We start from the raw sequence: 71,109 nt of genomic DNA, 5'->3' as shown, positions 1-71,109 counted from the left end.
TGCAGCTGTGTACCAAGAGAGTTTAGAGTACGACATGCTTCCTTCCGCTGAAAAGCTCTATGGAGATGATGATTTCATTTTCCAGCATGATCTGGCACCTGCCAAAACCAGCAGTAACTGGTGTACTGACCATGGCATTACTGTCCTCGATTGGCCTGCCAATTCCCCTGACCTGAACCCCATTGAGAATTTGTGGGGTATTGTCAAGAAGAAGCTGAAAGACACCAGACCCAACAATGCAAATGAGCTAAAGGCCGCTATTGAAGCATCCTGGGTATCCATAACACCTCAGCAATGCCACAGGCTGACTGCCTCCATGCCACGCCGCATTGATGCAGTAATTCGTGCAAAAGGATTCCCAACCAAGTACTTAGTGCATTAATGGACATTTTCAAATGTTTGATTTTGTTTTGCTGTTATAATTTTGTTTTTTTACTTGGTCTGAGGAAATATTCTAATATTTTGAGATAGGATTTTTGAGTTTTCTTAAGCTGTAAGCCATAATCAGCAATATTAAAATAATAAAAGGCTTGAAATATCTCAGTTGATTTGTAATGAATCCAGAATGTATGACATTTTTGTTTTTTTAATTGCATTTCAGAAAATAAAGAACTTTATCACAATATTGTAATTTTCTGAGACAGTCCTGTACATGGACGCAAACCAGAGGCACAAGCGTTTTACTAAGCTGCAGTTACACCCAAGGCCTGCAGGGGTCATTGTTTCGTATGAGACATGAAAACTCCTTAATTCACCTTTAAGTGCTGAAGTACGTTTACTTAGTTACTTTACACCATTGGCCTTTGCAAATAAAGAAATAGAGCTAAAAATTGCTAAAGCCACCCTAAACACGAAAGGTCTTTAAGCCTTTAAGCCACTTTATAATTGATGTGGGAGGTAAAAGAAATCAATGCCGCTGAAGCGGAGGCTGAATTACTAAAGGCAGGCTCACTGAAGCAGACTGAGTCACAAAAAAGTGCTTCAATACCTGTTCCTCTCCAACAGTGGCTTCAGAGCACAGCAGACTACTTGAATGATCAATCAAATCTGTTTTCTAACTATCCAGATTATTAAAGAATAACAATAGATTTGCCATCATAAATTTTAATTTGTAAATCACGTTTTGCATTTGGTTGAAATCTCCAAGTGCTTCTTAGAAGATGAAAAAGAGATAAAAACAAAACTAAAAAACAAAAATTCAAGCATGATAAGAAAATTTCAAGGACATGTTGAATCAAAGGCTTTGTAAAGGAGAAAGGCCTGTAGGCCTTTTTATAGGGCCCTTTCACACCAGCCCTGTAAAATCCAGATTTTAGACAAATTCAGGATTTTCTGGGAGAATCCTCGTCATTTATGCATGTTTCAATGCTCCCCTGAACCCAGATCCACATTTTTTCAATTTGATAAAATTACTTACAGTAATTACTTACCTTCGGTAAGCCATACTTTAGTAACTTAAAGCAGAACTATGCAAGATTTGCTTTAGTGCTCCCCCTACTGGTCTCCTGTGAAAGCTCACTGTCGTAAACGTCCTCTGCATCACCCCCCCACCACCGCCCCCGCGTGCAGAGAGTGTCCCACTCCCGTGTCCTTTTTTTCCGCTTGTTACACAAAGTTTTTTTTCTGTCTTTTTGGTTCTGCCATCCGTGAGCACCTCAGGGTGGCGTTGCTAACGCTAGCGAGGGTTTCATGTTTGTTTTACGCGCTTTTGTTAAATCTTCTGCAGCAGCAGTTCCTCGCGCTGCCCAGGAACTTCCTCCGGTTGCTCCCTCTGTCGTAGACATGCCTGCCTCGCACACTCAAACTTACTGGAAAACAAACATACTCGGAGACATGCTGCTTTCAGCTCAGTGCAGCAAATTCACCCGCGCTCAGCTCACGTCTACGAGAGGAGGTGCCACTCCTCTTTATTTTTCAGTTACCAAACGGATATTAGAACCAATCAACACATCACGCAAAGATCGTCTATTGCAACACAACAACAGATATCGCACTCCAACAGCTTTTATACTTGTAATCCTGTATGAGTGCCGTAAAGCAGGGTTGTTCTCGTAAGATGTAGTCGGGTCAGATCCTCTGAAATTGCAAGTGCTGTTTTCAGGACACAGACCCCGGGGGGAGTGGAGGGACAGGCGAATCACCGTGACAAGCCTTTGTTTACCCCCACAGGGATTCTGAAACACATTTATTGAGGTAAAAAAGTTGCATAGTTCTGCTTTCATGCGAATTGCCAAACGTAAACCCCAACATAATGGTGTGGCCCGTGTGAGGCCGTTTTAAACCAGACTGGTCACATAAACTCCATAATTTAAACCTGAATTGTTCCTTTGTTGTTTTCGTTGCCGTTAACTATTCTGGCAGAATTTGGTTTCAGAGAACGTGTTGCAAAACTGTCGAACAGAGTCAGTTGTGGTTGTGAAGTGGCTGTGGTTTTTCTTGTTAAATGTGCATCACATGCATTTTTAACTCTTCTGGCAAAGTAACAGTCAAGTTATTGCTCACCAGGTTTTTAGACTCGTCTTACTAACCTGATCAGGCTGCAATAGAGCAATTAACATAACCTCATAGGTTTGTAAGTCACAGGTACGGCTCATCTGTGCATTTTAACACATGTTGCACATGCAAGCTCATCAGATATTGAGAGTAAGCCTCTATTATCATGGATAATCAGAGCATTCAGAGATCAGGAGCAGAGGCGCTGCAGACGCCTCTGGAGCCAGCCCTGCACGGTGCAGCAGCTGCTCTCACATTCCTCTGTGCCAGAGAGAAGACGCTTCAATGACTTCAGCACTGAAGAGTGTGACGAAGAGATCCTGAGACTGGGTGAGAAGTAGTGATGGCAAGATGAAGCTTCATGAACCACTGTCTTTATTTTCTGAAGCCTCTAGATGGCACTCTTGGTTGTAAGACTGAGGCTGAAGTACTGGCTTTCAAACATTTCCTGAAGGGATAGCACCATCTAGTGGCTTCAGAAAATTAAGACAGTGGTTCATGAAGCTTCATCTCACCAACACCAGTGAGAAGCTCACCCAGCTGGACGGCACACAGCCGAGCGTCATCACGTGCACTTTAAACGAACTTATGCTGCTCTGTCAAACTCTGATTTGAAAAGAAATATAATGGCAAAGAACACTTTGATGACTTGCACCTGTATTTTCAGGGAATGTTCTTCCCTCCTGGCTCTTAGCCTTTGAGGATGTATGACTAAATCAATATTTTGTCAGAAGAAATCCAAATGTTTCTTTATTAATAGTTGGCATTTCTCAAACCCTCCTGAGTGTCAGTGTTGTATAAGGTGGTAAATGAAGATGTTATGCGGTGATTCTTGTTCCATGACTACATAATAAAGAGAGTGGTGTATGTGCCTCAGAGGAGGCTCTCACCTGAGGGTTGATCTGTCCAATCAGTAGGATCTGGCTTTGGATGCAGTTGCTGCAGTAGCTGTGTCCACAGGGAATCGCCTTCAGGAGATCCAGACAGATGGAACAAGAGAACTTCAGTGGATCCAGCCGAGTTATTTTCTCCTCTCAACAACAGCCAGAGTTTGAAGAGATCCTCTTCCTTCTCAGCAGTTGTTAAACCTCACAACTGAAATCAGACACACCTTAAATTTCTTGGTCCTTTGCTCTGATTGGACCAGGTTGAACTTTGGCTGCAATCATGTCGATAAGAATTTATATTTTCAACCTTTTTTGAGCCAGGGAACATTTTTTTCATTGAAAGAATCACAAGGCACACCACTTAATTAAAAAAAAAAAAAAAAACTCTGTAGTCTGTATTAACAATAAAATCGTTCTTGTCAAAGTGTCTTCAATATCAATCGAAGACAATGAAAAAATTGCCTTTTTGGACGATTATCGCTTAGTGTGAGTCTCATTAACCTTTGTGGTTTTTCTCATTAAAGTTTCCTGTTTTGTCACATGCTCCTGCAGGCAGACAAAATAAAATTAAAAAAACTGTGTTAATTTCACATTGAATGTAGTTTTGTATTTTCTTCCCTCCTCTTCACCACTTCTTTTTCTAAGTGCATCTTCCTGTTGCTGTAAAAGTCCCTGTGGTGTCAGGAAAAAAAGGATTAAAAGCCTGCTGACATTGCAGCCGCAAATACAGCCAATGTCCAACAAGTTGTTGGAGCTCTGTCACTCTCCCCCATGCTTTACTCACAGGAGTATTTTATTTGGTAAACCTGTTGAGCTGCTGCTGTTCTAGCAGCCATGTACCACCATGTGGCACCATGTGGTGAAGCCATGCATGGAATTCTTGATTTGTGTTTTGAGCCTCTCGGGCTTCCTTAGCCATTTTCTGTTCAAAGTTTTCAGAGTTTTGTGGCGTTCTTCTTCCACAAACACGTTTGTGAAGTTTGCCGACTAGGCCCCCGCAGTGGGTCACATATCGGACAATGATGAGACCCACAGCAGAGAGGAGATCCAGAACCTGATCCAGTGGTGCTCAGACAACAACCTTGTTTTGAACAGAAGCCAGACTGAGAGGTCATCGTGGACTACAGGAGGTCAGGCAGGACAGGGCACACTCCTTTCCTCATTCAAGGGAAACAACAACCTGACCTGGTCCCTGAACAAAGCTTACCTGGTAAAGAGAGCTCAACAAAGACTCTTCTTTTCTGGAAGCTGAAACATGACCTGGATGTTCTGGTTTTGTTGTTTGTTCTTATCTGGGGCAGGTGTTGTCATTTTGTGTGTAATGTACAGTGGTTGTTGGTGTGTAAATGTATTTTTTGTTTTTATGTTTCTTCAGTTCATTGTTTAAGGCAGTCTTGTGGGGAATCCTGTCATGATGATTCACACTGCGTTCTCCAGTTCTATCATTCCCTTATTGCCGCTCTGTACACTTATATAATGTACAATAAACTTCACATCATAAAAACAAAAAGCATTGTTGTTCAGATCATGTTGCTTCATATGAATGAGATGAGATCCCATAAAATCAAACAGGCCTTAGTTTCTTGGTCCTGTGCTCTGATAGGATCAGTATGAACTTTGGCTGCAATCATGTTGACAATAAATTATATAATAAGTTGTTTCAACCTCCGTTAAACTATGAAATTCAGCTGTTGGTCACATGAGACAGACAGTTCAGATCAAGTGGTTTTCATGTGAAGCAGAGAAAGTATTTGTAAAGTTTTTCAGCTCAAACTGAGAGACAACAAAGACTAGTCTGGAGAGAAGAGAAGCTCAGATGTCTTGGTGTCTCTCATCCTGAACAGCCTCTAAAATCAGTCTGGTGTGTGTGTGTGTGTGTGTGTGTGTGTGTGTGTGTGTGTGTGTGTGTGTGTGTGTGTGTGTGTGTACCTTGAACATCACAGATTCTTCAAATTAAGTCTTCTTTGATTTTCCATTCAAATATTTTATATATTATATAATTTTAATGTATTTTAAAGGTGCTGTAGGCAGGATTCATCATCTCCGCCATCTTGCTTAAGGTTACCTAAGTAAGACGGCGATTTGAAACCCAGCACAGCCAATCCTGTCCTGTTTTCTCTGACATCACGCCCTTACGCAAGTTAAGCCCCTCCCACAAGAACGTGTGACGAATGCCCCTCGACCAATCAGCATTCCAGAAGCTTATTAAAACTTTGGACAAGCGTTGCACGTTGCCATCTCGTAAATATTTCAGCAGAGTTGCACTGCCTGGTCTGCCTGTATGATAAATGTTATGCTGAAGTGGAAAAAAGATGTCGCCACAGCTGACTAGTTTGCCACAACAACTGATCTGTGGTCAAGCCGCAGGATGGAGCCATATACATATCCCTCACCTTACATTACATCAATGAAGATTTCAACATGAAGACAAAGTGTCTTCAAACAGCATTTTTCCCTGATGACCACACAGGAGTAAACATTGCTGATGGTTTAAAGCAAGCTATGGCTGCGTGGGATTTAAAGGAGAACCTTGTGTGCATAACCACGGACAATGCATCAAACGTCAAGCTGGCAGCTGAACTGAATGACTGGACAAGGCTGCAGTGCTTCGGGCACAGACTCCACTTGGCTACAGGTGAGAATTTTCCTTCTTCCTGACTGTGTGACGTGTGATGTTATTTATTACATAGTAAATTAGAACGTGTCAAACTACTACCCTAGCAAACATAAGGGTGGGTCAAGATGTTCACATATTATGCAAATAAAAAATAAACATAACTTAAATATTTTACTTGAATGATGTGGAGTGGATGTAAAGTAGCAGAAAATGGAAATATTAAAGTAGCATAACTTGCTTTTTTTTTCTTTAACATAAAATACACTTTCTGCATAACTGAAAATAAAGTGTGGTTACAGTATTGGCCCGAATATAAGACAACTCTGTAAGACGACCCCTATTTTTCACATATCATTTTGTGAAAATAAAAATATGTTGAGATTAAGGTTACTCATAAAACAACTTTTTACCGTACATTTCTAGGAAAACTCACAACAGAGATAACATTTCATGTGATTTAAGATAAAGAAATATTACTGCAGTATTAAATAAATAACTATATTCTCTTTCTCAAAATCTGAGGCTATGAATAAGCAACAAATAAGAACCTCAAAGGTTCAATAACTGCATTAAAGATGTAAATAACTTTAGAACCATCAAATTCAAGTTCTAACATTAATAATTCAGTCTAATATATCTTGGCTGCTTGGCAGTTATTTTTTGACTCTGCTGTGTTGAACCATCAGTTTAAAGTTGGCATCAAAACTTGACCTCTGTTGTTTGCTCACTTGTTTAGAGTTCAAGCTCCTTCATTGCAGATGGTCACGTTCCTCCATTTTTCATCAGATCACTGTGACCACAGACTTCATATGACTGTGATGCTTGATTCGCTTTCTGGTCACCGGTACTTTGTCGTTATACATGCACACCGTTAAATGGAGCCAATCTATTCCTCGATTATAGTACAACCCCATTTTGGAGAACACGGTTTCTTGAAAAAAATATCGTCTTTCTAGAGGAAAATACAGTATTTTCCTCTCGATCACTAAACCTAATTCCATTATGTGAAAATAATTCTTGATTTGGATCCCCTCAGTCCCCCCCTCAGGATGTGGATCTTCTGAAGTCCGTCTTGGCCTCTTTCAGGTTGGGTCACCCACCAGTCGGGATGAGAACTGAGAGTCGATTTTTTGGAGAACCGATTCCCAGTGACTCGATTCCAAGGAATTGTTTCTCTGTCTCCTTGACGGTTCCGCTGTGTGCGTGATGACGTAACATGCGCAGAGCGTAAGGCTGGGCTCATGCCGGGCTCACACCAGCCACGGTGCGGCTGTGGTCTGGCTCCGGCACCACTACGACTTTCAGCAGGGTCAACTGGAATTACAAGTATTACTTAAAATTGCACCTTTGCAACAGAAATGGTTCCTGACATAAACAGTAAATGAATGGGTGACTGTCAAATCTGTTTTGAATTTTAATTGTTACATCAGGGTTTTTTGCTTCAAGGGTGTTTGGGTGTAAGATGAAAGGCTAAAAGAGATTTGAGTTTTTTGTGTGACCAATGTGCATAATATGTGTGGATCTCCGTAGATATATGTGAATGTTGTGTATCTCTGCTGACCTGGGAGCGGTCTTGTATTGTCTGTTTGTTGTTGTGTTATGTATTTTTTGGTGTTTTTGTTTTGTGTTGTATTTGTATATGGATTGTTTTGTAGATAATGTGGCTGCATTGACACACTGTGAATATGTTGTATGGACCCCAGGAAGAATAGCTTTGGCATTGCCATGCTAATGGGGATCCAAATAAATCAAATCAAATCAGCAAGGATCCTATTTTTCCGCACCCTGGAGCACCATCGTGTCAAACAGAAGCAAGTTGGGTGCCAGAAGGAAAGTAGATATGTGTTCCAAAATAAGTGCTTTTAAAATAAACCTGTCGTGTTTTTGCCTCAATATTCTTTTTTTTTTTTTATTCTGGTGGAATATATAAAAAAATAACGCAATCTAATCCCTATATGCATTAGAAGAATGAACGATGTTGTACAAAGTCATTGTAGGAAAGTCAAATGACTCCAAAATTGCACAAAACAATTCTATGACCAGAGCGGCTCTGTGTTGCCAGATTGGGCGGGTTTCGGCCAAATCAGGGGTCTTTTGAACACATTGGGTGGGTTGATGAAACGGTTATGTGCTTGTGACATGCTTTTTTATTATGCAAATCCGGTTTTCGTGATTTTAACATGCATTTTCTACAGAGATGGAGATTTAGGCTGCTGTCTATTGTTGGACAGTTTTAACATTATGATTTAATCTGGCTTTTAATTAACCTTTTATAGTTCTTATCTCCATCATTTTTATTTTTTATTATCATTTTTATTTTAATCTATTTATCCTATTTATTCGTTCTATTTTTATTATGTTCTTCTAACTTATTTTAATTTTTTACTTTATAATCTTATCTTACTATTAACTTCGTATCATGTGTTTTTATGTTTTAGCTGTTTTAACTCCAGTGTTTCCTCAGGGGGGGTCCTTTACACCGGGAGTTGGTCCTGGTCCTCTGCTGGGGTCACTGCGCTCAAGTCCTCTGGTCCTGGCTGGCCTGGGGGGGCTCCACACCTCGGTGTGCGGGTTCCCCTTGGTGTGACGGGGTCGGGGGTCGAGCGCTGGGGCCCCAGTATTAATGACCGCCTTCTCCTGGTGTGGACAGCCCCACTGGTAGTGTTTTCCCATGATGCTTAGTGCCACGCCATGTCTCCTCTGCTGTGTGCAAATAATTCAGAGTGTGTGTGTGTGTGTGTGTGTGTGTGTGTGTGTGTGTGTGTGTGTGTGTGTGTGTGTGTGTGTGTGTGTGTGTGTGTGTGTGTGTGTGTGTGTATTGTTGGTGCGGTTTTTATTCTTTTGTTTTTATGACTGTTTTTACTGTTCAGCACTTCGCGTTGTTTTTATAAATATAAAAAAGTGCTCTACAAATAAAGTTTGATTTGATTTGATTTGTTTTGATTATGTTTGGGCTGAGAGAGTTACAGATCTGGGTAACCTCCTTCAGCGGACAGCAGACGCACCTGAGCCGGTGTAGTGACAGTGCTGCGGTCATTCCGTGCCGGAGCTGGACCAGACACGCACCGGCATCAAGCCCAGCATAATTTGGTTTTGAGGTTTCCAACATGGTGTCGAGGAAGAAGCACTCCAGAGTTTGGCTGTATTTCACACGAAAAGATGAAACCGGGGGTGCTTGCAACGCTTGCAAAGTTTTCATTTCATCGTCGCATGGATGTTTTTTTTTCTCCTGTTCAGGCCGCTCCACAACTGGCTTCTGGAACGAAGTCAAGTAGCTGCTTGTGAAAAGATTTCTTTAAATCTGACAGAAAGAGCTGATCAGTATCTTCATAAGTGGTGTTAATCCTTCCAGTCAAATTCTCTGTAATGGTTGGCATAGGGCTTGATGTCAGGAGAAGGTTCTCATTCTTGGCACCATGGAGGGACTGTCTGCTTTGACTCTGTGTGAAGGGGAAGGGGCTTCAGGAACATCTGCAACATCTGGGGATCTCTGGGATTGCTCTGACCTGGATGTTCTGATTTTGTTGTTTGTTCTTGTCTGGTGCAGGTATTGTCATTTTATGTGTGATCTACAGTGGTTGTTGGTGTGTGAATGTAATTTTTCTTTGATGTTTCTTCAGTTCATGGTTTAAAGCTGTCTTGTAGTGAATCCTGTCATGATTAGTCAGTCTCACACTGCGTTCTCCAGTTCTCCAGAGTGGAAACATCTTTTCCCTATAAGTCTTTTAGTGCAATGTCTAACGATGCCTTATCTTGTATGTTACATGCTCTGTTGAATGTTCTTTTATCTTTATATTTCTGCTCTTCATATGATTTGTTTCTACCACTGTAAAGCACTTTGTGACTGCTGATCTGCTAAAAGCACTATATAAATAAATTTTACTTATCTTCTACCATTATTAAACTGTGAGCTTTGAAGTTTTAATAAGTATTTTGAGTTTGTTGCTGGTTATAATGGGGGTGGATGGAGCAGGCTGGAGTGACTCACAGTAAAAATAGTCTCTTTTGTCATCAAGGCCACATTTCTCAGTCAGTCTTATATTATGCATCACGATTTACCTTTAACAGGCCTTCTACTTCAAATAAGGAGTCAGTTTTGTCTGTCACATGAATGGTTGTCTCTCAAAATTCATTTGTTTGAAGCAAGCACCATTTTTCCTTCCATCTGCTGCCATTCAGTTTTGACAAAATTTTTTGCTGAAACACCGAAGTTCAGACATTTGTCTGAATTGATTGCTGCCACATGGATGATCCTCCAGACATGAAAATGTTGCAGTAATTCCATGATCTCTTTATGACTCCAATAGTTTAAATGTTTTTCAAACCTGTCACTTGGTCATTGAAAGAGTTGTTTTTCAAAACTCTCCATCTTCCATTGAGCTCTGCTTTCTCTTACAGCTGTTTTGTAACTATATGTGGCCTCACCTCACGCAACACACACACACACACACACACACCTACCTGCTTTTGCAACTATAGATCCTGCCAAAGTCAGCTACAGGCAGTTGCAGGCTGTTTTAGCACCCATGGCACTATGGAGTACTTTTGTATCAAGAAATATTGGTAATTCTATATACCGTGTTTTCAGCACAGACATCAAAAACTCAATTTCACAAAACCATGCCTCTCCTCATATTGCCAACTCTCAGGTAAACATGTTACCTAGAACCAACATAGCAGCATAACTGCAAGACCATGACGTAGACCCAGGGCTGACAGTGGAGGGACATAGAGCTAAGAAAAAAAACTATCACCTACGTACCTAATTTTCAAGTCTTTTCCAGCCACCATGTTGTGGAAGGAATTGGACTCACTGCTGTTTGTCAATGTTTGATCACTTTTACGTTGTTTGGCTATGTTCAGTGTTGTAGCTGTTTTATTGTCTTTTGAAGACATTTCAGCCACTCCACTGCCATTGTTGGAGCCATGTGTTATTTCTATGTTTGACCACTAGGGGGAGCATGATGTTTGGAAATGCAGATCAGGCAGAAACAGGTGATGAGTTACAGTTGTGTGAGACGGGAGGCAAGAAGCTTTTTGACTATTCGAAGGAAACACATTACAGAGGAAGAGAAACTTACCCCTCATGCACACTGGATGCGGTCCGGCTGCATTCCGGCTGCAGTCCGGCTCTGGTCCGGTACACCGCAGCACTGTGATTCACACTGCCTGCAGTGTCTCTGCAGTCCGCTGGAGGAGGTTGCCAGATATGTCGCTCTTCCCCATAAACAATATGAAACCTGTTTAACTCAATAGAAAGCAGCCCAAACCGCCATCTCGGTTGAAAATGCAAGTTAAAACCATATTTTTATAATAACGAACATGTCATAAACAGATAATCGTTTCATCAACCCATCCGACGTGTTCAAAAAAGAAGCTTGATTTGGCAGAAATCCGCCCAATCTGGCAACACAGAGCTGATCCGGTCACAGAGCTGTTTTGAGCCAATTTGGTGTCAGTTGACTTTATAGCAGTGATGAAGTACAAAACCGTTCATTCTTCTACAGCGTATATGATTACATCACGTTGTTTGTTCTGTATTGTGGCGTTTGAGCGGCAACTTGTGGGCAAGAAGACGAGGCGAAGTCTGCTCTATTGCTCAATCAAAGCTTTATGGTGAAAACAACCAAGCAAGGGAACATGACACACCCCAAGTCACCCCCCAAGTAACCCCCTAGACCCACGGTCCGACACGTCTAAAATAAAAGGACACAAACAGCACACAACAATAATGCAAAACACAACCATAATGAAAGGAAACGCAAATAAACACAGAACCCCCACATATGGCCCCAAAAGTCCCGAATGGGGAGCTCCCATCATGCCCTGGGGCCTCCCCAGAACAGCAGTTCTGGGGCAGTGGCTCTCTAGCGCCCCTAGCGACCCCCGCGGTCGCTACAGTATTCTACCAGAAGAAGTAAAAAAAAAAAAAAATAGAATATTAAGGCAAAAACATGACACCGATTTTATTTTGAAGTCACTTATTTTGGAACACGTATCGCGTTTCCTTCCGGGCACCCGACTTGCTTCTGTCTGTATTGACGCGGTAGGGCTGCGGCTTCCGGAAAATAGGATCTTTGTGGAAAGAGACCGGAGCTCCGCAGAGGCTCCGCAGCCGGACCGGAGCCGGACCGCAGCCGGTGTGCACCACAGCATTGATTTTAATGACTACGGATTAGCTGCGGTGTCCGGACCGCTGCCGTTCCGCAGCCGGACCGCATCCAGTGTGCATCGGGGGTTATCTGTGAGCTCACCTGAACAACTTTGGAACTGGATATTTTGTACCTGTAAACAGTGAGTTTATCATTTGCATCCGAGGAAATTATATGTGTCACCACACTCATAGATTGAACCTGTTTGTGTGGAATATTGGTTTATTGGCTCACCCTGAGCATGCGTTCAAAACGATTCTTCCTTCTCACTCATCAGTAGAAACCCAAAAATGTAGTCATATGGACTGGAAAGGACTGTACTGCCATTGTAGAGGGTTTTTTTTTTTTTTTTTTTACCATTTTTAGGAGGTTTAGTTGTTTGTGTGCTTTAATCCATTTCTGCCTGTACTGTTGGCATGTTTTCCTGTTATTTAACTATTTGGCCTACATACTGGGTTGTAGTCGTATTGTGCCAATAACAACACCGTCTGATGCTGGCCCGGCCCTGGGCATAGGCGACCTCGGCGTCTGGCAGGGTCGCCATGCACCGGGAGGGGCGCCGAATTGCAGTCCCAAATTAATATTATTATTTTTTGGGACTGCAATTCGGCGCCCCTCCCGGTGCATGGGCTGTTTATTTATTTTTTGATGGGCTGTTGTGTGCCCCCTTGTGGGCATGTGGAAGCACAGCAGTCAAGGCTTGTGGTAAATTTCTCATCATTGAATGAATGAATGAATGAATGAATGAATGAATGAATTCTTAAGTTTGTGTGTTTATAAACCAGATCTGATGACTGACCTGAAATTCGCCCCAAGCAGCAGCTTTTAAACGGCTCTGGTTGATTTAATTTCATGTCATTCACTTACTGTTAATCACTGATTGGTGGAATAATACTAAGACCCGCCTCCTCGGGACAACTTTTCTGGCACTCCAAGCTGTTTGTCTGCTCTTTCACTGCAGATTGTTTACAGAAAATGAAGCGCAAACATTATTAGTATATTATTATTTAGCATTAGAGATTATTGAGTGCCAGACACGCCCGCTTCGATCACACAGCCACAGAGAGGGAGGGGGGCATGGGGAACACACAGCAGCAAACTGAGACAGAAACCGCGGTTTTACATTGTCATCCTTTCAGTGGTCTACAGGTTTGTTGTTTTCACAAATTTAAACCAGTTTTTTTTTCTTTTTGATGGTTATGTTTCACAATGTCAGGTAATTTAGCACGTTTTTACTTGTCTTTTTTTAATTGTGTGAATGCTGAAGGCATTCACACTATTACATTCCTCTTCTGACTTCTTCCGCCGTTTTTTGGCACGCTTCTCCTCCTACAAATTTTGTCCAATTTGAACCATTCATATATCAAATTGTGCAGCTTTTTGAGGACATGGGTGCTATGTTCTAGCTTTTTAAAATCTTTTAAACTTTTTGAAATATTTCAACTTTTGTGCAACTTTTTGCCCCATGTTAACGGATGGAGATTTTTTCAAACTTTGGAACCTTATAGCTTCTTCAAATCTTAACCGATTTAACCATTCAACTTTTAAAATATTCAACATTTTAAACCCTTTCTTCAACCTTTTTAAACTTTTTCAACTTTCTTGAACTTTTTGAAATATTTCAATTTTTTTAAATTATTTTTAACATTGAAGTGGATGGGAAAACCCTTCAACTGACCTTTCAACCCCTTCAAATTTGAACCCTTATTACTTTGTCATACTTTCACATAGACTAGTCATTTTACTTTTAAAACGTAGGCATTTTTGTCCTTTATTCAGGTATGTAGTATCATCTCAAGATCTTTTACCAAATTCAAACTGTGGGCCTTAAAGTACAGAGAGAATTTCAGTCGCCTTTGGAGTTTACAATGGGTGTGTATTGGAAAAGCTAGAGTGGGAGAAAGGAATTTAGAGTGCGGGAGGCTCTGAATTTTAACCAAAAAAAAATTATTTTCTCATCCGTACGGCCACATTTCTGACTCAATCTGCACAAATTATAGCTCAAAACGTAGGAATTTTTCTTGTGACCCGTAAAATTGACTCACTTTGTCTCTACCTCAAACGGTTCTCTCTCCAGAGGCATTTGTTTGAGGAGAGTGCAGAATTTTCTCCCATCCGCTCCAATGCATTTTCGAGACGCCTGAATCCAAAACTTCTCTCATGTTCGCACCATCGCCGTGGCTGAATGGATGATCCTACAGACATGATTCCTGCACCATTAAATTCATGAAAGGCTTCTGAATCTGACTGTGTGAAAATCGTTTTCAATTTCACCTCTGGATTCTCCAGGCACGACATTTTCTCAACCATGCGCACTCCATTAAAAAGTGCTGATTCACTGTCATGGCTGCTGTGCAGCTGGTCTCCATAGCAACAGACACACCTGTTGTGCTGACTGCTGCTTGATTAGTCTGGATTTTTCCATTAAGACTGGAGCTCTATTGATCCTCTGTTACTCTGACACTGACTCCACTGCTTCTTCTACCTTTTTCAACTTTTTGCAGTGTTTTCAAACTTTTTCAACCTTTTTAGCTTTTTCAACCTCTTTCAACTTTTTGCGGTGTTTTCAACCCTTTTCAACCCTTTTCAACTTTTTACAGTGTTTTCAAACGTTTTCAACCTTTTTCAACTTTTTTACAGTGTTTTCTAACTTTTTCAACCAATTTCAACTTTTTGCAGTGTTTTAACACTTTTTGAAACTTTTTCAACTTTTTTACAGTGTTTTCAAACTTTTTAAACCTTTTTCAACTTTTTACACTGTTTTCAAATGTTTTGAACCTATTTCAACTTTTTACAGTGTTTTCAAACGTTTTCAACCTTTTTCAACTTTTTACAGTGTTTTCAAACATTTTCAACCTTTTTCAACTTTTTTACAGTGTTTTCAAACCTTTTCAACCTTTTTCAACTTGTTGCAGTGTTTTCAAACTTTTTGAAACTTTTTGAAACTTTTTCAGCTTTTTTCAAGTTTTTGCATCGGTTTCAACATTTTTCAACCGTATTCAACGTTTTGCAGTGTTTTTAAACTTTTTCAACCTTTTTCAACTTTTTGCAGTGTTTTCAACGTTTTTCAACTTTTTACAGTGTTTTCAAACATTTTCAACCTTTTTCAACGTTTTTACAGTGTTTTCAACCTTTTTCAACCTTTTTCAACGTTTTTATAGTGTTTTCAAACTTTTTCAACCAATTTCAACTTTTTGCAGTGTTTTCACACTTTTTGAAACTTTTTTGACTTTTTTACAGTGTTTTCAATCTTCTTCAACCTTTTTCAACTTTTTGCAGTGTTTTCAACCTATTTCTCCCTTTTTCAACTTTTTTGAACCTTTTTCAACCTTTTTTGACTTTTTGCAGTGTTTTCAACGTTTTTCAACTTTTTGCAGTGTTTTCAACCTTTTTCAACCTTTTTCAACTTTTTACAACTTTTTGCAGTTTTTTCAACCTTTTTCAACTTTTTGCTGTGTTTTCAAACTTTTTCAACCATTTTCAACTTTATTTCAGGATTTTTCAACTTTGCTGATTGAGCTTTTTCTGCATTACAGTTTAACATTTTCAGCTCAGCATTCACACTTGCAGTTTCTTCAGGAACTGCAATTTTTTTCTAGTTTAACTTACTGTTACTAAACTGGTAAATATGCAGGAAGCAGCGCCCCCCCCCCCCCCACTCGTAGTTTCCGCGGTGGACAATGCCCACCCACACCTGGCATCCTCGTAACGTCACTGGTAGGAAGGAAGAGAAATTATGACTTTCATGAAGTTTTTATGAGGTAGCCACTCACTAACAATGTTAAACGCTCATTAACGTCCATTATTCATATTAGGGTTCCTTTCATGAATCTGGAATTTTCCATGAACTGCTGGGAGTTCACTCATACTCTTAACTTTTACTGGTTCTTTACTGTCAGCAGCAAGTGGCAGGCACACACAAAATTTCATCTGAAATCTTCAAGTTAGTTCTGTTGTTTCTCCAATGAAACCACACAGAGCTGTGTTTCTGATGCCTCTACCGTACAGACTGATCTGCTCCTCATGGATCACCTGAAGGCCCCTCCGTCTCTTCATGTGGAACCTTCCTTATTTGCTGAATCAGCTCAGTCTTCTCTCTCCTTGTGTCTTGTTTCAGTCGCTGTTCGATGGAGCCGGGTCAACATTTCCCATCTGGACAGATTCTGACCCTCCACCAGCCCTGGACTGAACCCAAGACCCTGCTCCACATACCAGGTAAACACAGTTGTCCGCATCCCAGACAGTGGGATGCGGCTGCCTCAATGCTCTTCATGTGTGAATGCTGTCCTGTCACTTCACCTGAGCAGGTGTTTCAGCTTGGCCCTCCCACTGAACTGTCTTCAACTCAAACCTTCCCACAATCCTCCTGTGGCATTCATAACCAGTATAACAATGAGACTGAGGACTGACACGATCTCCATGATCCCAGAGAATCATTTTATTGTCTTTTCACATCACACACTCTTCATTCAATGGCAATGACGCCACCTGCTGGATTTCTGCAGTACGAGCAGATTGACTGTTTAAAGTTCAGGAATCAGAAAGTCTCAGCATCACACAGAAAGAGAAAAGATCACAGGATTTACAAACATCATCATTATCATCAGTTATTCAACTTTTTTCAGTGATTCCGGAACACTCAATATGACCTGAAATAACAGTCTTTGATGTGATTTTCCAAAAAAAATCAAAGTTTACAAAGGTTTGATTCACTGATTATCTGCTGAATAGTATCCGTATTACACATTAACCTGGTTCATTGAGGTGGAGGACGAGGAGCCCAGACATCCAGCAGCTTTAATAACATCAGCACAGGAAACTTTTCTCAGTCTCACTAACTCAGCTTGTTTCTGTCTCTCCACACTCGTCTCAGATCCTTTCGTCCATGTAGAAAGTCTCTGAGAAGACGGCCGAACATCTGTTCGTTTCAAATCTTCTTCCTGTTAGAAATCTCATCGTCTCAGCTCAGAAAATGTGGAGGCTCCTTTAGAAAACTAGACTAGAAGATTTGATGGAGTCTCTACTGAAGGTTCAGGAACTCTGCAGAGTTTCCTTCATCAGGAAAACAAAATCTAATTCCAGCGTATAGTGGCTGGGTGAAGGGGCCCCTTACGGTGCTCAGGAGAGTCATGGTTTCAGAGACGCTGTAGAAAGACAGAATATCTTCTCTGTGATCCAGGTACACTCCCACTCTGGAGGACTTAGGACCTAAGGGCGAATAGTTATTGCCATTGTACCAAAATTGAAATCTGTCAGAATTCCAACATAACGCCCAAGATTTGCCATTTGATCCAAATAGACATTCTTTTTTCTTCCCTGCTCTGCTGACGTTCTTGTATGTGAGTGCTACATAAACTCCTTCTCCTCTCCACTCCACCTCAAAGTAATGACGTCCAGTCAGACTCTCTCTGCTCAGAACCTGGAGATCTTCAGTGAATCTGTCTGGATGATCAGGATAAGGCTGTTTTTCTGATGTAAAACTTACTTTTCTGTTGCTTTCAGACAACAACATGAACCTGTTTGCAGAGTTTGGATCCAGTGTGATCTGCTGAGAGTATTGTAAGAACTCTGCTCTGGTCTTTGGCTGTGGTTGAAGCAGTAAAAGCTCCTCTTCAGCGGTTCTCACTGAGGTTTTAGTCCCTGTGTCTCTGCTCTCTGACACAGCTGCTGCCACATCCTCAAAGTATCTGAGAGGAGCAGTCTGGATGCTGGAGGAGTGTGTGGGCTCACTGAGTGCTGACACTGAGGGGTAGCTGAGCAGAAACTGGGTGTGGTCCTCTGTGTGAGCCAGCTGCTCCAGCTGGACGTCTTTCCTCTTCAGCTCAGCGATCTCCTGCTGAAGCAGCTTCACCTCTTTCTGTCGCTCCTGGATTCTCTGCTGGATGTTTAGTCGACTCTCCTCCAGCTCCTTCTGCTTCTGCCTCCTCTCTGCTGCAGCTGGGACTGTTTCATGGCCTCTGTGTTGGTCCATGGTGCAGAGGTAACAGATACTCTGCTGATCGGTGCGACAGAAAATCTTCATCACCTCATCGTGAAGAGAGCAGATCTTCTCCTGGAGCTTCTTGGAGGGCTCCACCAGCTGGTGCTTCTTCAGTGGAGCTGCTTTGTAGTGAGGTGAAGGTGTTCCTCACAGAAAGAGGCCACACAGACCAGACAGGACTTGACGGCTTTCAGCTTCCTCCCAGAGCAAACATCACAGGACACATCTTCAGGTCCAGCAGAGCAGAGATCAGCTGCAGCAGCTTGGAGTTCAGTCTTCTTCAGATCCTCCACTAACTCTGCTAACAGGGTGTTTTTCTCCAGGTCAGGTCTCTGTCTGAACTCCTTCCTGCACTGAGGACAGCTGTAGATTCCCTTGATCTTCTCTTCATTCCAGTGTTCTTTAATACAGTTGCTGCAGTAGCTGTGTCCACAGGGAACCGTCAGCGGATCCTTCAGGAGATCCAGACAGATGGAGCAAAAGAACTTGTCTGAGTCCAGCTGAGATCCTCTCTGAGCCATCCTCTCCTCTCAGCAACAGCCAGGGTTTGAAGAGTTTCTCCTCCTGCTCAACAGGTTTGAAGCTGGACCCTCTGGTTTCCTGAGACGTCAGTGATCCTCAGCTAGGAGATCTGAAAGAGGAGGAGGCAGAGAAGGGAGAGGCCGTCACAGGCTGATTACATTCAGGAGACCCAGCAGCTTCACTTCACCTTCCAGCCGTCGTTCAGCAGGAAGCTGAAGCTCTCAGCTTGTTTTTCAACTCACTGTAATAATCACATCTGTGAGGGACTGAGTGACTACTGCGACTCAGGATGGGATACATCTGGATATGGTTTGGAGGATTTGAAAACAAAAAAACACTTAAACTTCCATCTAAACAGATGGAAGTTTGGAGTTTCTGAAAAATTACTCAACCGTTTATCAGATGCCCTTTGCCAAACATTGTCCAATAATTGACAAACGGACTAAATTCACTGCCAGCCTCACAGTGAGGGAGCAGGAATGAAGCAAGAAATCAACACAGCGAAACCTCAATCGGTGTAGTCAGGACCAGTTGGACTGAAACCAGGATAAGGGATTAAGCCGGCAAACTGTTGTTATCCTGTGGTAATCTTGTGGTTATCCTGGACGAAGTTGGCCTCAAGTCGATTGTACAAAAGCTGGCCAAGTTTATCCCGGACAAGTCACCATGGTGACTTATTCTCTGCAGCTAACCTGCTCCACAACAGGCTAACTACCCAGGATAAGATTAAACTGCTGTCAACAATGTGAGAAGTAGGTGTGGTTTACAGCATTTCCTTGATTTTTCTACACATTACATAATTTAATCATCCTGCAGCCAAATCTTATTACTGTAGTCATTGCATCTGCAGGGTCTGGTTGACTTTAGTATTATTTTCTTGCTCAGATTATATGAAGACCAACATAACTTTCAACACAGACGTTTCAGAATCCTGTCTTTATTAATACAAGTCCGACAATAAAAGGTTCACAATTATTGTAAAGACAATGGAAAAAAAAACCTTAATGAAATTGGTACTAAACCACACTGATGTAAAAAATAAAGAATAAGAAATAAAGTAAAACAACCCTGAAGCTACACAATGAGTAAAATGAGAAACAAAGGAAAAATAAATGTATCACACCACTGAAATGGACGACAATATAACAGACAGCATATCCTTTTGTCTTAACTGTCTCCTGAAAATAGGAAAATCGTCCTATTTCAGGACTCCACCTTTAGGAGTGAAAGGGTCCCACATCATTCTGACGCCACTTTTTTAACGGCTAAAATCAGACAGAAATTCATTCTCAGAAGACAACAAATTTATCACTTCATTTGATAATTGCTCTTTGGGCGACACTTAAGTAACCTGACTGCAGAATATTTTTATGTTTGGTTTTCACCTGCTGCAGGTTCTTTTCTGGCCGGACAGTTTTGTTCTTCATGACAGATGAGGGATGAAACAGAACACAGCAGGAGGACAATTGATTCAATAGATAGCACGGACACAGAGTTGAAATTTTCTTAAATAAATATCCTAAATATTGGCAAAATGCTGTTTGACCCCTTGTATTTCCTGTATTTTATTATTATTATTATTATTATTATTATCATTTTTGTATGATCATAATCATGGATCATATGCAGAATTAGGCCATTTTTAGTGGGTGATCTGAGCGTCATTATTTCACTTTAATGAAGCTGCGGCCTGCATGCAGTACCTGTCCTCACCATTGAAGCGTGGGGGCGCTATGCCTTAAACGCCACTTAAAGCAGACGTACAGGCTGTAATATATGGAGTGAAATTAATGGACGTGTTTTGTGTAAAGTCCTTGCTCTGGGGCACCCCCCTTTTTAAGTGAGCCCCCCCCCCCCCCCCCCGACAGCCGCGGTATAGTCCGCACACTGCTGCTCATCCCGTGTGAAGTAAGATGCTCGTCCTTGTTCCATTTTCAATCTGTGATTCTGTGATCGATGTCGTGGTCTTCTGAAGAACGCCGTGAACGCGCACTTATCCTGATGCTCCTCACCTGGCTGGAGTAAGCCGCGTTTTTTCATCCTGGCTTGGCAAACGTACAACCGATTAATCCGAGAAAACACCGACTAGGCTGACTCAAGCCGCGCATTTTCATTTATCCTGGATGTATTTATCCTACTTTTGTGCAATACCCCCCTGCTCACTCATCCTACGACAACAGAGGAAGTGTGAGTGAGTAAAGCAGCTGCTGTGTTTCTTGTAAATCCCCCTCAGTGAGTCCTGTCCTCATCAAACTGTTAGTTTTCTACTCACATCAGTAGAAATCCTCAGGAGGCGTCCAGACTCTCTGCTGTCGGCTTCTCTTCTGGAGAAATGAAACTCTCCTGCAGTCTGATCTCCACCCAGGCAGTGTGTCAACATGTGAGCTCCACCCACTGATCTGAGGGAGGGGTGGTCAGGCTGCGAGCAATCACTAGGTGCGTTCGACATGAGAAAGCCAGAGGCAGACCTTTAAGACTTTTGAGCCGTCCCGCCCAGATGTGCCCCGGCGTCACTGATACGTAGGACCTACGGAGGGCATCGAAAACTCGCGAGACCCAAACGAGATCGGTCACAGAGGTAGCCGCGTGAGCTGCTGGAGAGCAACTCACCGCGGCTACCTGGCCCTCCTCTCTGTTTCATACAGGCAGGGGATTGGACCCGAGCCCACTCCTCATCAGTTTGATGACAACACGCTTTATTTGCATAAATAAACACCCAGTCCCGGCTCCAGTCCAGTGTAGGGGGGGGTGGGGGGGGGGGGGGGGGGGGGGGGGGGGGGGGGGGGGGGGGGGGGGGGGGAGGGTGCACAAAGGTGGCGAAAAAGTAACGGAGCAACACAAAAACAGAAAATAACCAGCTCTCACCTTTAGTAGAGCTGGAGTCTCCTCTTCTTTTTTTTTTTTTTTTTGGAATTTTGAATAGCACAACACTTCATATTGATTTGACCAAGCCAGTGGAGTTTGCTGTTGTTTTTTTAAGCATATAATAGACTGAAAACTTTATTTATTAATTTTTTGGACTGAGGGGGCGAGGCAGTCTGCCCCCCCTTGACGCCTGGTCCGCAGCAGCAGCACGCTTCACATAACAGAAGCCAAAACGTAACTTAAAATTATTTTGTTTTTCTAAATCTTATTTATTTCAGTTAACTGAATATGAATTAACACAATGTGACACACAAAAGAAATTATGAATTCTTTTGTTTTTAATAAGAAAAACAAAATTACCCCTCTGACAGCCAGGGGGGGCAAGGAGGCACAGGCGGGGGAGCATTGCCACCCCGGACGCCGGGCCTGTAAACACCCCCCACGGTGGGAGTCATGAGAAACACAAACACGGAGAACATAGGGTTGTCCGAGTTGGAGGCAGACTGATAACTCCGCCCCACGGCTGCGCCGTCTACTTCGTCTAGCTCCGTCCACCTCTGGCTTTGCCATCGTGAACGCACCTAATGTGTTAAACCGCTTCTGCACAGTTAAAATCACGTCACAAAACAGGTTTTACTCATGGTCAATGATATGCATTCTGGCAGCTGTAAATTGAAGATATGTTTCAGTTCTTTGAACACACATATTTGCTTTTGTAATTAACAGACTGTGTGCAAACTGCAGTGATTAAATCTCAATGCCTGAGTCAAGCACACCTCTTGGTCCTTTGCTCTGACAGGATCTTTTGAACTTTGGCTGCAGTCATGTTAATAATCAGTTTGAACTTTAGTTGTTTCAGCCTCCATTAAACTGTAAAATTCAGGTATTGGTCACTGGAGACAGACACAGTTAAGGTCAGGTGGTTTTCATGTGCAGCAGAGAAAGGATTTCTAAAGTCTTTCAGCTCTTTCAGCTCTGTTCTGATCCTCTTCCTCCATCAAACACTGGTCTGGAGAGAAGAGAAGCTCAGACGTCTTCGTGTCTCATCCTGAGCATCCTCTGAACTCAGTCTGAAGTGTATGTGTGTACGTGTTTGTTTTGAACATTACAGATTTGTTAATTAAAGTGTGCTTTCATTTTCCGTTCAGACCAGATGGAATTTTGGTGAAAATCACCCCAAGATAAATCAGCCCTCATTGCATCACTTTGCATGGGGAAGCGCAGGCGCAGAACAAATAATCCGCCCATTCAACATGATCCGCTGTCTGCAGGTGGTTACAGTGGGACCAAAACGTATTTAATCATCCACCAAATGTTCAAGTTGTCCCACTTAAATGTTGACAGAGATCTGTAACATTCATCATAGCTCCGCTTCAGTTGTGAGAGACTAATGTGAAAAAAAAAATCCAGGTAATCACAGAAGATTTTTAAGGAATGTATTGGTAAATCATTGTAGAAAATAAGTATTTGGTTGATCACAAAAGTTCAACTCAGCACTTGTGTTTGGCAATAACAGAGGTCAAAGGGTTACTGCAGGTCTTCACACACTGCAGCTGGTATTTTGTCCCGTTCCTCCAGCAGCGCTCCTGTAGAGCAGTTCCGTCGAAGATGGTGCCGCGCGAGTGGCAGCCTGTTACAGCAGCTCCTACTAGGTCGTGATTAATTTCCCTCCTTTCGTTTTTTTTTTTTTTTTTTTCTTTGTATTCTGTGGTCTGCTTCACGGTTTCCGCACCATGAGAGTTTGCTTTGCTCCTTCTTTTACTTTTTTCACTGTTTTCCACCACGTCGGGTCAGTCTGTGCAGAGCTCTATTGTTTACAGTATGACAGTATTTATGGGCGGCTGTGGTCCAGTGGGGAGAGCAGTCGTCTCTCAATAGGGAGGTTGTTAGTTTGATTCCTGTCTCCCTCTGTCTGCATGTCGAAGTGTCCTTGGGCAAGACACTCAAACAGATGAGATGAAACAGATAAGTAAGTGGTCCCTACCCTCACAGTCTGTGGGTACACTTACAGCCCCCCCCCCCCCCCCCAAAGCCCTTCCCTCACTCCCTCCCAGGTGAGGAATGAGCTCAGGAGGATGAAGACAAAGAAAGCGGCTGATCCGGATGGTTTCAGCTTCAGGCTTCTCAAGTCCTGCTCAGACCAGTTGTGCAGCATCATCAGGCTCATCTTGTCACGGTCCGTGACACATCTTCAACGTGAGCCAGAAGCTGAGAAGAGAACCACAGCTGTGGAAGACGTCTAGCGTGGTACCTGTACCCAAAACATCTCACCCCAAGGACTTCAACAGCTACAGGCCGGTGGCTCTGACGTCTCATCTGGTGAAGGCTCTGGAGAGGCTGGTCCTCGCCCATCTCCGCCCTCCAGTGAGCGCATCGATGGACCCGCTGCAGTTCGCCTACCAGCCTGGCATTGGGGTGGACGATGCTGTTGTCTTCCTCCTGGACAGAGCTCTGTCCCACCTGGACCAGCCTGACAGCACTGTGAGGATCCAGCAGGTTCTACTGAGGGACCAGCTGGAGGTCACAGGGGTGGATCACCACCTCTCGGGCTGGATCCTGGACTACCGCACAAACAGACCACAGTTTGTCAGGGCCCGGGACTGTGGTGGTCTGCAGCACAGGATCCCCACAGGGATCAGTCTTGGCTCCCTTTCTGTTCACCCTGTACACTGCAGACTTCATGTTCAACTCGGCCAGCTGTCACCTGCAGAAGTTCTCTGAAGACTCTGCGATTGTTGGTCTCATTTCAAATGATGACAATCGGGAGTACAGAGGACTGATGCAGAACTTTGTGGACTGGTGCCAGCAGAAATGCCTCCAAATTAACTGGAAAGACCACAGACTTGGTGGCGGTGTCACGCCCTGTGCCCCTGTGGCCAGATGGGGGCGCTCAGGGTCTGTTTTGTGTTTGTCTGCTCCTCATGTTCTCCTGCCTAGTCACCTGTCTCGTTACCACCCTAATGTGTGACGCCTGTGCTCTCCTCTTTTTAAGCCCTGCTTCCCTTGCTGTTTCCTGTCGGTTCCTTGTGGGTCTGTCAGCGTGTTCAGTCTGTGTTCCTTGCCTGTGCCAGCTCTGCTTGTTCCTGTGTTCCGGTGTTTTCGGAATTAAAGGAGTTTTTGATCCACCTGGCTGCCTGCGATTGGGTCCTTCCTTCCCACACCATGACAGGTGGCTTATATTGTACAAAAACGTCTGTCTTAAATTTCTATATAGTCTATATTTAATTTTTCTATATAAGGTTGGCTTTTTAAATGTTAAAATTTCTATTCTATTTCTTAATTATTTTTCCTTTTTGTTATACTACTGCTGGAACACTGAAATTTCCCCCAGAAGGACAAATAAAGGACTTTCATTTCAATTTTCAATTCAGTTCAATGTCCTGGGGACTTTGAAGTCCCTCCACAGATTTTCTATGGGGTCCAGGTCTGAGGACTGGCGAGACCACAAAGATGGACAGAGTTTGGACTGGACTTTTAATGTGTTTATCTGCACTTTGAAATTTGGCATTATTGAATGGGTTCCAAGGGGACTCGGATTCTTTGAGAAACCAACATCAGCTTTTGTGTTACAGCTTTTCTACACTTCGACATTGGCTTCATTTTTCAACACCAGAGGTTGGCACCTGGTTAAAGCCCTCCATCTGTAATTGAGCTCTTCTTTCTCTCACAGTTGCTTCAACACTACCAAGTCCAGGAGAAAATAGACTGGGAGTCATGACACTCTGGTGCTTCCACTGTCAACAAAGACATGGAGCCCGAGCATTTCCAGAAAGCTGCATTTTCATTGGCCCAGAGTATTGTTGCCATGGTAACAGGCCCTGAGTTTTTCCTGGACCAGCATTCGGGATGTTTCACAATGACAGGTGATTGCTTGACTGAAACGTTGTTTCTGATGGTATCTCTACCTTACAGACCGATCTTCTCCCCATGGATCACCTGAAGACCCGTCGTCTTTTCATCTGGAAAACTGATTGTTTGCTGAATCAATTCAGCCTTACCTCTCCTTGTGACCCAGCTCCATGTGCCAGGTAAACACAGTCACGCTGCCAGAGGCCGGTTGCTCAAAAACTAAGATCAGGGATTAAGCCAGGATATCTTGTCCATGCTCCAGTTGCACAAAAGTGAGGTAGGGGAAAGTGGGACATACTCTGACCTAAGCTAAGGTATCACTGATGCTGCCATGAAAGAACCAAACCAGCATCAGCCTCAAGAGGTTTTTGGAATATTTCTTTATTTTACATCACAAATTAAAACTAAAACTGGCTTCATGTTGAAATTGTTGTGATTTTAACTTTTGATTATTTAATTTTGTTAATATGTAGATAATGCATGAAGAAAAACTTTCAACTCTAAATTTATATATACTGTATATTATTTTCAAAACATTTTTTTCTGATCAAGATGAATGTGGGATGTTTATGGCACCTGATGGGTTTGATGACCTTTTCACTTAAAATGCCACATGATGGAAAAAACTATTTTTGACAGATTGAATCTTCCCTTCTGGCTCTTAACCATGGAGGATTTCTAATAAAATCAATATGCTACGAGAAGAAATCCAATTATTTTTTCCTTAATAGTTGGCACAAGTAGCATGACACAAACACTCCTGAGTGTCAGTGTGGTGTAAGATGGTAGATCGAGATGCCACATTGTTTCTTGTCCCATGAATACATGATAAAGGCAGAGTGTGTGGCATCAGTGTTGGTGTGTCTGATCAGTGGGATGTGGCTGCCTCGATGCTCCTCATGTGTGAATGCTGTCCTGTCACTTCACCTGAGCAGGTGTTTCAGCTTGGCCCTCCCACTGAACTCTCTTCAACTCAAACCTTCCCACAATCCTCCTGTGGCATTCATAACCAGTACAACAAGGAGACTGAAGGCTGACACGGTCACCATGATCCCAGAGAATCATTTTATTGTCTTTTCACATCACACATTCTTCATTGACTGGAATTTCAGTGGCAGTGGCGCCACCAGCTGGATTTCTGCAGTACGAGCAGATTGACTGTGTTACGTTCAGGACTCATAAACAATCTCAGCACCACACAGAAAGAAGAGATCACAGGATTTACAAACATCATCACTATCATCAATTTTTCAACTTTTTTTCAATGACTCCAAACCATTAAAAATGTAGAAAGTCTCTGAGAAGACGGGCGACCATCTGTTGGTTTTCCTCCTGTCAGAAATCTCATCGTCTCAGCTCAGAAAGTGTGGAGGATCATTTAGAAAACCACACAAGGAGATCTGATGGAGTCTCTACTGAGGTTTCAGGGTCTCTGCAGAGTTTCCTTCATTCGCAAAGCAAAATCCAATCCCAGCGTGTAGCGGCTGAGTGAAGGTGGTCTCGACGCCGTAGGCGTAAGTCATTTTGTCAGAGACGCTGTAGAAAGACAGAACACCTGCTCTGTGATCCAGGTACACTCCCACTCTGGAGGACTGAGAAGCTGAGTTGTTACCTCTGTGGACTAAGCACAACGCATTATGACTGACTGAAGAATAAACATTTTTGTTCCGAAAAGACAAATTTTTATCATACAGGAGAGCCCAGGATTTCTCATTTGATCCAAATACACATTCATTTCTCCTTCCTGCTCTGCTGATGTTCTTGTATGAGACTGCTACAACAACTCCTTCTCCTCTCCACTCCACCTCAAAGTAATGACGTCCAGTCAGACTCTCTCTGCTCAGAACCTGAAGATCTTCAGTGAATCTGTCTGGATGATCAGGATAAGGCTGTTTTTCTGATGTAAAAGTTACTTTTCTGTTGCTGTCAGACAACAACATAAACCTGTGTACAGAGTCTGGATCCAGTGTGATCTGCTGAGAGTATTGTAAGAACTCTGCTCTGGTCTTTGGCTGTGGTTGAAGCAGTAAAAGCTCCTCTTCAGCGGTTCTCACTGAGGTTTTAGTCCCTGTGTCTCTGCTCTCTGACACAGCTGCTGCCACATCCTCAAAGTATCTGAGAGGAGCAGTCTGGATGCTGGAGGAGTGTGTGGGCTCACTGAGTGCTGACACTGAGGGGTAGCTGATCAGAAACTGGGTGTGGTCCTCTGTGTGAGCCAGCTGCTCCAGCTGGACGTCTTTCCTCTTCAGCTCAGCGATCTCCTGCTGAAGCAGCTTCACCTCTTTCTCTCGCTCCTGGATTCTCTGCTGGATGTTTAGTCGACTCTCCTCCAGCTCCTTCTGCTTCTGCCTCCTCTCTGCTGCAGCTGGGACTGTTTCATGGCCTCTGTGTTGGTCCATGGTGCAGAGGTAACAGATACTCTGCTGATCGGTGCGACAGAAAATCTTCATCACCTCATCGTGAAGAGAGCAGATCTTCTCCTGGAGCTTCTTGGAGGGCTCCACCAGCTGGTGCTTCTTCAGTGGAGCTGCTTTGTAGTGAGGTTGAAGGTGTTCCTCACAGAAAGAGGCCACACAGACCAGACAGGACTTGACGGCTTTCAGCTTCCTCCCAGAGCAAACATCACAGGACACATCTTCAGGTCCAGCAGAGCAGAGATCAGCTGCAGCAGCTTGGAGTTCAGTCTTCTTCAGATCCTCCACTAACTCTGCTAACAGGGTGTTTTTCTCCAGGTCAGGTCTCTGTCTGAACTCCTTCCTGCACTGAGGACAGCTGTAGATTCCCTTGATCTTCTCTTCATTCCAGTGTTCTTTAATACAGTTGCTGCAGTAGCTGTGTCCACAGGGAACCGTCAGCGGATCCTTCAGGAGATCCAGACAGATGGAGCAAAAGAACTTGTCTGAGTCCAGCTGAGATCCTCTCTGAGCCATCCTCTCCTCTCAGCAACAGCCAGGGTTTGAAGAGTTTCTCCTCCTGCTCAACAGGTTTGAAGCTGGACCCTCTGGTTTCCTGAGACGTCAGTGATCCTCAGCTAGGAGATCTGAAAGAGGAGGAGGCAGAGAAGGGAGAGGCCGTCACAGGCTGATTACATTCAGGAGACCCAGCAGCTTCACTTCACCTTCCAGCCGTCGTTCAGCAGGAAGCTGAAGCTCTCAGCTTGTTTTTCAACTCACTGTAATAATCACATCTGTGAGGGACTGAGTGACTACTGCGACTCAGGATGGGATACATCTGGATATGGTTTGGAGGATTTGAAAACAAAAAAACACTTAAACTTCCATCTAAACAGATGGAAGTTTGGAGTTTCTGAAAAATTACTCAACCGTTTATCAGATGCCCTTTGCCAAACATTGTCCAATAATTGACAAACGGACTAAATTCACTGCCAGCCTCACAGTGAGGGAGCAGGAATGAAGCAAGAAATCAACACAGCGAAACCTCAATCGGTGTAGTCAGGACCAGTTGGACTGAAACCAGGATAAGGGATTAAGCCGGCAAACTGTTGTTATCCTGTGGTAATCTTGTGGTTATCCTGGACGAAGTTAGCCTCAAGTCGATTGTACAAAAGCTGGCCAAGTTTATCCCGGACAAGTCACCATGGTGACTTATTCTCTGCAGCTAACCTGCTCCACAACAGGCTAACTACCCAGGATAAGATTAAACTGCTGTCAACAATGTGAGAAGTGGGTGTGGTTTACAGCATTTCCTTGATTTTTCTACACATTACATAATTTAATCATCCTGCAGCCAAATCTTATTACTGTAGTCATTGCATCTGCAGGGTCTGGTTGACTTTAGTATTATTTTCTTGCTCAGATTATATGAAGACCAACATAACTTTCAACACAGACGTTTCAGAATCCTGTCTTTATTAATACAAGTCCGACAATAAAAGGTTCACAATTATTGTAAAGACAATGGAAAAAAAAACCTTAATGAAATTGGTACTAAACCACACTGATGTAAAAAATAAAGAATAAGAAATAAAGTAAAACAACCCTGAAGCTACACAATGAGTAAAATGAGAAACAAAGGAAAAATAAATGTATCACACCACTGAAATGGACGACAATATAACAGACAGCATATCCTTTTGTCTTAACTGTCTCCTGAAAATAGGAAAATCGTCCTATTTCAGAACTCCACCTTTAGGAGTGAAAGGGTCCCACATCATTCTGACGCCACTTTTTTAACGGCTAAAATCAGACAGAAATTCATTCTCCGAAGGCAACAAATTTATCACTTCATTTGATAATTGCTCTTTGGGCCACACTTAAGTAACTGAACAGACTGCAGAATATTTTTATGTTTGGTTTTCACCTGCTGCAGGTTCTTTTCTGGCCGGACAGTTTTGTTATTCATGACAGATGAGGGATGAAACGGAACACAGCAGGAGGACAATTGATTCAATAGATAGCACGGACACAGAGTTGAAATTTTCTTAAATAAATATCCTAAATATTGGCAAAATGCTGTTTGACCCCTTGTATTTCCTGTATTTTATTATTATTATTATCATTATTATTATTATTATTATTGTTGTTATTATCATTTTTGTATGATCATAATCATGGGTCATATGCAGAATTAGGCCATTTTTAGTGGATGATTTGAGCGTCACTATTTCACTTTAATAAAGCTGCGGCCTGCATGCAGTACTTATCCTCATCATTGAAGCGTGGGGGCGCTATGCCATAAACGTCACTTAAAGCAGACGTACAGGCTGGAATATATGGAGTGAAATTAATGGACGTGTTTTGTGTAAAGTCCTCGCTCTGGGGCACCCCCCTTTTTAAGTGAGCCCCCCCGACAGCCGCAGTATGGACTCTATGCACAACTTCACCACTTCCTGAACTTCAGGAGGCTCCTTGTTTCCTGTCTTTCATGATAGGACGAGCTGATTAATGCAGGTGTGTCTGACCTCTGTAACAACTTACCTCAGACACACCTGCATTAATCAGCTCGACCTATCATGAAAGACAGGAAACAAGGAGGCTCCTGAAGTTCAGGAAGTGGTTGAGTTGTGCATAGAGCCCATAGTCCGCACACTGCTGCTCATCCCGTGTGAAGTAAGATGCTCGTCCTTGTTCCATTTTCAATCTGTGATTCTGTGATCGATGTCATGGGCTGTGTTCGAAACCGCATACTTACGTACTACTCATACTAACTTATTGAGTATGCAGTGTGTTCACACTGGCAGTATGCGATTTTGAGTATGCGAGAAGTTCCCGGATGCATACTGCATTCGCCAGAAATGTTGAGTATACATCGTGTGTTCACTACTCATACTGAAATTGCCCAAGATGCAACGCGACGGACATTTCAATAAACTTTATTCAGTTCACAATGACTGTTTCTTCATGATGTACATTTAGCAAGCTGAGTATGGTTCTAGATTTAATCTTCCCTCCATTGTTTGTGCTCGTAGGTATGTCATATTACGAGATTTGTGATTGGATTGACAATGATTAAAAATAGTAAAAAAAAGAAAAACAAAAAAACGAAAAAATAACCCTTACATCTGAGAACAAGTCCATGCTGAAAGCGACCATGATGTACCGAAGACGGCGAGCCGATCTTTGTTGAAGAGCCGAAAAAACTCTCCGTCGGTAAAGCATCATAATTGGCATAATAAGTGGTCCGTTAACGGGACACCGGTCCAAACGGCGATGTTAAGCGAGATATATTGCTGAAAGATTGCCTTCTTGTTTTCAAAGTAAAAGCACAGATTTATCACTGAGGTTTTTTTACATGAGAAAGGGAAAGGGGGGTTTATTTTGGTGAATATAACCGGAAGTGCGTTGCTCACTGCGGCTGGCTTGAATTTCTCCGAATTCGTCCGAACAAAATCATAAACGGCTGATATTCGGTCAAATAAACGACACACTCGGGCTCTAAACGACCACTTTGTCGCCTAATTTAAAAAAAAATCCCGATGAAGTTTTACATTTGACGAGTTTAGAGCTAAAGTGAAATCAGCTTGAGCAGATCGATTTCTGCTAATGGAAGAAGTGCAATGCATTGTGGGTTATTATGTAGTATGCTGTAGTGTAAACGCTTCGCATACTGTTTGATTGACTGAGTAAGCAGGATGCAGGATGGATAGTATGAGTATGTAAGGATGTAGTAGACAGTATGCGGTTTCGAACACAGCCATGGTCTTCTGAAGAACACCGTGAACGCGCACTTATCCTGATGCTCCTCACCTGGCTGGAGTAAGCCGCGTCTTTTCATCCTGGCTCGGCAAACGTGCAACCGATTAATCAGAGAAAACACCGACTAGGCTGACTCAAGCCGCGCATTTTCATTTATCCTGGATGTATTTATCCTACTTTTGTGCAATACCCCCCAGCTCACTCATCCTACGACAACAGAGGAAGTGTGAGAGAGTAAAGCAGTTGCTGTGTTTCTTGTAAATCCCCCTCACTGAGTCCTGTCCTCATCAAACTGTTAGTTTTCTACTCACATCAGTAGAAATCCTCAGGAGGCGTCCAGACTCTTTGCTGTCGGCTTCTCTTCTGGAGAAATGAAACTCTCCTGCAGTCTGATCTCCACCCAGGCAGTGTGTCAACATGTGAGCTCCACCCACTGATCTGAGGGAGGGGTGGTCAGGCTGCGAGCAATCACTAGGTGTGTTCGACGTGAGAAAGCCAGAGGCAGACTTTTAAGACTTTTGAGCCGTCCCGCTCAGATTTGGCCCGGCGTCACTGATACGTAGGACCTACCTAGGGCATCGAAAACTCGCGAGACCCAAACGAGATCGGTCACAGAGGTAGCCGCGTGAGCTGCTGGAGAGCAACTCACTGCGGCTACCTGTCCCACCCAGGTCCCACCTCTCTGTTTCATACAGGCAGGGGATTGGACCCGAGCCCACTCGTCATCAGTTTGATGACAACACGCTTTATTTGCATAAATAAACACCCAGTCCCGGCTCCAGCCCAGTGTAGAGAGAGGGGGGGCGGGGGGGGGGGGGGGGGGGGGGGGGCGGCTACAAATGGGAGGGGGGGGGCGTAGCGCAAAGGTGGCGAAAAAGTAACGGAGCAACACAAAAACAGAATCCACAGATCAGAGGCCTGTTCTACTGTGTCCAACAACGTATGATCATTAATCACACTGCTAAAAAGCACAAATAGTAATAAAACAAATGATAAAATAACCAGCTGTCACCTTTAGTAGAGCTGGAATCTCCACTTTTTTTCTTTTTTTGGGGGGAATTTTGAATAGCACAACACTTCATATTGATTTGACCAAGCCAGTGGAGTTTGCTGTTGTTTTTTTTTAAGCATATAATAGACTGAAAACTTTATTTATTAATTTTTTGGACTGAGGGGGCGAGGCAGTCTGCCCCCCTTGACGCCTGGTCCGCAGCAGCAGCACGCTTCACATAACAGAAGCCAAAACGTAACTTAAAATTATTTTGTTTTTTTAAATTTTATTTATTTCAGTTAACTGAATATGAATTAACACAATGTGACACACAAAAGAAATTATGAATTCTTTTGTTTTTAATAAGAAAAACAAAGGCCACACGGTGGCGCAGTGGTTAGCGCTCTTGCCTCACAGCAAGAAGGTCCTGGGTTCAAATACCGGCCGGGGCTCGGGGCCTTTCTGTGTGGAGTTTGCATGTTCTCCCCGTGTGTGTGTGTGGGTTCCCTCCAGGTACTCCGGCTTCCTCCCACGGTCCAAAAACATGCATGGTAGGTTAATTGATCACCCTAAATTGCCCTTAGGTGTGAGTGAATGGTTGTTTGTCTATATATGTCAGCCCTGCGACAGACTGGCGAACTCTCCAGGGTGTACCCTGCCTTCGCCCACAGCAGCTGGGATCGGCTCCAGCCACCCGCTACCCCGAAAGGGATAAAGCGGTGGAAAATGAATGAAAGAAAGAAAAACAAAATTACCCCTCTGACAGCCAGCGGGGGCAAGGAGGCACAGGCAGGGGGGCATTGCCACCCCGGATGCTGGGCCTGTTTCACCATAGAGGTCGGCCATCTTTGTACGGGAAAGCTGTCAGAGTTTCTGTGGAACGCAATGTAAGGTTGGTGATCTGTGCAGACTTTTATACTGTTATTTCACTGATTTTTTTTAATGGAACATCTTAAAGCACTTGCTGTTGTGACTCTGAGTTATATAAAAATTGATTGATCAGTTGCCTTTTTTTCGTTTACCTAGTTATATACATTTTTACAATGCCTAATTAAATATATTTTTTTTAAACAATGTGTTTTCTGGTGCACTATTTCATGTTTAAATAATCAATGGGGGGGCATTATACATTCACAATAGATTTAATAATGTGGAAGGTTACTGTTTAATGTTATATATTAATGAAAAATAATATAATACATTCAATATAATGAGGTTCATGAGATTTAAGTATTTCTGAAGTTTCAGGTGGGTAAATTGTTTATCTTCAGCCTCCACTACAGCGCTGCCACGTCTTAAAATATTTTCCCACAAAACTAAAAATATGGACATGTATGGCTTGTCTAAATTATTCATAAGTGCTATAAATATATCTCAGTGTGAGGATTTGAACATGGAGCCTAATATGAAGAATATTATGAATATTTACGATATGATATATATTTATTATACATATTTAAGGCATGCCATACTCATCAAACATATGTCATGTCATTAACAGAGATTTGATGTTTATTACAAACCAAACCGTTTGAAAATCGGTAAAACTTTGAGCAAGTTATAGCTTGTTAAGCAGTTCATGTCTCATCAACACAATGTTATGAGCGAGCCAGATTCCCGTACAAAGATGGCCGACCTCTGCAGACGTCCGACTTCATTGGCCAGCAGCGGAGACGAGGTATCTAGTGTTATATAAGATATCTGTGCTGTAAACACCCCCCACGGTGGGAGTCATGAGAAACACAAACATGGAGAACATAGGGTTGTCCGAGTTGGAGGCAGACTTATAGCTCCGCCCCACGGCTGCGCCGTCTACTTCGTCTAGCTCCGTCTACCTCTGACTTTGCCATCGTGAACGCACCTAATGTGTTAAACCGCTTCTGCACAGTTAAAATCACGTCACAACACACAAAACAGGTTTTACTCATGGTCAATGATATGCATTCTGGCAGCTGTAAATTGAAGATATGTTTCAGTTCTTTGAACACACATATTTGCTTTTATAATTAACAGACTGTGTGCAAACTGCAGTGATTAAATGTCACTGCCTGAGTCAAGCACACCTCTTGGTCCTTTACTCTGACAGGATCTGTTGAACTTTGGCTGCAGTCATGTTAATCAGTTTGAACTTTAGTTGTTTCAGCCTCCATTAAACTGTAAAATTCAGGTATTGGTCACTGGAGACAGACACAGTTAAGATCAGGTGGTTTTCATGTGCAGCAGAGAAATGATTTCTAAAGTCTTTCAGCTCTGTTCTGATCCTCTTCCTCCATCAAACACTGGTCTGGAGAGAAGAGAAGCTCAGACGTCTTCGTGTCTCATCCTGAGCATCCTCTGAACTCAGTCTGAAGTGTGTGTGTGTACGTGTGTGTTTGTTTTGAACATTACAGATTTGTTAATTAAAGTGTGCTTTCATTTTCCGTTCAAACCAGATGGAATTTTGGTGAAAATCACCCCAAAATAAATCAGCCCTCATTGCATCACTTTGCACGGGGAAGCGCAGGCGCAGAACAAATAATCCGCCCATTCAACATGATCCGCTGTCTGCAGGTGGTTACAGTGGGACCAAAACGTATTTAATCATCCACCAAATGTTCAAGTTGTCCCACTTAAATGTTGACAGAGATCTGTAACATTCATCATAGCTCCGCTTCAGTTGTGAGAGACTAATGTGAAAAAAAAAAATCCAGGTAATCACAGAAGATTTTTAAGGAATGTATTGGTAAATCATTGTAGAAAATAAGTATTTGGTTGATCACAAAAGTTCAACTCAGCACTTGTGTTTGGCAATAACAGAGGTCAAAGGGTTACTGCAGGTCTTCACACACTGCAGCTGGTATTTTGTCCCGTTCCTCCAGCAGCGCTCCTGTAGAGCAGTTCCGTCGAAGATGGTGCCGCGCGAGTGGCAGCCTGTTACAGCAGCTCCTACTAGGTCGTGATTAATTTCCCTCCTTTCGTTTTTTTTTTTCTTTTTCTTTGTATTCTGTGGTCTGCTTCACGGTTTCCGCACCATGAGAGTTTGCTTTGCTCCTTCTTTTACTTTTTTCACTGTTTTCCACCACGTCGGGTCAGTCTGTGCAGAGCTCTATTGTTTACAGTATGACAGTATTTATGGGCGGCTGTGGTCCAGTGGGGAGAGCAGTCGTCTCTCAATAGGGAGATTGTTAGTTTGATTCCTGTCTCCCTCTGTCTGCATGTCGAAGTGTCCTTGGGCAAGACACTCAAACAGATGAGATGAAACAGATAAGTAAGTGGTCCCTACCCTCACAGTCTGTGGGTACACTTACAGCTCCTCACCACTGCCTCTTCAGGGGAAAGGAGATCACAACATGGTTCATCTCCCGCCGGTGTACACACCTCTTGTGCACAGTCATCCTGCTGTGACCCGCACAGTGAAGACGTGGTCTGCTGAGGCTGAAGAAGCCCTCAGAGACTGTTTTGAGATGACTGTGTGGGAAGAACTCTGCACTCAGGACAGAGCGGTGTTTCTCCAACAATAAGCCTTGGATTAATCCAGAGATGAAGGCTCTCCTTAAGGAGAAGAAGAGAGTCTTTAGATCTGGTGACAAGGAGGAGCTGAACTCTGTGCAGAGGGAATTAAGGAGAGGCATCAGGAAGGGGAAGGATCAATACAAGAGGAGAATGGAGGAACAGCTGCAGCAGGAGAACACCGGAGAAGTCTGGAAGGGCCTGAAGACCACCTCTCCTTTCTCTACCTCCAGCACACAAAGACTGCCTCCTGCTTCTCCTGAAAAATGTCCCCCCCCCCCCCCCCCCCCCCCCCCCAAAGCCTTTCCCTCACTCCCTCCCAGGTGAGGAATGAGCTCAGGAGGATGAAGACAAAGAAAGCGGCTGATCCGGATGGTATCAGCTTCAGGCTTCTCGAGTCCTGCTCAGACCAGTTGTGCAGCATCATCAGGCTCATCTTGTCACGGTCCGTGACACATCTTCAACGTGAGCCAGAAGCTGAGAAGAGAACCACAGTTGTGGAAGACGTCTAGCGTGGTACCTGTACCCAAAACATCTCACCCCAAGGACTTCAACAGCTACAGGCCGGTGGCTCTGACGTCTCATCTGGTGAAGGCTCTGGAGAGGCTGGTCCTCGCTCATCTCCGCCATCCAGTGAGCGCATCGATGGACCCGCTGCAGTTGGCCTACCAGCCTGGCATTGGGGTGGACGATGCTGTTGTCTTCCTCCTGGACAGAGCTCTGTCCCACCTGGAGCAGCCTGACAGCACTGTGAGGATCATGTTCTTTCATTTCTCCAACGCTTTCAACACAATCCAGCAGGTTCTACTGAGGGACCAGCTGGAGGTCACAGGGGTGGATCACCACCTCTCGGGCTGGATCCTGGACTACCGCACAAACAGACCACAGTTTGTCAGGGCCCGGGACTGTGGTGGACTGCAGCACAGGAGCCCCACAGGGATCAGTCTTGGCTCCCTTTCTGTTCACCCTGTACACTGCAGACTTCATGTTCAACTCGGCCAGCTGTCACCTGCAGAAGTTCTCTGAAGACTCTGCGATTGTTGGTCTCATTTCAAATGATGACGATCGGGAGTACAGAGGACTGATGCAGAACTTTGTGGACTGGTGCCAGCAGAAATGCCTCCAAATTAACTGGAAAGACCACAGACTTGGTGGCGGTGTCACGCCCTGTGCCCCTGTGGCCAGATGGGGGCGCTCAGGGTCTGTTTTGTGTTTGTCTGCTCCTCATGTTCTCCTGCCTAGTCACCTGTCTCGTTACCACCCTAATGTGTGACGCCTGTGCTCTCCTCTTTTTAAGCCCTGCTTCCCTTGCTGTTTCCTGTCGGTTCCTTGTGGGTCTGTCAGTGTGTTCAGTCTGTGTTCCTTGCCTGTGCCAGCTCTGCTTGTTCCTGTGTTCCGGTGTTTTTGGAATTAAAGGAGTTTTTGATCCACCTGGCTGCCTGCGATTGGGTCCTTCCTTCTCACACCATGACAGGTGGCTTATATTGTACAAAAGCGTCTGTCTTAAATTTCTATATAGTCTATATTTAATTTTTCTATATAAGGTTGGCTTTTTAAATGTTAACATTTCTATTCTATTTCTTAATTATTTTTCCTGTTTGTTATACTGCTGCTGGAACACTGACATTTCCCCCAGAAGGACAAATAAAGGACTTTCATTTCAATTTTCAATTCAGTTCAACGTCCTGGGGACTTTGAAGTCCCTCCACAGATTTTCTATGGGGTCCAGGTCTGAGGACTGGCGAGACCACAAAGATGGACAGATTTTGGACTGGACTTTTAATGTGTTTATCTGCACTTTGAAATTTGGCATTATTGAATGGGTTCTAAGGGGACTCGGATTCTTTGAGAAACCAACATCAGCTTTTGTGTTACAGCTTTTCTACACTTCGACATTGGCTTCATTTTTCAACACCAGAGGTTGGCACCTGGTTAAAGCCCTCCATCTGTAATTGAGCTCTTCTTTCTCTCACAGTTGCTTCAACACTACCAAGTCCAGGAGAAAATAGACTGGGAGTCATGACACTCTGGTGCTTCCACTGTCAACAAAGACATGGAGCCCGAGCATTTCCAGAAAGTTGCATTTTCATTGGCCCAGAGTATTGTTGCCATGGTAACAGGCCCTGAGTTTTTCCTGGACCAGCATTCGGGATGTTTCACAATGACAGGTGATTGCTTGACTGAAACGTTGTTTCTGATGGTATCTCTACCTTACAGACCGATCTTCTCCCCATGGATCACCTGAAGACCCGTCGTCTTTTCATCTGGAAAACTGATTGTTTGCTGAATCAGTTGAGCCTTACCTCTCCTTGTGACCCAGCTCCATGTGCCAGGTAAACACAGTCACACTGCCAGAGGCCGGTTCCTCAAAAACTAAGATCAGGGATTAAGCCAGGATATCTTGTCCATGCTCCAGTTGCACAAAAGTGAGGTAGGGGAAAGTGGGACATACTCTGACCTAAGCTAAGGTATCACTGATGCTGCCATGAAAGAACCAAACCAGCATCAGCCTCAAGAGGTTTTTGGAATATTTCTTTATTTTACATCACAAATTAAAACTAAGACTGGCTTCATGTTGAAATTGTTGTGATTTTAACTTTTGATTATTTAATTTTGTTAATATGTAGATAATGCATGAAGAAAAACTTTCAACTCTAAATTTATATATACTGTATATTATTTTTAAAACATTTTTTTCTGATCAAGATGAATGTGGGATGTTTATGGCACCTGATGGGTTTGATGACCTTTTCACTTAAAATGCCACATGATGGAAAAAACTATTTTTGACAGATTGAATCTTCCCTTCTGGCTCTTAACCATGGAGGATTTCTAATAAAATCAATATGCTACGAGAAGAAATCCAATTATTTTTTCCTTAATAGTTGGCACAAGTAGCATGACACAAACACTCCTGAGTGTCAGTGTGGTGTAAGATGGTAGATCGAGATGCCACACTGTTTCTTGTCCCATGAATACATGATAAAGGCAGAGTGTGTGGCATCAGAGTGTTGGTGCATCTGATCAGTGGGATGTGGCTGCCTCGATGCTCCTCATGTGTGAATGCTGTCCTGTCACTTCACCTGAGCAGGTGTTTCAGCTTGGCCCTCCCACTGAACTGTCTTAAACTCAAACCTTCCCACAATCCTCCTGTGGCATTCATAACCAGTACAACAAGGAGACTGAGGGCTGACACGGTCACCATGATCCCAGAGAATCATTTTATTGTCTTTTCACATCACACACTCTTCATTGACTGGAATTTCAGTGGCAGTGGCGCCACCAGCTGGATTTCTGCAGTACGAGCAGATTGACTGTGTTACGTTCAGGACTCATAAAGAGTCTCAGCACCACAGAGAAAGAAAAGATCACAGGATTTACAAACATCATCACTATCATCGATTTTTCAACTTTTTTTCAATGACTCCAAATCATTAAAAATGTAGAAAGTCTCTGAGAAGACGGGCGACCATCTGTTGGTTTTCCTCCTGTCAGAAATCTCTTCGTCTCAGCTCAGAAAGTGTGGAGGATCCTTTAGAAAACCACACAAGGAGATCTGATGGAGTCTCTACTGAGGTTTCAGGGACTCTGCAGAGTTTCCTTCATTCGCAAAGCAAAATCCAATCCCAGCGTGTAGCGGCTGAGTGAAGGTGGTCTCGACGCCGTGGGCGTAAGTCATTTTGTCAGAGACGATGTAGAAAGACAGAACACCTGCTCTGTGATCCAGGTACACTCCCACTCTGGAGGACTGAGAAGCTGAGTTGTTACCTCTGTGGAATAAGCACCACGCATCATGACTGACTGAAGAAGAAACATTTTTGTTCCGAAAAGACAAATTTTTATCATACAGGAGAGCCCAGGATTTCTCATTTGATCCAAATACACATTCATTTCTCCTTCCTGCTCTGCTGATGTTCTTGTATGAGACTGCTACAACAACTCCTTCTCCTCTCCACTCCACCTCAAAGTAATGACGTCCAGTCAGACTCTCTCTGCTCAGAACCTGAAGATCTTCAGTGAATCTGTCTGGATGATCAGGATAAGGCTGTTTTTCTGATGTAAAAGTTACTTTTCTGTTGCTGTCAGACAACAACATAAACCTGTGTACAGAGTCTGGATCCAGTGTGATCTGCTGTGAGTATTGTAAGAACTCTGCTCTGGTCTTTGGCTGTGGTTGAAGCAGTAAAAGCTCCTCTTCAGCGGTTCTCACTGAGGTTTTAGTCCCTGTGTCTCTGCTCTCTGACACAGCTGCTGCCACATCCTCAAAGTATCTGAGAGGAGCAGTCTGGATGCTGGAGGAGTGTGTGGGCTCACTGAGTGCTGACACTGAGGGGTAGCTGAGCAGAAACTGGGTGTGGTCCTCTGTGTGAGCCAGCTGCTCCAGCTGGACGTCTTTCCTCTTCAGCTCAGCGATCTCCTGCTGAGCCAGCTTCACCTCTTTCTCTCGCTCCTGGATTCTCTGCTGGATGTTTAGTCGACTCTCCTCCAGCTCCTTCTGCTTCTGCCTCCTCTCTGCTGCAGCTGGGACTGTTTCATGGCCTCTGTGTTGGTCCATGGTGCAGAGGTAACAGATACTCTGCTGATCGGTGCGACAGAAAATCTTCATCACCTCATCGTGAAGAGAGCAGATCTTCTCCTGGAGCTTCTTGGAGGGCTCCACCAGCTGGTGCTTCTTCAGTGGAGCTGCTTTGTAGTGAGGTTGGAGGTGTTCCTCACAGAAAGACGCCACACAGACCAGACAGGACTTGACGGCTTTCAGCTTCCCCCCAGAGCAAACATCACAGGACACATCTTCAGGTCCAGCGGAGCAGAGATCAGCTGCAGCAGCTTGGAGTTCAGTCTTCTTCAGATCCTCCACCAACTCTGCTAACAGGAGGTTCTTCTCCAGGTCAGGTCTCTGTGTGAACCTCTTCCTGCACTGAGGGCAGCTGTAGATTCCCTTGATCTTCTCTTCATTCCAGTGTTCTTTAATACAGCTGCTGCAGTAGCTGTGTCCACAGGGAACCGTCAGCGGATCCTTCAGGAGATCCAGACAGATGGAGCAAGAGAACTTGTCTGAATCCAGCTGAGCTCCTCTCTGAGCCATCCTCTCCTCTCAGCAACAGCCAGGGTTTGAAGAGTTTCTCTTCCTGCTCAGCAGGGTTGAAGCTGGACCCTCTGGTTTCCTGAGACGTCAGTGATCCTCAGCTGGGAGATCTGTGAAAGAGGAGGAGGCAGAGAAGGGAGAGGCCGTCACAGGCTGATTACATTCAGGAGACCCAGCAGCTTCACTTCACCTTCCAGCCGTCGTTCAGCTGGAAGCTGAAGCTCTCAGCTTGTTTTTCAACTCACTGTAATAATCACATCTGTGAGGGATGTAATTTAATCGTTTGTCAGATGCCCCTTGCCAAACATTGTCCAATAATTGACAAACTTTGAAATACAGTAAATTAACCATCAACAAATATTAAAATAAAGTAAGTAAGTAAAAATAAAATGTCAACTCACATATGTACAGTACGTTGTTTTCACACAACATTTCCCCAATATATACACACAGAAAACATCTGAACAGTCCACCCTGTAGACCTGACCTCTGCTGTCAGACCGGTAAAATACTGTTCCTGTAAACCTGCTCACTCAGTCTACTTTTATATTGTTATTCTCAACATATTTATTTAACCTGTCCTTCATACTTCAAAACGTCACAGCCCTTACTAAGCATAGCAGTAAACATTGTGGGATTTTATGAATTATTGTGAGCATTTGTCTGGCAAAGTCATTCTGTTGTCATGTTAACTCAGTGTCAATAAAGTTTTGTATTTAAAAAAGCGCGCGCTCCGTCGGACCGGAACAGGAAGTGCGGGAGGTGAGTTATGCTGCCGTTTTTCTTAAAGTTGAGACTAAACCGTCTGGCTTCAGACCCGGGAGGATGTTCGAAGCTCTCAGCAGTGCTGACGGATGTTCCTCTGCCTGTTCAGTGAAAACCCAGCAGTTAGCTAACGCTAACAGGAAGTGTGAGAGAGTAAAGCAGCTGCTGTGTTTCTTTGTAAATCCCCCTCAGAGAGTTCCGTCCTCATCCAGCTGTTAGGTTTCTACTCACATCAGTAGAAATCCTCAGAAGGCGTCCAGGTCTTTCCGGACGAGAGTGGGGCTGATTTGAGCGGTTTAAACAATATACACGTGGCCTCGAGGACGCTACTCATTGGACGAGAGGAGGATGGAGTCTCCATGACTACGACGTAACGGGGGGGCGGGGCTGGGACGTGTCCCATTTCCTTTCTACCACTGAAAACCCTGCATGGAAAATGATTCAGACCTCATAACGGTCTCGTTGTGTGTGTGTGTTGTGAGTTTTGATCCTCCTTCCTGTCATATTGCCCTTATTTGCTTATATGTGTGTGTTCTTTATGCATTTATTTTCTTCTGTCACTAGTTCACAGTCAGATGTCTATTTCTGCGTGAAATTCTTTTGAGTAACTGTCCATCTCCTCTGGAATGTGTCTGTCTGAACTGGCACCTGAATGAAGCTAAAATACTACTGGAGTGAGTTATTTCCAAACTAGAAAGCAAAGAGAATTTCCAGTAAGGTAAGAAGTGTCCTGGAAATCAGTTGCATATTTGAATTTCTCTGTGTAATTGTGTGTTAATGTTGCAAAGTTTTGTGTTTGGTTTGCTCATTTAAATTTTCATCATAATCATTATTATTAATTAACATTATTATACAATGCCAACAGAAAAAAAGCAGTAATCATTCAGACCTGATGGCAGTAGTTTCCAAATGAAATATCACAAACACGTATTTTGAATGTAACTAAGACTGCTGAGTGAAATAAGATTTGTGCTTGCTTTGCTTTCCTTCATGAAGGAGCTTTGACTTAATGTCTGTGTATAAATGAAGTAGTGCTGTCAGTTTTAAGCATTTGATCGCAATTAATCGTGATTAGTTCATGGAGAGCTGTCAACGGTTATCTTTTTTAAGTTGAGATTAATCGCAATGAAGAATCTAATCCTCATAAATCAGTCCCAATGTCAGGAAAAATACTATTATGCTCTTGTTCTTTTCTTTGACCCACTTGACAGACCTCAATGGATAGCACTAAAATGAAGTCATAAACCGTTCATTGCAGACATGGTGTAGTCCTTGAGCTTGGTAGAGAATTGTGTTTCTCAGGGTGATTTGAACTGTTATTCCAAGAAGTTTTAAGCCTTCTTGTTCCAATCGGGTTATTTATTTTACCCGAATGTGAGAATATGTCTGAATGTTTGTCTGTCTTGACCCTGTGATGCACAGATCACCTGTGTAGGGTGTTCCCCGCCTTTCACTTCAGCTTGGTCAATCATGTTTTTAAAAAGCAAGTAAACAGACGAGATAAACATTCTTTCTTTCCCCTTAATTCTTTCCCCTGCACCACTTAAAATACAGAGGATCCATATACACAATTTTTTCATGAAAATCAAAAATCTCCTCTAAATCAGATCAGATATTTCTCCTTTATCAACCTCCAGGCTATGATATTCAAAAATGATCCAAAATGTTTTTCTATGACATATACATACAAAATAATCAGCCTCTAGATGGGAACTGATGCACTTTCATGCTCAATAGAAATTTAGCTTATAGTGACAACACCATAAGCCTGTTTGGTAATACTGGCTATGCTCGGTGGTGCATTGCTCACAATGTATTTATCAGCGTTGTCACACATGCTGAGAGCCTGCAGCGGCTCTACAGTGTTGTCAGTGTAACAGAGGAGCACCTGTCTGAACAGATGCCCTCATTGAACGAGCATCAGACCTGATGGTGGTTATACACATCTTGATTCTCAACCAACATGTAAAGTGTTATGTATAAGCAGCGTTCGGTCAGATGGTTCTTCCGCGATCTGTGGTCATGCAGGCCACACGATGTTTGAATAAATCAGGTGTTGCAGTGGTCGTCGGTTTTGTCACACAGCAAGACAGATGTGGGTTCAATTCCATCTTCAGCAAAGCATTTCATCTGTTAAGAGGTTTATAGAAAATGTAGCAGTAATTTTATTACGTGAAAGACAGCAAATAATGTTTGAATATATTAAATTTGGTAAAATAACTGTGTGGCTGTTTCAAACTCTTAGAAACTATCTTAGGCACAGTGTTTGATTCTTCAGTCAAAGGGCATGTGGGAAATGGTTTATTTCACTTTATCTGATTTAGTTCACAAGATACAAGGACATGTTAACACACTCAAAATTGTACAAAAATAAAACACATTATAAGACAGGCAACCTTTATAGAATTTCTTGACACATACAGGGACACATGCAAACACCAACATCTTGCAAAAGAAAAAAAAACAGCTGACATTTAGTGGCTGAGTGAGCACATAATATTCAGTACGTTTACATACAGCCAGTAACTCTTTTCAAACCCTTTTCAAACTCGAATGTTGACCCAGTAGCGCGTGGCCATGTACCCCCCCCGCCAAAACCCGGAAAAGCTCATTTTCCAGATTAGTAAAACCCTATAAAGACCACTGGGTTACTCCTTTTCAAACTCGAAAGCGGCGCCGTGTAAACAGATAACGAGTTAAGGGACATTGTTTTTGGCTCTGCGCATGCTCCCATCCGCAATGAATCATGGTCTTTTGAGTCCAGTAACGAGTAGGCGCGAAACTCACCACACTTTTGTCCGTGTGAGGCTTCTGTAACGCACGATATGAACTGTTATTCTGAGTGCGCACACCACACATGCTTCCTTCTGACAGTTGGCGACTTGTACGGCCTGCAGAAAAATCATGTACATCAGAACAACCGTTCTGTCTGCGTTCTGTCCACAGAACGGAATCACCGCAGCAGTGTCCACCTCTGCAGACCAGGGGAGGAGGTTGCCAGATCTGTCTATCTAGACCGTAAAAACATCTGAAACTCGTAGAAAGCAGCCCAAACCCCCACCTTGGTTGAAAACGCACATTAAAACCGTATTTGTATGATTAAAAAAAAACACGTCATAAACACATAATCATTTAATCAACCCGTCCAACGTGTTCAATAAAGAAGCTTGCTTTGGCGGAAAGTCCACCCAATCTGGCAACACAAAGCCGCTCCGGTCAGAGCTGTTTTGTTTTGAGAACAGCATGACGTGCGCCGTGGTTTGGAAAGGGAGATACCGATTGAATGCGCTGACTTGTAAACGGGGTATCTCTCTGTCTGTTACAGCATGTAAACGGGGTTTTCCTGATGTTTCAGAAACCCAGATATTGACCTGAACCCCAATTTTAGCTGCATGTAAACCTAGTCATTCTTACCTGGGATGTTTAGGGTTTCAAAGGGAAACCAACTACTGATGTTATCATTCTGTGACTAATATCACATTTGAAAGAGGTATGGTGGTGTGTGTGCTTTAAGCCGTTGAAGATATCCAACCAAGACATCCTGAGACGGTGAGTGGTTTATGCTAGAGTACTGCTATTCGAACTTCTGGCGAATGTCCTGAAATGCCTTGGTCAGGGATTCAAACGTGGGCCGTTTAGCAGGATCTCCACTCCAGCACTGCTCCATGATCATTTTCACCTGTTGATGGAAAAAGTAGATGTGGAGATTCAGGTATGAAAACCAAAAGTTGGTTTTTTTGTTTTTGTAGTTAATATTCTAATGTTACCGCATGAGGGCATTCGTTTGGACACGGTAATCGCCGATTTCTCTCCAGCAGTTCTATGAGGACCATCACAGTCATCGGTGCAACCCCCACATTCATTTCTTTGTACTTCTACAAAATACAAAACAGAACAGAACTTTAAGGTGCATTTAAAAGGTGGTGTGCTAATTTTATTCAAATAAATTTTTCATAGTTTGATTTGTGACAACGGGCCGATGGCGACGTACCACTGGAGGGCTGCGGCGAGGCTCGCAGTGAGTCAGGACCTCATAGAGCGTCACTCCAAAGGACCAAATGTCAGAGGAAAAGGAGAATTTGCCCTCCTTCAAGCATTCAATAGCATACCTGCAAAGCGTATAAAGTCAAATTTGGAAGGGGAAAAGCCATACGACAAGAGACTGGATAACATGATTTCGGGCAGCATGAACCGACCAGTAAACTGGGCTGGCTCCCTCCTCACGGACACGGTAGTAGATCTCTCCCTCAGGGATGTATTTTGTCAGGCCGAAGTCGCCAATCTTCACCAAGCGGTCATTTTCCACGAGCACATTGCGGGCAGCTAGATCTCGGTGGACGTATCGCTTTGTGTGCAAGTAGTCCATCCCCTTCAGAAGGGAGGAGACACAGACCATGTGAATGCAGTTAAAATGATTGAAAAAATGACATATTCTGTGAAGTTTCACATTTGTCAGTTTATATCATGCTTGTGGTAGTATTTCATTTAAATAAAGGCTCAAGAAGCTCCAACCAAAAGAGATATTTTACACACATTAAGTCCAAGTTTTCATAGCGAGCACATGAGAGATAATTTTAATAATTTTAGGAATTAATTCACAACAAACTGAAAATTTAGTCAAATACAAATGAATGGATTAATGTCAAACCAAGTAGATTGACCTTTTGGTTCATGAAGTTTGGTTGTGGTCGTGCTCTTTTTACTTTTTTTTTTTTTTTTTTTACTCAAGAAAAACACAATCTGGCATCTCTGAAGTTTTCATTCCTGCATATGTGCACGATAAGCAGAAATTTACAGTTGAAGTCAAGTTAAAGTAACTGAAGTGCAGCGAAGTGACAAACAAATGTCGGAAAAAAAGACCCAGTTTGAGAGAAATTGGAATCCTGACAATATATCCCTCAAGTAAAACTTTAATTTGCAGATAATTTAAAAATTTGGGGGTGTAATTATAATTAGGGCTGGGTACCGTTAGATATTTTTCGGGTGCAAGTACTTTTTCGATACCTCACATACGGTACCGGTTCCTGAACGGTACTTTTTTCGGTACCTGCCTTCACGGCTACAGACAACGCCATGACTGCATTTGCACTTCATGCCACTAGGTGTGCTGTTTGCATGTTCAACCTTATTTTACACAGACCCCACAGAGGAAGAAGGGCGCTGCAGGCTCTCTCTGCATGTTGTTAGAAAAAGAGTGTGAGCCGGCAAGACGTGGTAACATGTTCAATGATGCGGTGCACCGTTTTTTCAGTAAAAGAGAAGAACTGAACGATTGTTTCCGTGCATGTTTATTGACCGCACAGCCACTTTAAGAACCGAAACTGATATCGGTACGCACGCCTCTTGTTCGGTACCAGTATATACCGAAGTTTTTCGGTCAGTACCCAGCCCTAATTATAATAGATCAAGAGAAAAAAAAAAAAAAACACACGAAAACAATTCTGTTCCATTTGATGGCTTGTTTAAAAACTTCCTATCAGAGCACAGAACACTTGACTCACCTGACAGATCTGCTGAGCAAACATGAGGCACCGAGGTAAGCCGACTTTCCGTTTGGGAAGGTATTCTTGCAGACTCCCCAGAGGAAGGTACTCCATTATTAGCTGCATCACTTGTCCTCCTGTCATCGAACAATTCATCAATGCTTTCATCTTCCTTTATTATTTCATGAGAGCTCAAAATATTGACATGCAGGGGAAGCAGCGGTACACTTCCAATAGATTTCCGATGTTTACAGAGTGAACAGCGGGGACGCGATTGATTCCCCGAATAATCAACTGAGCACTGGTTTAAGAGTGAGGCACTGAGCAAGCACACCTTTGCACAGGCCGACACTGCATGTGAAACATGTTCAAGCAAACGGCCGCGGACTCACCCAGCTCAGTACAGCAACCCTTGTACTTGACAATGTTGCCGTGATCAAGTGATTTCAAGATCTTGATCTCTTTAATCCAGCCGTCCGGCACGTGGCCGCTCTCTTGCTTCAGAGACTTCACTGCCACGCACTCGCCCGTCCCATCGTTGGCGGGGTCATACAAGTACAGCGTCACCTTCCCGAAGTGTCCCTGTTAAAGCGACGAGAGGCAGGATGACTTTAGGCACAAAGGAGAAGAAAAAAGTTGACATGAATGCAGAATTCAAATCCCACCGCTCCCAAGTGCCGCATCCTTTTCAGGTGGCGTTTATGGAAAACATGGGGATCTATGATTGGAAGAGCTTCACTGGTGGAAAAATCAGGGTCTGCAAAAGGCAAAATCTATTAAATGAATGCAACAAAACAGTAAAAAAAACAAATAAAAACAAAAAAAAAAGGTGAAAAGAGAACAGTGAATAGCGACCTTTAATCATGATTTCTGTGAGTTCTCTGAGCACAGTGAGGAACGACGGCCTGTTCTCCGGCTCGTAGGTCAAACACATGCTGATGAACTGGGCCAGCTCCTGGGAGGACGGCTCAGGTAAACGGCCCTTTCGCTGATAAAATCGCTCTTTCTGTTGGGGGTGAAAGGGTTGCGGCGTTACAATCGGAGGTCGGGAGGATAATACGGGCACGTGAAGAAAAGTAAAGGTCAAACAGCTGTGGCCTGCCTCAGACAATGTGCTGCCGCTCATGGGGAGATTTCCGTTGTTGCAGATTTCGAGCAGCGTGACGCCGAAGCTCCACTGGTCAGCAGCATTGCCAATGGGAGCGCCGCTGTCGACACACTCAGGGGCAATCCACGGGATCCGCTCCAGACGCTCTACAGGCCAGGACAGAAATCGTTCAGCAAGATTACACTTCCGGAGTGGTTCTTTCACTTTGTTCAGCTTCAAACAGCAGAGGTTTCCAGTACGGACCTTCCCGTGAAAGGACGTTCAGGGGTATCCCCGGGTCGCTCAGCTTGATGAAAGGAGTCGTGTCCTGCTCCAGACCGCGTCTCGCCACCAGAATGTTGTTAGCGCAGACGTTGCCATGAACCAGACGCTTGGTCTCCTGGAACAGTGACACACGGCACAGAGGCTGACAAAGCAGAAAACTGATAAAAATATAATAATAATACTAAAAATAGTCTTTGCGCAATAGATCAGACTTTAAATTAGGCGTACTGATAAAAAAAAACAGCACTACGTTTCCTTTTCTACAAAATGTTCCACTGGCTTAAAGCCGCTAATAAGTCTCAGGACGATGGTATCTAGAAGTAAATTGCACAACACTGGTAAAACTTTCACCACTTCGACCTCTTACTAAGCTGGGTGATTATTGTAGGGAATTGCTTTCATTTAGAATCCGTCTCACAATAAATAAAGTCCAATTTAGACTCACAAGGTAATTGAGGGCACTGGCGAGCTGCTTCGCCACAATGAATTTCCACCGGGGAGTCACAGCCGTCCTCTCTTTGCGCAGGAAAGCGTCCAAAGATCCGAACTCCACGTATTCCTCCACCATGATGTCTGTGGAGGCAGGGACGGCATGCTATTTGAGGCTGAGCTACACTATTCACCTGATTCTTAGATTTGACTATAAACATTGATAATGAGCAGAAAAAGGGGAAATGGCACACGAGGAGGAGTACACCGGTGAGACCGAACACTGTAGTTGCTCTTACGTTCCAATCCTTTGACAGACACGCCGTGAATAAACACCAGGTGGCTGTGGGATACTTGGCTCATGAGACTTGCGGTTTCAAAGAATGCCTAAGAGCAAATAAAGAAGGAATTGATATTAATTTCAGTTCTGCTGGATAACTTGATGATTGCAAACTGTGAAAAGATCACATGGCTTACTAGAGCAATATAATTATGTCTCTGTCCTAGGATCTTGAGAACCACTCGGAAGCCTCTGTGATCAGTGTGGTTGTTGTTGTTGAACTCGTCATTGTCGTCGTCTCCTCCCCCCTGCACGAGCAGTCGACCCGAGTAGATGTTGGTTCTGGTGCCGCGACCCAGATGCCTCTCCTGCACATGAACACAGCGTTTCCCGGGCGTCAGCGGCGGGCCAGAGGACACGGAGCGCCGCGAGTGGCCGCCGTCACCTGTATGATCTCTTTGTCCTTGATCTGGTGGAAGCGCAGCTGGGTGAAGTCCAGGGAGGAGTTCCTCTGAACGCGGTGTTCAACACCTTGCCTCTTCACAAGCAGGTTGGATAACTCTAAACGACACAACACGCAAAAAAAAACTGTCAGTACAGAACCATCTCAAATATACTGGAAGGTTCTTACTAGTGGTGGAGACATGAAGCTTCATGAACCACTGTCTTAATTTTCTGAAGCCACTAGATGTTGCTATCTGTTCAAGAAATGTTTGAAAGCACACTTCATTGCCAGTACTTCAGCCACAATCTTACAATCAAGAGTGCCATCTAGTGGCTTCAGAAAATAAAGACAGTGGTTCATGAAGCTTCATCTCTCCATCACTGGTTCTTACAAATAAACACAGACCTCCTTGTCTTGGCGCGCAGCATTTTTTGACAGTGAAGCTGTCTGAACCAGACTGCATGATGAAGGACTTGAGGCTTCTTGTGAGCTCCTTAATGCTGGAGAATTCTCGGTCCCAGCCCTCCAGACTGAACACTGAACCCTTGTGCTGAATAGCAAACTGCTTGTGGCTCGGCGTCAGACCGTTCTGCGGCACGTAAAAAAAAAAAAACAAAACACACACACACACACAGACGCAGGAACTGGACATTTTTCTCTACAACTGCACTGCAATACTTTTCAGGGAAGAGCATGGGTGTTGACTTACCTCATTCTTGTTTAGCACAGCTAGGACAATGCGGCGATAGTCAACAGCACTCCAGCGAACGAGGAAGGCTCCCTCCTTTGCTGCCTCCTTTTTCAGCTTGAGCAACACAAAATCATCACTGGAAACACACCAGAAGTATGATATAACATACTGTGCTGCATTACATCCTGCTGGAGTCTTAATGTATAAGAGTAAACAAGGAATAATATATATATATATCACTTACGACAAAGGCCCATGCAGTAGATTTGCTTCACTCAGCACTACCCTTGGGGGAGCCACTTCACGACAGAGATAGTGGTGGGCGTCTGCAGTCAGTCGGTAGTATCCATCTAGGAGGGAGATGAAGGAACGGGCCTCCTGGCTGGAGTTCATTTGAACCTCCTGCAGACGTGCACAGAAACACCCCTAGCTTACAATCAAGAGCTCCCACCTACAGCCACATACGCGTCCAAAGCATAATGAAATGCTCAAAGCCAATCCGAGAGCCAGAGCTCTTATCATCACGAGCGCATAAAGACATGAAGTACGTCACAAAATAGACGTATGCCATATCAAATGCACCGCAAGCTCACTCACCAATCAAGTATTGCAGCTTTTACATTAACTGATAAACAAGTGCTCTCACCATGCACCGATTGTCCAGAGTGCTAATGCGCACATTAGCTTCAGTAATGGCTATGTGAGTTATTTCTGGGAAATCACAAAAGAGAGTCCACTTGTTGGGAGTGTCTGCGTTCTGAGAGCCGGGCTGCCGCTTGGTTTTCTTCGTGTAGTTCAGGCAGTCGTTCCTGAGGTCAGGATTGTCCTGGGTCTTAGTAAAGTAAGAGTGAACACAAATGTCACATTAGCAAAATCTACAATGTGATAGAGGTCCGCGAGAGCCTTCAAACGACCGTCTAGCCAACCTTCTGAACCGGCGCCTTCCTCCACTGGATTCCCTTGGTGCCAGACACCATTATCTCATGTGTGGCCGGAGCGCCAAAGTAGTCCTTGGAGATGCCCTGGGCGTGCGCTGCGTTGGAGTGGGAGCTGCTGGCGTCGCCGTCCTCTCTCAGCTCCAGGTGAGCCACGGGGAAAGTCTCTGTGCCAAAGCATGGGGCCAAGTGTTCCAGAGTGAAGATGTACTTCTCCATGATTTTCTGGGCGCTCAGCCGACCTTTATCCTCCAGTTGCTGCTGGAAGCTGCGCACAAAATCTGCAAACATCTGCTGCATCCTGATTTTAGTCAGGAAGTTGTCTTTGGAAATATGCTTTGCAAAAGACTTGGGAATGCAGCGCAAGAAGCTGGAAAAGACAAACGTACATAAGGTAAGTCAATGAGATTAAAAGCACTGGACAAGTGTAATATATACAAAAACTAAAGGTAATTTGTTCATTTTATCAAGAATGAATTTAGAAACCATAGTGGCAATTCATCTGCAAATTTGCAGTTACAGAGACTGCTCTTCTGAACCACTGAGCCCATTTGCTTGCACAAAAAATCTGACCATATCTCAAGTGTTCAGATTATTCAACCGATCTTGTGAACAACAGAATGTAATGCACTTTATGAGAGACAAGCAGTGACGTGATAAAACCCAAATACTGTAATGAGTTTGTTCAAATGTACCCATCCCCTCCCCCTTCTTTTATATCTGCATATATGTAAAAAAATAAAATAAAATAAAACAACATAAAATACGAGATAATAAATCTTCAACACAGTAAACCTAAAGATAGGTGGGGCAGTGTTCAAAAAGACAAGAACAGATGTTCTGAACATAACAGGAAGTGTGAGTCTTATATCACTGCATAAACACACACACGGAAAGAAGCCACAACAGTGACATGAAACCTGGAAACCAGTTTTGTCAACCGCTACATTCCTGGAATGTAGGCAAAATTGCTTCAGAAGTGATCATTAGAAACTTCTGACTTCGTGAAAAAAGGCTCAGTGAATTAAGATACTACCTACAACAACAGTGTGCAGGACACACATTTATGTTTTGTGAACATAATGTATATGAGTCGGACAAAAAAGAAGGGCCTTGTCACTACCTGAAACTCCAGCCCCAATATGTTGAGTTAGAGAAAAGAATGAATTTTCTTCCCTTTTTTTCTCCCCAAACCATCAACAAGCAACACATTAGAAAATATAGCTGTAAAAAAACTGATTGTTTCAACAGACTACCAAAGAATTTACCTGACTTTTGCAGCTACGTCTTGTAAAGTCGAGTCGGTTTCTATCGCCTGGTGCGTGAGCTGAATTACCGCCATCCACAAGCACTCCTTTTTAAATCGACTTACTTCCTCTTCTGACTGCATATCTTCTATTTGCACTTCATTCACAAATTCATATTTTGCCTGGTTGGAGCACAGAGGAGACGGAGAGGTTGGACGATCAGTTAAAACACACAAATCAAGACCTTGATGTTCGACACAAACCTGGGAAAACAAATACTCCAGAGAGGAAAATTCAAGCAGAAGGGAGCCCCTCTGGTTTGTCCCAGACTTGTGTGCATAGCGGCAAACAGTTGGCTCCGTCTTATTCATTCCGTGCCAATTCCGAAAGTAAAACCTGAAGGGAAACCGGACAGACATGAGCATTCCTGCTACCTTTCATCTGGTCTTCCTCGTAGGAGTGTTGAACAAAGACAGACTCGCCTGATGCAGAAGTGAAGCACAAGGCTGGAGTTCTCCTCGGGACTGAAAACGTGGTTTGGACTGTACCAGCAGCGCGTCAGCGGGTCGTACAGCGCAAACAGCGCATGGTACAGAGGGGTGATCCCTGAGGAAGGAGAAGGTGGAAGTTCAATATACATCACAACACAGAAATAGTTTTCATGTTCATAGGCGGCGCCAGGGAGGGGCCTGAGGGTGCTTCAGCTACCCCTGGGATTTTCAGAGCACCCCCATAGCACAAAAAAATGTCAATGATTTAATTTTTTATGAAATTTTATTTGCAGCTGTGCAATACACATTCAAAGTAATTTTAAATAAGAATATATATATATGTATATATATATACACACATACACACACATACATATATATATATGTGTGTGTGTGTGTGTGTGTGTGTATGTATGTGTATATATATATAAAAACTACCAATTAATTAAAAAAAAAAGCCAAAATATGCACGAGATGACGCACATAACCTTTGACCCAACTCTTCCATTTTTGGCTAGTGAGGCATGTTTTGTTAGCTTGGTAGCTTGCGAGGTGAACGGTGTGGAGATGGATCGCTTTGTTTTTCCAAAAAACGTACACGGATGGACAAAAAAAACTTCTGACGGTACCACGCAAGAGTTTTTATCCCTCATGAGACTGTATACAGATGCCTTCATAGACTTGTCTAAACTCCTGTCCATATCCCTCACCCTTCCTGTCACATCAGTGAGCTGTGGGCACAGTTCCCCATGTCTGCGTCGTTTAAAGAACTATTTGAGAAACACCAGCGGAGATTCTCGAACCAGCAACCTGGCACTGCTAGCAATAAACTCGTAATTTTGTTTCTGCATTTTGTGTTTTGATTTATGGCGTTCCTTATTTTTGTATCACACACTTTATATTTATGAAACACCTCCGTTCACCTTTAACATCTGGGTTTTATGTTACTTCCTCCCTCCTTCTGAGCCGCGGACGTAACATATGGGCTTTATATTCTGGATGTGATGTAAGAAGGTCTGTTGATTTCTAAGCTGCATGTTATTTAGAATTTGGTGGATTTTGTAACCAAAGCTGTAGTGCGCATGCGTAAAATGCAGCGCTCAGTGTTGTATTAAGGTAAGATTAGATAAATTTAGCATTTTAATTTAGAACCTTTAAATCATGCTGAATTGGGTGTTAAATACAGACTAAATGCAGACTATTTTTGTGCGTCATCATGGTTGTTTATATGGCATTTAATGGCATTTCATCGTGAATTTAAAAGCACCATCAGGGGTTTGGTTAGCACCTTGTAGCACCTGGGTCATTCTTTAAATGCGGTGCCTTTTGCATCCCCGGCCTAAATCCAGTTGTATTTTCTGAAAATCATAGAATTTAAAGCGATACTTCAACATTTTGGCAAATTGGCCCATCTAGGGCAATTCGGTAGTCATTTAGAACAGCATACTTACTTTTTTTGTGAGGGCGAGCTGTTGTTTATTCAGCGGTGCGTCTGAGGAGAGCTTCACGGCGGACATAATGGAAGTGGATGGTACAGTAGCTTCCCTCGTCAAACTCATCAATCCAACACAATCCAACAACCCCAAAACACACTTTGGTGGACACGTTATAATCCCCACATTCACTACGCTGTGAAATATTAATGCAAAATTACGAGATTGAGCGTTTTTTTGCGAAGATTGCTAAGACGGAACTACTTACTAAACATGGCGTCTGGGCGTAGTGATCTCAAAAGAAAAAGTAGTTCCCAATATTTGCTTCAATGTCGTAATGCTACAATATTATTTGTTGGTGTTTCACAGCGTAGTGAATGTGCGGATTATAACGTGTCCACCAAAGTGTGTTTTGGGGTTGTTGGATTGTGTATTTGATGAGTTTGACGAGGGAAAGCAACTGTACCGTCCACTTCCATTATGTCCGCCGTGAAGCTCTCCTCAGACGCACCGCTGAATAAACAACAGCTCGCCCTCACAAAAAAAGTAAGTATGCTGTTCTAAATGACTACCGAATTGCCCTAGATGGGCCAATTTGCCAAAATGTTGAAGTATCGCTTTTAAAAAAAAAAATAAAAAACTTTTTATTTTAGTGAAATTTCACCAATTTTCTGTTAAAAACACAAGGATATAACTCACAAAACTTAGGTTTTTTTACAATACCAATTAAAAAATTAAAAATATGCTATTTTGCCATGTCCCCAGTGCCCTTTCCAATGTTTCGTTTAATAAAATTATGTTGTTGGTTGTTTTGTTTTTTTTCCAAAATATTTATGGATATTTTTATTCAGCTATAAAGGGTTCTTTATATATTTGATCATTTCATCAGCAAAAAATTATATTTTTGTCTAAAATTGCAGTTCAATGTTTGTCCCTGGATTTAGTGTCCACCGTGTTATCCTAAGTTACTGTACCTTTAAGAAGGCTCCACCCACCTCAGCGTGATGCAATCTTTTGATATGTCATTCCAGAGGAGGGAAATTCAATAGTGGTAAAATCACTCACTTTTCTTTTGTTATTTTTATTATAGTTACCTTTTTATGATGAAGATCTAATGTGGTCAATTATCAAATGTCCACTGTGTTATCCTCGTTTTATGAAGAAAATTATCAAATATCATAATTTTAAAAGGTTCCTGGGTAAAAATGTTGAGTTCTTGTCAGCTATCCAAAATCCTGTATCCTTACATGCTAATGAAGCTAGGCTAAAAGCTATTTTTGTTGTAAAATGTCCACCATGTTATCCTCGTTTTATGAAGAAAATGATAAAATATAATCATTTTAAAAGGTTCCTAGGTAAAAATGTTGAATTCTTGTCAGCTCTCCAAAATCTTGTCAGCTTAAATGCTAATGAAGCAAGGCTAAGAGCTATTTTTGTTGAAAAATGTCCACCGTGTTATCCAAATTAGGATAACACGGTGGACACCTTCATAACACAGTGGACACAAGAATGATACCAATGGATTAATTTATTTCAGTATTTATTTGCCATATCCTATTTACACTAAATAAGAGAGAGACATGCAGTTTTGTCAAAAATATGTTTTTGAAATGTTTATACAATTTTAGTATATTTAGAATGGTATGTTTATGTGGTTAACATGGTGGACACATTCATTATGACATATATTTTTAAAACTTAAAAAAATATCTTAAATTTAGCAGATTGAGATTGACCTTTATGCTTTACATAAAGCTTAGAGTCATGCTTTTAAGAAGAAACATCAAAATAAAATAAAAAAGTTTCTTTTTTTAATTTTTTTACCATTTCTATGACCCAAAAGGCACCGCATTTAAAGAATGACCCACCTGAAGAAAAAAATAAATAAAAAAAAAACATCCTGGCGCCGCCCCTGTTCATGTTCAGTCCTGTGTATGCAGTGGTTCTCACCAACAGCCTCTGCAGCAGAGATGCACAGCTCCTCGGCTGTCACCCTCCCACAGCTGTGAGACAGGTACCTCTCCCCTGCTTTGGTCCAGAACAGGCGGACGTGGACGCCCTGGCCCTGAGGAGGCTCGCTGCCGCCCGGAGACGAGGCTCCAGACTTGGATCGGCCTCTTCTCGACATGATCTGTGACATGGGAGAAAACATCTGGGACTGGAACACGTCAAGACGTAAACTGAGTCACTTCAAAACGACATTTAGAATAGGGCTGTCACTTTAGTGCATTAATTAGATTAATTAATTACACTGCAAATTAGTGCACTAAAAAAATGAATCTAAGATTAATTATAGCACACTTGGTTGGCAATTCAATGTGAATGGAGCTATTGTCTTATTTAGAGGCATGTTATATGTTATATGTTGTAGTATTCATTTTAAATTGCTGTATTAAGTTAGCTTAGGTATTCATTTTGAATTCAGTTTGCTTCAGTGGCTATTGAGACTCAGCCTTATTTTATTTCAGAATTGTTTTTATCAATATTTGTACTGCATTTTTTAATAGTGCACAAGGCCTAATTGGTTTGCTGGGATGTACTTAAACTTTTTCTTCTTTTGAATTCCTTTAATGAAACACACTGAAAGTGTTATTTAAGTTGCCTGATTGGGCTCAGAATTTATTTTGGACGACACGTCCTGACTGAGTTTTCATTCATCATTAACAAAAAAGTGGATTTCAAATCTTCTCTTCTCAGTATATTCATTTGATGAGTCATGCACTGTAATCCTGTATCGTCCCTGAATTGGAATTGTTCACTTGGGGACCCAAAGCAGATATGAGATTAAAATGCAATTAATTAGATTAATTAATTACAAATCCTGTAATTAATTAGATTCATTTTTTTGATCGCATGACAGCACTAATTTAGAGATTTACTGAATCAAAGATTATTATTTATTTTTTCACTGTTGACAACTAGAAGAGTAAGTCAGTTTAGAAGTTATTAAAAAAAAAAAAAACGATCGTACAGTGCAATAAATGAGGCGGTGGCATGATTATGACACTTCCGGAAGAGGCAGATGTCAGAACTTATTGTTTACGTGTCACGCGTTTCACCGCGTGTGATATTATTAATACACACCAAGGGGCCCAAACACACAACAATGTAGCCGGTCACCGGGAAATAAACAAGAGCAACGTGCGTGAGCCTGAAGAGACCCGCGTTAAAGGCTCGTCTTACCTTCAAAAGACCAGTTTTCCCAGGCTGAGCGGGTCTGAGTGACAGCCGGGATACTCTCTGTCCTCTGGCCGGCCTGTTTCCCCCACGCCGCCCCGACTCGCTCGGTACCTGGAGAGGGGAGTGTGTGTGCAGGGACGCAGGGACACACGGACGGCCGCTTCCTGAAAAACACACACGGCCAAGGGAGGGCTGGAGCAGCTGTGGAGAGGAGGGCCGGGCTGTGGAGGTGGATTCACTGGCTTCAAAGTAAAAGCACTTCAAGCGAGGAAAAAACGAAAAGCTGCCGGAGTATAAGTCTTTTTTTTTTTTTTTTTTATCAAGAAAACAATCATTTTCAGAAGTTATAAGATACAGTGTGGATCAGAGTGATTCAAACTGACACATCCCACCAATATGCTGAATACTGTTTTAGTGGGAAGTATTCTGCATTCATTCTAATCTCATTTGACTTGTGTGTCCGTCGTTAACTTTCCACAAGGTGATGCCAAATCCCCAGCGAGAGTGCTGGAATGAAAATAAAGACTTGACAAAAATATGATTGCAAAATTGCAGAACAATCACAACAATGTATAAACAACAGCAAAGTAAGATTTGTTTTAATAGAAAAAAAAAAAGAAATACAGATGCACTTTACCTCCCTGTAATCTCTCCTCCAGAAAATGACAGCAAAATACAACAAAGAGCAATAAATTACAGAAGAGCACCCGAGAAAGATAAAAACACTCCAACTTGAACCTCAGCAACTCGATGGTTCCTTCATGAAACCATGAAAGTTCAACTTTAGTCACATTAGAAAGAACTATAGGCTCTATGCACAACTCAACCACTTCCTGAACTTCAGGAGGCTCTTTGTTTCCTGTTTTTCATGATAGGATGAGCTGATTAATACAGGTGTGTCTGAAGGTGTTACAGAGGTCAGACACACCTGTATTAATCAGCTCGTCCTGTCATGAAAAACAGGAAACAAAGAGCCTCCTGAAGTTCAGGAAGTGGCTGAGTTGTGCATAGAGCCCATAACCACTACTTCTGAAATCAGCCAGCAGGGGGCGACAGGTGTCTGCTGGATCAGCGGTTCTCGACCTTTTTCAGTGAGGTTCCCCCTGTGAGCAATTTTTTCATTCAAGTACCCTGTAACCAGGGCAAAGCATTTTGGGTCGAAACAGAGATGAAATCAGACTGTATCTTATAATGGAGAGGAGTTAATCCTAAAAACTTCATCTGTCGAACAAAACCTACACTGATCTGTCTGTCCTCTCCTTTTCGTTCTGTCCCCTCATCCCATGTGGGATAGCAGGAAGCTGCCATCTCTGAGCCTGGTTCTGCAGGGTTCTTCCTTTTAAAAGGGAGTTTATTTCCTTTCCACACTGGCTTCTGCTTCTCATGTGGCTCTGCTGGGTTTGCTCTGTAAGGGTGCCTATTTGGTGATGTAAAAATAAAGCTGACGTGAAAACACAACAAAAATACAAAATACAGTCCTCAGTTTCTGATTTATTTGATTTTTTAACTGTAAAATATTTCTTCTGTTTCTTCTTGTTTCTTCAGCTATTTGGAAAAGATATGAAACTATTAGTCAAAACTGAAGGTATTGAACTAAGAGGTATTGAAATGGAAGCACTGCCTTTATATGAAGTTCAGTTTTTAATCTCGTTCACATTTTATCAAAGAATTATTTCATGTTACTGCATATAAATTATTTTTGAACTGTTGGTATTTTTAAACATTTTTAAACACTGTCCCGGAGAATGAACTGAGCAGTCAGAGATGCATTATAAGGTCTCTTCACACACACACACCTTATCATGTGTGTCCAAGATTTTCAGGAAGCTGCACAAGGTGGTCAATGACAATGTTTTCCTCCAGAGTGTAAAACCTTGACTCCAAACCTGTTCACCCCTCCATGCTGTTCACCACACACTCCTCGGCCTTCACAGTCCGTGTGTGTTCAGGAGTGTTTAGGAATGTGCAGCAAGTCTGCATTCCTGAGATTCCTCAGGGACTGTGGGATCATGGGATATGAAGTTTAACCCGCTGGGAATGTTTAGCTTTATGCTAATCGGTGTGTTGCTGTCATCCAGGTGCTCAAACAGTATGACTCTGTTGTAACACACTCACAACAAAACTAATACGACAAGGGAAAGCACATTTTTTTGTGTTTTTGTTTCAATTCACATGGCAACATTTTGAAAACGATGTAGTTTTCCTGTTGATCCACCAGCTGGACGCCTGCGGTTCATTGTTAGGTGAATCAGCTCAGTCTTCTCCCTCCTTGTGTCTTGTTTCAGTCGCTGTACGATGGAGTCAGGTCGACATTTCCCACCTGGGCAGATTCTGACAAACCACCCACCCTGGACGGAACCCAAGAGCCTGATCCTTATACCAGGTAAACTCAGTCTCACTGACCAGCACCCGGTTACCAGGTCACCAGATGTATAGACTACATCCGTTAAATAGTTGTGATCATGACTTAATGCCGCGTTCACACCGGCAGCGAGCAGCGCGGCGAGATTCGCGTGATTCGCCCCTGGTTGGCCACGTGTGCATTTTATGAACCAACAGCGGCTGCTGCTGACTTCGCTCCTCTGTTGCCGGCGGTCTGCTTTATTTGCTTGATAAAGCCCGACGACGTCGTTGTCGCGAGTCCAGGCGACGTGTCTGGATTCATGATATTTTGCAGAGGCGTTCAGAGTACGGTGAGTTTCACCGTTTACCCCAGGAGCTGCGTGAGGATGAGGTTCGCTTTCAGTGGTACTTCCGCCTCTCCCGGGCCCGGTTTGACGAGCTTCTGGCCCGCGTCAGCGCGTCACAAGGAGGGACGTCTTACCCAGAGTGCTCGTCTGTGATTGGATGACGCTCTGCGTTGACGCTTCCAAAGTTCAATTTTCCCAACTTCAGGCGTTGACGCCTGCAACACGTGAATGCGTGTGACGCGCGTCGCCAACGCTCGAAAAGCGCGTTAGGTCCATTGAAGCTCCTCCACTATAGACTTTGAATGTAAAAGCAACGCCGGTGTGAACGCACCATTATTCAAAAACAGAAGATTTGGACTGACAGCAAATGAGTACTCAAACAGATTGCTCCTTGAATAGTCTGTTAAAATAAACATGTTTGTCAAATTGCTGTTTTAAAACAATCAAATGTACATAAAAATACCCCCATGCCCTGGCTCATGGACTCCAGGGGGTCCGGGGACCCCAGTTTGAGAACTGCTGCTGTAAACATGCTGTTACTGTGCAACTATTGTTGTTGTACTGTATTTAAATTGATATAATGACTAATTTTTCAGTCTCTGTTAGCCGTTTCTGTCGCCTCCTCAGGACCGACAAGTGTTTCCACAAAGGCTCGTTTTCACCCGTCTCCATGGAGACCGAGTGGAAAAGTTGAGTTTTCAGCGGCTCCCTGCTCCGTTGTCGTGTAAACGGACCCCCACAGCGGAACCAAAGTTTTGCTTCTTGAACGTGAACGGAAACAGAAAAGACTAAGAAAAAGACAGATAAAAACCATAAAGGATCCTCTTTACCAAGTATCAGTATCAGTAAACCTCGATTCCTTTCAGCGGAGAAGCATTTCAGCTCCAACTAGTGGACCAACATGCTAACTACATCGTTTTCAGAAAGTTGCCGTGCAAATTTGAAAAGTTTCTGAAGTAAAACGGCAAAAACGATCCGTTTTCACTTTAAATGTTGCCATGGAAACGATTCTTTAATAGAGAAGATTTGTTGATAGACAAATATGATTTTTCATCTTCATCCTCATGTGTGTGTGTGTGTGTGTGTGTGTGTTTGTGTGTGTGTGTGTGTGTGTGTGTGTGTGTGTGTGTGTGTGTGTGTGTGTGTGTGTGTGTGTGTGTGTGTGTGTGCCGGACAGACAGAAAAACTGGGGCACTAATCTGGTGGGAAATCATCTGTAATCTCTGAGCATTTCTATTGAGATTAGCACACATATTAAAGCTTAAACACACACACACACACACACACACACACACACACACACACACACTGTTCAGCAGCCTTGTGGGGACGTTCCATTGACTTCCCTTCATTTCTGTGCAGACGGGCTGAGCCGCAGCATCACACTGATACACAAGGTTGTTTCAGCTATTTTCAATCCGTGACGCAGATAATGTGAAATCTGGACGGTCTTTGGAGTCCGAACTGTTCTCAGTGTCTCATGCTTTTCAGTCATGTTTCATTTTTGGGGGGTGGGGACATTGCACTACACCTAACACAGGTTTATCCTTTAATTGTAGCATTTTTATTTCATTCAATAAGTCATTATGCTTTAATGTGCTTTGAACAAAAAGCAGTATTGTTGCATTTCTACACAGGAATGATGTGAATACATTTCCAGACTGCTGTCTGAGGTTTTATCCTAAATCCGCCCGTTTGATCACGCTCCGGTCAGATGACCGGTGTGAACGGAGGCGCATTGGAGCTGCAGCGGCATGTCTGGTATGTGAACTCGCACAGTTTGCCTTTATTGGCCCGTTACAGTGTCCAGAGTGAGGCGTTTGCTTCTGCTGGTTGGGAATGAACAGGAAGTTTTACCGAGCATATAAAATGAATCGCTTCAGAACAATAAAAATGTTCCGTGCTTTCATGGAATCATCGAATATTCAGTGATGGTTTGAAAAACTGAGATTCTCTTTATTCCTGGAACAAGAGGTGAAAAGAGAAGGACTTCTTCCACTTGTTCAAATAACTTCAGGCTGACTGTAAATCTGGAGTCTTTCTCTTCTGTCTGTAGAGTCCGCTTCTTTTCCTCCCACGAGCTGAAACGCGTCCTTCGTTCTGTGGAAACACAGGACAGCAGAAGTGTTTGAGGCAACTTTCTGCTGGAGGATTCCAGAAAAGTTGCATTTCCCCCTGTTTCCATGGAGACGGAGCATCTTCCAAAGGTTGTTGGAGTTGGAGTGTTTCACCGAGTTGAGTTTCCCCCTATTTCCATGGAGCTGGACTCAGGGTTGTGAAAAAGTTGCGTCTTCAGTGACTCCGAGCGCCGTCGCCGTGTAAACGGACAAAACGCCACAAAAAATGTTTTGTTTTCACTGGAAATCCTCGTCACGTAAACGAACCCAAACTCTCTGAAAACGTCTGTAATCTATTGGTTTAATCAAAGCAGACAGTGGTGTTCAAAGCTGCGTTCTCCCACTTTCGCTCTCTCTCTCTCACACACACACACACACACACACACACACACACTGGTCTCTGTATGTGTGCATCAAGTCACATTCCAGCGCTGGGCAGCATTCCAGCCGGTGAGGTCCAACACACCGATCTCGCAGAGTCAGCGCACACCACACACACACACACACACACACACACACACACACACACACACACACACACACACACACACACACATTCCTCGAGCTGCGGCAGCATTCCTGGAGACTCTGGCCCGTCAGCAGGACAGAGGTTTGAACCGGCGACCTTCTGGTTCCACAGCAGCGACTTGAATCTGCAGCTAAAATGTGGTGACATATTTTTTGTTGCTGTTGTTTTTGCATCCTCACTTTACCTGAATCTCGCGAACAGACTCAGAATCAGACCTTGGTTTGTCGGCAAATCAGTCAGAGCCAGGATCTCGATCTGGAGCAGACTGAACACGAACCTGAACCATCAGAATCTGGTTGGAATACCTCTCGAGGTATTATATGAAATACCGTTCTCTCTTGATTATTCACCAAACTACAACAACGTGCTCCCAGCTGGACAGAAAGTTTCGTCCTCTGCGTCTGGACATGGAGACACTTCGGCACACAGCAGCTGCCGGCCGTTAGCAAGCGAGCGTCTGGGGCCATGAGAAGATGAGGGAGAGTTTCACTTTGAACGGACACTGGCGGGAGCGCGGCTGTGTGCCACATCTGTCTCAGAGAATTCACATGGCTGCGGCGGCGGAAACCGCTTCAGCTGCAGGCGCGAGCTAACGCTAAGCTAAGCTAGTCCCCGCTGCTGTGTTTAAAGAAGACGCCGAACGTGGAGGAGTCTGTCTCCGCTGATGGATCCGCGCTGACGCTTTGACTGACACTGACAGCTGAGACAGAAATCGCATTTCGGTCTCCTTTTCCCACTGCACCGTCACCATGGCAACCAGTCAGAGCCACGTTCTGATTGGTGGGTTGGTGACCCTGGTGTGTGTGTGTGTGTGTGTGTGTGTGTGTGTGTGTGTGTGTGTGTGTGTGTGTGTGTGTGTGTGTGTATGAGGAAGAGGGAAAGAGAACAGGACAAGCGACAGGTGTTGTGTCCCATCTTCTTTCTCTGCCCTCTGTTTTTCTTTCTAATTTTCTCTCTATGTGTTTCTCTTTCTCTCTCTCTCTGTTCTTTATTCATGCACCAAATTTCCCATCATGACCCGAAGTCCAACCCTTCCGGTGACTTTCATTTAATCTGGTTCCTCTTTCATGCCCGCATTATGGCAAAAGTTTAAAGAAACAAAAACAAACAAACGTCATTTTGTTGTGTGAACGTATGCATGTTAAAGGTGCTGTAGGCAGGATTCCACATCTCCGCCATCAGCAAGATGGCGATTTGACCCATCTAAGATGGCCATTTGAAATCCAGCACAGCCAATCCTGTCCTGTTTTCTCTGACATCACGCCCTTACGCAAGTTAAGCCCCTCCCACAAGAACGTGCGATGAACGCCCCTCGACCAATCACAGTTAGAGCCTCATGGGCTCTTCTGATTGGTCAAAGATACCTGGAGCTGTGGAGATTCCTTTTCAGCTCAGAACAGAGACAGATGGAAACGCTGCGCCCTCGTGGTAGTGCAATTATGCTACACTCCTAAAGGATTATCAATGGATACTCTAACATTTAATCCAAAGAAAACACAGAAAAATTAGCATTGACTAGCAAAATCCTGTCTACAGCACCTTTAATTGAACATTTGTTCATCAATCAAACCAGAATCCGTTGGAATGTTTTGGATCCAGTCCCCCATGTTCGCTGTACTCTAAGATTCACCTACTGCAACAGTAAAACCACCACTAACATGTTTCTGCACTGATCATTGCTCAGTCCGGTCATTTCATCTTTATATCACCAGAACCAGTAATCTCACCAGGAAGCCCGTCCACCAGCAGGTGAGCTCAGTCGACTAACTTTAATTAGAGTTATTTAAACAATGTTTTTTTTTTTCATTTAATGAAAATCTCACTTTAATTCTCAGGGCAACCCTCTGTTCTATCCTTCCATCCTGAGTGCTAACAAGAGGGAATCTTCAATTCCTCCCTCGAGAACAATTCAAGCTGCTTCACCACACACACACACACACACACACCACACACCACACACACACACACACACACACACACACACACCACACACACACACACTGAGCCTCTCATTAAAATATACATGAGCACTAAGTCCCTTACATCCCTGCAACACCACCTGCATTCATTATTGATGAAAACACACACACACACACACACACACACACACACACACACACACACACACACACACACACACACAGTGCTCTGCATCTCTGCTGTTTGTTTCCTTTATCAGCCACTTGTTGTTTGCTGCATTGCACCTCCGTAGTGTGTCCCGCCGGCGGCTCGTTAGCTCGCTCGCCACGCTTTCTGCTCCGCTGACCGCCGCTCGCCGCCTCCGTCGCCGCAGACCGCGGTTGCCTTTTGGCGCAGGTGTCATGTTTAATTGATCGCTCGCACACTCCGGACAGCTTATTTAAAGCCTCTGTGCTGCAGCGCCGTCCATTCCGTCCAGTCCACACGATGATGTCGCACAGTGTGAAAAACCACACAAGAATGTTCGCCGTTCCTAATTTGTTCGCCGTTCCAGTAGGAGCGGATAAAGGCTAACACATACCGCTGTGCCGACCACTCAGTCATAGCACTAGGCGGCGTCGAAGAATCGGTTGAGATTGCATGAAACTCGTCGGTCGTGTTTATTTTCCGCCCTAAAGTCCAAAGATTTCTTTGCCCCGCCCCCAAATGCTTGGCATGTCGCATGTTAGCATCGCTGGTGTGTGAGCCCCCAAACTCTTCATCATGTGGAACTATTGACTATTCCTGCAGCCCGGTGAAATTACCCATCTAGCAGCAGGCTCTGAGGCAGGTGACCTCTGACCTTGTTGCCGCTGCTTGCTTGGTTGAGAGGAGAGAGGATGCAGGGCGGAGCGAGCGCCGCCGCCACCAAGCCTCGTCTGCTGGAAATCAATCTCTCACACATTCCTCTGATCCGCTCTCACGCCATTGATTTTTCACACACTTGTGGGATAAGTCAGCCAACACACACACACACACACACACACACACACACACACACACACACACACACACACACACACACACACACACATCTGCCTCGCTCTTTGAAGTGTGTGTGTTGTTTGAAGTGGTTTTCTGGCTTTCCCATGTCTGACAGTAGTTATCTCCGAGGAAACACTGAATAACGATTCAGTTTTCATGTTGGTCCATTAGTTGGCGCTGTTGGTTGTTTTTGTCACGAAACCACACACACACACACACACACACTGCCGAGAACAATACACTCTGAACATTAACAACGGAGATTACCCGACATTCACATGGACAGCTGATGAATCGGATGCTGGGATATGAACTGGGAGTCCAGCCACTCTGGAGGACGCCATGTTTGTTATTCATGCGTGAGCAGAAGAGCTGTTAGCCACTGCGATCAGCATCACGGCGGCGTCTTCGCGTGACCCCTCGTAAAGCAGCGCTACGGCGGCACGGGCCGCACCGGGAGCCCTGCAGAGCGTGGGAACGGGCTGCTTTTAATGCAGAACACACACACAGGGGAGGACTCTGCATACCGGGGGGGGGGGGGGGAGGAGAAGCTGCAGGTTCACACAGCGTCTCGTCACACGTCCACGTCGGGGGTTCTGTGGAAGTGTTTCCTGTCTCTTTAAGATGCTGCAGGACTCCTTGTTCCTGCTGTTGATGCAGAAAAAAAAAATCCGTGAAGGTGTTACAGAAGAAAAACCTCCAGCTGCACGTTTCAGGAATACTGAAAGGCAGAAACAAATATTTTACCGTCTCATTTCTTATGACTTCATCTGCTCAAAGTTCAGCTTCACGCATTCAAAATGAATCAAGTCCAAAAAAAAAGAGTCTGGAAGCAGACGGAGGAAGATGTTGAACCTGGATTCATGGCGGCGTGGAAACAGAGAGGCGAGCACGAGGAGGAAGTGAACTCGACCTCGTTTCCATGGCAACGCTCCAACCAGAAACGCATCGTTTTCGCATTTTTGTTTGAAAGAAGTTTCACGTTTATATGGCAACGTTGTAAGATCGATGCCAAAAATGCTTCTGTGTTTGTGATCAGGTTTGTGCGATGCAAGCGAACGCATCGCGAGGACAGCCGAGACAGATGTTTGTGTCCGGGCTGAGGCCGGAGGCGTGACCCTTCCTCCTCCTCCTCCTCCTCCTCCTCCTCCTCCTCCTGCAGGACGTCCAGCCTGCTGACCTCTCGGGTCAGTCAGTTGTGAGAACGGTGTGACCTGCGCTGAACCCCCGCCGGGCGGCTGTCTTCCGCCGCTACCTGTGGTCTGTCTGGCCTTTCTTCTTTCAGGGATGGTAAAGTCGTTGACTCGCTCGCTCCGTCTTCACTCTTCTTCTGCAGCCTTTATGGCCAAAAGAGCCATTTTAGTGGCTTACTGTCAAGTCAAGCTGTTCTGGAGCCATAAAGAACATGTAACCATTAACATGAGGCGAATGCAGCTCATGGTTTTAATGCACAAACAAAAACTATATCTTAAGATGCCTTTATGATGTATTAACTACCGTTTAGAATAGACCCTTTTATCAAATTTAACCTATTTTTGTACCTGATTTGAACTATTTTTGAGCTTTTTTGTTGAGTTTTGAAATTGTAGCCATTTTATCTGTTTTTAACCAGTTTTTTATGCTTTTTTTCCTACCATAATTAATTTACTTATGTTAGAAATTGGAGACATTTCAGACTTTTAAGCTAATCTATCTTTTTTTTTTTTTTTGCCATTTCTTGTGGTTTTAGCTATTTTTCCCAATTTTATTGCACCTTTTTGAACCGAAAGCCACGAATCATATAATAATTTCAAAATAAGTTAAATGTTTATTCACGTATCATGTTGTTTAGGCTTCATGGAGCCGCTACAGAGGGACTGAAGAGCCACTGGAGAGGACGCCTTGGAGACGGAGCCTTTCCAAATAGTTACATATCCCCGTTTACACTGGGACACACTCGTTGTGTTTTCATAAAGTTGTGTTTTCAGTGACTCCATACATCACTGATATGTGTAAACAAACCGTCAGAAACCTGCAAACCCCAAAACAGAAAGACCAGATCCGGAATCGAACCCACGCCCCGTTCCGCTGCGAGGCAAGCAAACCACTGCACCACCATGCCACAGCTGCCACTGTCCTCCAGGTGATAGGCACAGACTGCTACACTCCTGGAGAGAGAGAGAGAGAGAGAGGGGGAGGGAGACACACACACTGTACACACACACACACACACACACACACACAGAGGGAGGGGGAGAGAGGCAGGCAGTCCTCCACGGAGGCTCGTGAAGCAGCAGCAGCAGCAGCAGCAGCAGCAGCAGCACGAGCTCCTCTCCGCACTGAAGCCCGGACCGACCGACCGGCCGGATGGAACTCTGACGTCACGCGCTCTGATCGTCCGGATTCCTTCTTATTTCTCGTCTCTGATTTTCAAACCGCGACATTTTCTGTGGATTAGTCGGTGAATTCGGGACGTGCTTTTCCGTGTCGCTGTCCGGGAGGCTGCCGGAGCAGAGGAGGAGGACACCATGGGTTTCTACGGCACCTTGAAGCTCATCTTCTATAAAGTGAGTAAAAAAAAAAAAAAAAAAAAAAAAATTTAATTAATTAAAAAAAAATTAGGGCTGGGTTTCCCGCAGAAACCCGCTCGGGCTCGTGCACCGCCGGGATGACGAGGCGTTTCTCTGCGTGCGCGCGTGGACCACTGCGGAACCGGCAGGAAGACGGACGCAACTCATTCAATGCGTTTTTTTTCCCCCCTCGCCCTGTCGTCCGTCCACCCAGCGCACGAGCGACTGTCATCATCCTGCAGCCATGAAGGGAAACCTGCAGCAGACCATGGCTCCACGTGATGTTCAATAAAACAACATCCAGGGTGTGAAAGTCGTTTTAATGCAGCCAGTTTCATGGATGAGCCAGAGGCCAGAGTAACCTTTGAAACATGACTGCTGCATGGGTGCATTATGACAGTGTCAACATTAAAATCAACCATTTGTCTTAAAACCTTGAAAAAGTTGATATTTTTAAACAAGATTCGGGCCCCATTGAAACGTCTGAAAATACATTGTGTTTTTTGTTTCAGATGTTTTGCATTTATTCATTTTGAAAATGATATCCACAGAAATTGCTGCAGTTCTGAAATTAACACAAATTACATGTCGTCCACTCGTTGGCGCTGTTGGTTGTTTTTGTAATAAAACACACACATGCTGCAGAGAACAGTACACCATAAACTAATGATGAGAGAATGCAGACATTCGTATGGACAGAACACCAAGTTGGATTGTTATTATGTTGACTGTCCACACTAAAACTACCAAGTCCAGGAAAATATGAACTGGGACCAATACCAGGAGAATCTGGACTGAGACCAGGACCAGGACAATATGGACTGGGAGTCATGACTCTCTGGAGGAAAACATGGTTCTTATTGTCCATCTACTGAGCTTGTACAGAAGAGACTGAGTCAAGACCAAGACCAGAACATCTTTAGACCATGGCAAGACCAAGACTTTGCATGACCGAGAATGAGTCTAGACCAAGACCAGAGTATCCCAAATCAAGACCAAGACTTTGTAGAACCTAGACCAACTCAAGACCAAGACCACAACATCCTAAGACCATGGCAAGACCAAGAGTTTGCGGGGCCCAAACAGAGTCTAGACGAAGACCAGAGCTTCCTAAGACAAGAGCAAGACTTTGCAGCACCTAGAGAAGAGTATCCCAAGATGGTAAAGTCCTTGAAAATGAGCGGTTAAGATTATTCTCAAGTACAACAACACAACTTGTTTGTGTTTACAGGTCTGAGCTGCAGCATTAAAGCTTAAGAAAAGACCATTATTAGCGTCCACACATCTATTAAGTACGAATTACAGCAGTAAATCAGTAAATCCGGCTAAAACGGCATCGAGTTCGGTGTGAGAAGCTAGCTTTGAATCTAACCTGCAGATGTGAACCCAGATGTTCTGTCTCCTACAGTAAACACATTCTGCTGCTTTTCAACCCCTCAAAGTGAAGTTTGTCCTTTCTGGCTTAATCAGATCCACACAGACGCCACATGTGGCACTCGAGGCCGTCGGCTCCGTCAGAAAATAGGAAGCAGATTATCACGGTTTTGTTGCGGCTGTGTGTTCTGAATGAAATCGGCTCGGAGATGCACAAGTATGTTCTTGGGTTATAATTGGAGGAACGCACACACACACACACATGCTGCCTCCTCCTTACTATGTGTGTGTGTGTGTGTGTGTGTGGCAGCCGGTTAGCAACGCGTGCTGCTCTATTTTGGACCAGCGCTGCACCAGCGACATTCCTCTGATTTTCTGCATTCCTGCATCCATTCACCACGAGACGGCACAGACACCCGGCGGAGGGGCTGCAGGCTGACTCAGGCCTCGGAGTCCAGGCCTTTCTGTTACTCAGCAGCCGCGCTCTGCGGTTCAGGCTCACCGGTGGCGCACCGCGCCCCAGAAATCCACAGATTCCTCTCGGACAGCTTGTCTTGATTCCTCCGTCACACAGACTGTCCAGCATGAGTGATGACACTGTCACCTTCAGAGCTCCTGACTTGTGGTAATTTCAACTTTCACAATCAGGACGGACATTTTCTGGAACCTCTGTTACCTGGAAATCCTTGATTTTAAATGTTTCCGTGAACTCCAGAGTAAACCCTTTCAGTTTGACCTCAGTTCTTATCAGATGCAGTTTCTCTTAACTGTCAACTTGTGGGGCTTATTGTGTGGTCTGTGTTGGTTTGAGGTTCATTTGTGACTCTAAATGTGTTTGTGTGTGTGTGGGTGGGAAAGTGTGAAGATCTGTGTTTGTGTTTGTCCTGTGGTGGACTGGTCCATGACCCTCAGTGATCCTCAGCTGGATCAAACTATAGAAGATTAATAGATAATATTTTTATCAACTCTTCACACTCAGACGTGAAGAATCAGATTTGATTCAATGGCAAAGTCATGGTGACTTCATGCTAGTTACTCTGTAAGGAGTATGTCTCAGGGAGTGTCTCTCA

At 43.7% G+C, this 71,109-nt stretch overlaps 4 protein-coding genes and 1 pseudogene across 5 annotated transcripts in view; 1 reads left to right on the top strand and 4 right to left on the bottom strand.

Annotated features, from left to right (window-relative positions):
* Positions 1-16,567: 16,567 nt before the first annotated feature.
* Positions 16,568-21,036, bottom strand: LOC115381340 (tripartite motif-containing protein 16-like; annotated as a pseudogene).
* A 5,409-nt stretch (positions 21,037-26,445) lies between these two features.
* LOC115381310 (tripartite motif-containing protein 16-like) lies at positions 26,446-31,879 on the bottom strand. Of its 2 annotated transcripts, none has more exons than XM_030082592.1 (2): positions 31,832-31,879; positions 26,446-28,405 (listed from the first exon to the last, which is right to left on the bottom strand). In XM_030082592.1, exon 2 carries the CDS (start codon positions 28,293-28,295, stop codon positions 26,778-26,780), a length of 1,518 nt encoding a protein of 505 aa, XP_029938452.1. In that variant the 5' UTR covers positions 28,296-28,405; positions 31,832-31,879; the 3' UTR covers positions 26,446-26,777. The 2 variants fall into 2 exon arrangements, with proteins under 2 accessions (XP_029938452.1, XP_029938460.1); XM_030082600.1 differs by lacking the exon at positions 31,832-31,879 and adding an exon at positions 29,686-29,705.
* Positions 31,880-39,568: 7,689 nt separating this feature from the next.
* LOC115382595 (tripartite motif-containing protein 16-like) lies at positions 39,569-41,149 on the bottom strand. The gene is made up of 2 exons (XM_030084418.1): positions 39,799-41,149; positions 39,569-39,756 (listed from the first exon to the last, which is right to left on the bottom strand). Exons 1-2 carry the CDS (start codon positions 41,084-41,086, stop codon positions 39,569-39,571), a joined length of 1,476 nt encoding a protein of 491 aa, XP_029940278.1. The 5' UTR covers positions 41,087-41,149.
* A 3,981-nt stretch (positions 41,150-45,130) lies between these two features.
* LOC115380919 (non-receptor tyrosine-protein kinase TYK2-like) lies at positions 45,131-56,785 on the bottom strand. Its single transcript, XM_030082223.1, has 23 exons — positions 56,608-56,785; positions 53,216-53,339; positions 52,997-53,129; positions 52,755-52,915; positions 51,478-51,856; positions 51,198-51,383; positions 50,796-50,953; positions 50,570-50,687; positions 50,266-50,449; positions 49,861-49,976; positions 49,613-49,783; positions 49,435-49,522; positions 49,152-49,279; positions 48,686-48,821; positions 48,437-48,588; positions 48,190-48,340; positions 48,000-48,091; positions 47,727-47,916; positions 47,353-47,471; positions 46,048-46,220; positions 45,843-45,960; positions 45,619-45,726; positions 45,131-45,530 (listed from the first exon to the last, which is right to left on the bottom strand). Exons 1-23 carry the CDS (start codon positions 56,783-56,785, stop codon positions 45,426-45,428), a joined length of 3,468 nt encoding a protein of 1,155 aa, XP_029938083.1. The 3' UTR covers positions 45,131-45,425.
* Positions 56,786-68,405: 11,620 nt separating this feature from the next.
* Positions 68,406-71,109, top strand: part of LOC115381230 (F-box/WD repeat-containing protein 7-like) — a 12,251-nt gene continuing 9,547 nt past the window's right edge. The window contains exon 1 of the mRNA XM_030082504.1: positions 68,406-68,662. Within this exon, the coding sequence (XP_029938364.1) occupies positions 68,624-68,662 (39 nt within the window). The 5' untranslated portion in view covers positions 68,406-68,623. The remainder of the gene's footprint in view (positions 68,663-71,109) is intronic.

Source organism: Salarias fasciatus, chromosome 3 (genome assembly GCF_902148845.1).
Source record: "Salarias fasciatus chromosome 3, fSalaFa1.1, whole genome shotgun sequence".
Lineage (NCBI taxonomy): Eukaryota > Metazoa > Chordata > Actinopteri > Blenniiformes > Blenniidae > Salarias > Salarias fasciatus.
Note: the sequence above shows the minus strand (reverse complement) of the source record. Positions and strands in the feature narration are given on the sequence as shown.

Bases quoted from the DNA above. Each gene is read 5' to 3' on its own strand.
- LOC115381310 (XM_030082592.1), bottom strand. From the start codon at position 28,295: ATGGCTCAGAGAGGATCTCAGCTGGACTCAGACAAGTTCTTTTGCTCC.
- LOC115380919 (XM_030082223.1), bottom strand. From the start codon at position 56,785: ATGTCGAGAAGAGGCCGATCCAAGTCTGGAGCCTCGTCTCCGGGCGGC. The intron at 51,384-51,477 runs GTTGGCTAGACG...TACTTTACTAAG, and splicing joins GGAAGGCGCCGGTTCAGAAG to ACCCAGGACAATCCTGACCT. The intron at 45,961-46,047 runs GTCGGTTCATGC...TACGCTTTGCAG, and splicing joins GGAGCCAGCCCAGTTTACTG to GTATGCTATTGAATGCTTGA.
- LOC115382595 (XM_030084418.1), bottom strand. From the start codon at position 41,086: ATGGCTCAGAGAGGAGCTCAGCTGGATTCAGACAAGTTCTCTTGCTCC. The intron at 39,757-39,798 runs GTCATGATGCGT...GTAACAACTCAG, and splicing joins AAATGTTTCTTCTTCAGTCA to CTTCTCAGTCCTCCAGAGTG.